Source organism: Phaseolus vulgaris, chromosome 9 (assembly GCF_051622355.1).
Source record: "Phaseolus vulgaris cultivar YP4 chromosome 9, ASM5162235v1, whole genome shotgun sequence".
In the NCBI taxonomy this organism is placed as follows: Eukaryota; Viridiplantae; Streptophyta; class Magnoliopsida; order Fabales; family Fabaceae; genus Phaseolus; species Phaseolus vulgaris.
Genome location: NC_143506.1, coordinates 3,205,593 through 3,276,538, shown reverse-complemented (window position 1 = coordinate 3,276,538; position 70,946 = coordinate 3,205,593). Strand labels below are relative to the sequence as shown.

Sequence of the window (70,946 nt, the reverse complement as noted above, 5' to 3'; positions counted from 1 at the left end):
GGCTAGTTTGGGACGTAAATGATAAGCTACATTACAAGGAAAAGAAAACCAAAATTAAATCTAAATTCTAGGGTGCAATGACCGGCCATACACAACCCTAGTTTCTAGAAGGTTTCCATCCAAAATGCTTCCTACACTATCCTATCTACTAAGTACCCCCAATGGGCCTTTATGCAAACATATACAAAGCCTTCTCTCTTCCATCCGTGGCCTCATTTGCTTGTGTTTGAATATGTTTGGCCATTGATCTTGTAAGGGGTCCTAGACGGTCTAGCTCCATGGATAGCCTCCCTCCTTCACGTCCTAGACGCTCACCTTCACGTCCTAGACGCTCACTTTCACGTCCTAGACGCTCTCCGTGGTCTTGGTCTTGGTCTAGACGCTCTCCTTGGCTTGTGCCTTGGTCTCCTTGGGTAGGTGTGCTTGGCCCTCCTCCATCAGCTTTACCAACAAACTATCTTTTGAATTCCATGGTCACAAGGTTGCTTTAAAATCTCTCTCTCCAAGGGAAGTCCATGAGGACCAAGTTATCATGAAGAAAAAGAGGGAGAGTGAAAAAGATCAAAAAAATAAAAAAGATAAGAGTTCTAAGCCTACACTCCTTGTGTCTAGGCGTGACATTGAAAGGGAAATAGTGGCTCATCATCCTCTTTTTTTAGCCATCCCTAGAACTCTTAGAGTAGATTCACTTGTTGATAGTCCTCATTGCTTGGAAAATTTGGTAGAAGAGTTCAAAGATGTGTTTCAAGATCCTCCAAAAGGACTTCCACCTTTGAGAGGGATTGAGCACCAAATTGATTTGATACCAGGCTCTTCTTTACCAAATCGTCCAGCATATAGGACCAATCCAAGTGAAACCAAGGAAATTCACCAACAAGTTGAGGCTTTGATTGAGAAAGGGTGGGTGCAAGATAGCATGAGTCCTTGTGCTATGCCTATCATCTTAGTGCCAAAAAAGGATGGCACATGGCGAATGTGTTCGGATTATAGGGCCATAAATAACATAACCATTAAGTATAGGCATCCCATACCTAGACTAGATGATTTGTTGGATGAATTACATGGTTCAAAAATCTTTTCAAAGATTGATCTTAAAAGCGGCTACAATCAAATCCATATCAAACCGGGTGATGAATGGAAGACGGCTTTTAAGACCAACTTTGGTTTATATGAGTGGTTAGTTATGCCTTTTGGTTTAACTAATGCACCAAGTACCTTCATGCGCCTCATGCATCATGTTCTTAGACCTTTCATTGGTAAGTTTGTTGTGGTTTACTTTGATGACATTCTCATTTATAGCTTATCTTTGAATGACCATAGGTTGCATGTTAGGCAAGTTTTGGAAACCCTTAGGAAGGAACATTTGTATGCTAACCTTGCTAAATGTATGTTTGCTCTTGATCATATAGAATTCCTAGGGTTTGTTGTGAGTTGTAAAGGGGTCCATGTGGACAAAACAAAGGTGGTGGCCATTCAAAATTGGCCTACACCGAAATCTTTGAATGAGGTCCGAAGTTTTCATGGGCTTGCTTCTTTCTATAGAAGATTTGTCCCAAACTTTGGTACCATTGCCGCACCACTCAATGACATAGTGAAAAAGGATGTGGTCTTTCATTGGGGAGAAGCACAACAAAATGCTTTTGATACTTTGAAAGAAAAATTGACTAATGCTCCCATCTTGGCCCTTCCTAATTTCACTAAGACATTTGAGATTGAGTGTGATGCTTCAAGCATAGGTATTGGGGCTGTTCTCCTTCAAGAGGGCCACCCCATAGCCTATTTTAGTGAGAAATTGAAGGGAAGTCATCTCAACTATTCCACCTATGATAAGGAATTATATGCACTTGTTAGGGCTTTGTTTACTTGGCAACACTATCTTTTTCCCAAAGAGTTTGTGATACATAGTGATCATGAATCTCTTAAATATTTGAAAAGCCAAAACAAACTTAACAAGAGGCATGCTAAGTGGGTGGAATTCATTGAGCAATTTCCTTATGTGATCAAACACAAGCAAGGCAAAATAAATATTGTGGCGGATGCTCTTTCTAGAAGATACACCTTGCTAAATCTTTTAACCTCTCAATATCTTGGTTTTGATCACATTAAGGAACTTTATCGTGATGACCTTGATTTTTCTCCTATCTATCAAGAGTGTCTTAAAGGAGGACACAAAGACTTTTTTATTCAAGATGGCTTTCTTTTTAAAGGAAAACGTCTTTGTGTTCCCCAATGCTCTATTAGATTATCTCTTGTTAGAGAAGCTCATGAGGGGGGTTTAATGGGACATTTTGGGGTTGCTAAAACTTTGGATGTGTTGCATGAACATTTCTTTTGGCCTCATATGCATAAACATGTTCATAGTTTGTGTGATAAATGCATAGCTTGCCGCAAAGCTAAGTCTAAAATGCATCCCCATGGTCTATATACTCCTCTTCCTATCCCTTCAATGCCTTGGGTCGATATATCTATGGATTTCATCTTAGGCTTACCCAAGACATCAAAGGGAAAGGACTCCATTTTTGTGGTAGTGGATCGTTTTTCAAAGATGGCTCACTTTATTCCTTGCCACAAAGTGGATGATGCATGCCACATTGCAAACCTCTTCTTCCAAGAAGTGGTTCGCTTGCATGGGATTCCTAGGTCTATAGTGTCCGATAGAGATCCTAAGTTCTTGAGTCACTTTTGGAAGACCTTGTGGGGCAAGCTTGGAACTAAGCTTTTATTTTCTACCACTTGCCACCCACAAACTGATGGTCAAACCGAGGTGGTAAATAGAACCTTAGGACAACTATTGAGATGCTTTATTTCGGGGAATCCTAGAGTGTGGGAGAATTTACTACCCCATGTTGAGTTTGCATATAACCGAGTAGTAAATTCTACCACCTCCCATTCTCCTTTTGAGGTGGTCTATGGGTTTAATCCCCTAACACCTCTTGATCTTCTTCCTATTCCTCTTCTTGAAGATGTCTTGTGCAAAGATGGAGATGAAAAGGCTTCTTTTGTGAAAACTTTGCATAAAGACATCAAGAAGAGAATTGAGAAGAAGGTTGGCAAGTATGCTGAACTTGCCAATAAAAGGAGAAAAGCATTGTTGTTTGATGAGGGCGATTGGGTTTGGCTTCACTTGAGAAAGGATCGTTTTCCTACTCAAAGGAAGTCCAAACTAATGCCTCGAGGGGATGGACCTTTCCAAGTCCTCAAGAGGATTAATGACAATGCTTATGAGTTAGATATGCCTGATACTTTCTTAGGTAGTCATACTTTTAATGTCAGCGATCTAACTCCCTTTTCTGTAGGTCTCCAGAATTCGTGGTCGAATTCTCTCCAACTCGGGGAGTATGATGGAGATCAAGCTCAAGAGGACATGGAGGCCAATCATCAAGCTCAAGAAGAGGTGGAGGCACAAATGGAGGACGCCCATGGAGGTCAAAGTCCACCTCAAAGGATTACAAGAAGCATGTTCAAAGCTTTGGGAGCTAGAGGACATTTATTTTCTCTTTTTGTAATTTCTTTAGTTGAAGGTACTTAGAGGGAAACATTAGAAACCTCTTTTGTTTTAGCATCTTGTAGGCTTTAGTTAGGAGCTTTGGGGGGGTGTATTAGTAGATAGGTGTAGAAGTAGAATAGGAGGTGCCAAAGTGAAGGAAAGGGTCACACCTTCCTCATGCATAGAATAGGCGCCGGTTCTAGAATGATTTGGGAGGGAATTTTGAATTGTTTTAGCTTTCATTTTCAGCACCTTAGGCTATAAATAGAGGTGCTCTCTTTGTAAAATTCAGATTGGAATTAATCTAAGAAAACTCTACTCAAATTTTGAGTGAACTTTGGAGAGCTTTGAGCCTTCTTCTCTAGTCTTATCTTGATGGATCATTGGAGTCCTCAAGTGGCGGCATCACTCTCATCTAAGAGCATTCCACACTTCTAGTGGCGAGATCATCCAACATTCTTCCATCTTCATGAGCACTCTCTTCTCCTTCCTTTCTTCTCTTTCTATTGTTTTTGTTAGCTTGTGTTCTTGAGTTTTGGTTTGGTGTTCTTGCTATTTTTATGAGTTTTGGTTCGGCAGTTTTATATTTCAGTTCATTCATCTTGTTCCTTTGCTTTTCTTGCTCTTTTGTTCGGTTCAATTTGACTATAATTGGTTCATCCAAATGAGTTTGGGATTTGGTACTAGTTTTTGGTGAGTTCTTGTCTTAGAACAATGATCCAACTCTAAGAAAAGTGCCTCTATAATGTCCAACTCAAGGTGATTCCTAAGAAGGTCAAGAACCTTTCTCTATATGGCTAGTGGAATCACATCATCACATCCCTTAGGAATCCACTTCATAAAACCTCTTAGAACAGAATATTTCCTTATTTTGCATAACCTTACAGAGTGGCCTTTCTTCATGCAGTAAAAGCATGTAACAACCGGTTGTTTCGTCTTAACAATCGGTTGTTTTTCTGGCTTTCTTGAAAAACTTTTTGAAAACTTATCTTGTTTGTTTTGTGGATTAAAGCCTAAACCAGCCCTTCCAAAAACACAGTTTTGAGATGCCAAGACATTCTCAAAGTTAGATTTCCTTTCGAAAGCTTATCCACAGTACTTACAAGATAGTGCACTTTCTTTTCAAGGTTTTCACAATTTTCACAAATAAGAGTATAACACTTGCAAGAAGAGTTTTTGAAATGTATTTCTAATTTTTCAAAATCACTTTTTGCTTTTTTCATATCTTCTTCAAGTAATTTAACTCTCTTTTCAAGTCAACTGTTAATATCTTTCAATCAGTTGTTTGAAAGAACCAATCTATTAGCTTCATCATGTGTTTCTTGAAAAGCTTCAAGTAATTCACTATAATTTTGTTCATTTAAGGAAGCACATGAACTTACCTCACTTTAGCTGCAAGATTCATCATCATTTTCAGCAACCAAGCAGATGTTTGCTTCTCATCTTCACTTGATAAAGAACTTGATGATGATATCTCATTTTCATCCCAAGCTATGTAGGCCCTTTTTGTCTTGCCTTTCTTTTCCTTATAACTGGGCTTTTTCTCCTTGCTTTTGTTTGGACAATCTGCCTTTTTATGACCTTGCTCACCACAACCAAAACAAGTATAGTTATTGGAATTAAAAGCATTGGATTTCTTGTTTCCATACCTATCTTTGTTGTTGTCTTTGTTGCGGTTTCTCTTTAGGAATTTGCTTAACTTTCTTGACAACAAGCTAAGGTTTTCCTCATCACTATCATCACTAGAATCTTGTTTCCCTTTGTGCTTGGATGCTTGTAAGGCTATGCTCCTTGTGTGCTTATCTTCACTCTCTTGAACATTGAGTCTATTCATCTCTAACTCATGTTCACTAAGCTTTCCAAACAAAGAAGCAATATTTAATGATGTTAGATCTTTAGATTCGGAAATAGCAGTTACCTTTGGTTGCCATGCTCTATCAAGACATTTCAGGATCTTGATGTTCAGCTCTTCTTTATCAAAGGTCTTGTCAAGGCTCATAAGGTGATTGATGATGTGCGTGAATCTTTTCTGCACCTCAGCAATTGTTTCTCCTTTAAGCATTCTAAACATCTCATACTCTTGGATTAGAGCATGCTTTCTAGCTCTCTTCACCTCATTTGTTCCTTCATGAGTGACTTCCAAGGTGTCCCACATTTCTTTTGATGATTTGCATTGCGAGACCCTGAAAAACTCATCAGAATTTAAAGCAGATGTTATAATATTTTTGGCAATGCAATCGAATTTGGCCTTTTTTCTTTTTGCATCAGTCCATTGAGACCATGGTTTCTCAATGACAAATCCATCTTTTTCAAACTTTGGGACAAAAGGACCATTTTCAATTGCATCCCAAATTCCTTTGTCAAGTGATTCCATAAATATTTTCATTCTTACTTTCCAAAATTGGTAGTTCAAACCACAAAACAAAGGTGGTCTGTTAATTGAAGCACCTTCCCCAAAAGGTAGTCTATCAGCCATTAAAAAATGTTTTTAGGATCAACTTGAATAACTTTCAAGAACCAAGCTCTTGATGCCAATTGTTAGAATGGATGGCTTTAAACTAGACGGGGGGTGAATTGTTTAAAGAGGATTTTCGTAAAATTTTAAAACAAGAATGAATTTATCTCAAGAAACAATTGATAAGAAATTCAGTTTACCAAAAACAACAAACAATTCAGCAGAACCAGAAAAACAATCGGTTGTTTATACCAGCAAACAACAAACAAAACTGAATTTAAAGAGTTAAGGATAGAGAGATTGCACACAGATGTTTATACTGGTTCACTCCAAATCCAGAGCTACATCCAGTCTTCTCAGAAACCCTGAGGAAATCCACTAAGCAATCACAACTTGATCACTTACACAACAACCAAGAGAATGACCTTGAACACCTCAAGAAACACACTCTTCTTGGCCAACACACCAACACCAAGATTGCTGATCTTGATCCCCTCAAGAACACACAGCCAATCTCCGCAAACACAAAAACGAAACTTGTTTCACAGAGTACAAGGATTAAACTTGTTATAGAAGATAATCTGAAATCAATACAAGCATAATCCTATTCCACAACTTTGATCAATCACAAACTTTCAACAATCTCAGCTCTTTGAAAAACTCAAAAACTCTTAGCAAAAACTTGTCAAAGATTTTTTCTCAAATATGTTTTTCTGAATTTATTCAAAGATGTAGTTTGTTATCAAATCTTAACACTCTTAAATTGCATTAAAAGATTGGTCAAAGCATTTAATGACTGGAGCATAAGCAGTTAAATCATTTAAAGCTCAGTCAAAGATAAAACAGTTTTTTTGTTATGGTCCCAAAACAAACAATCGGTTGTTTCTTCGAATCAATCGGTTGTTTTGGTTCTTAACAGTTCAACCATTTTAAAAACAGTTTTCAATCTTTTTCTCAAAACATCTAAGTATAAACAATCGGTTGTTTCGACAAAACAATCGGTTGTTTTAACTAAGTTTGAAAACATTTTACTTTCACAAAGATTGAGATGCTTATGCTTTAGATTCGATCAAGGGGTGGATTACAATACTCAAACTACCCCAGAACTATACTAAACCAGCACAGCAACACCAAGCACAGCCAAGGCTTCAACATCCTTCAAAGGGTTTGGATTCTTCAAAGCTTGAACACCACTTGGTTCAACATGGTCGTCTTAGCCTGCGCCTCCTCAACCTTCTCCTTCAGCTTAATAACCTCGTTTCGGAGGGGTAGAATCTTCGAATGAGCACTCAGGGCCTCCTAAGACTTCTCAAAATAGGAGCTTCTTGGTCTTCTTTTCAGTTTGGCGAAGATTTGTCAACTCCAAGTGTAAGGCGGTTTTGCGTTGAGTGAGCTTCTTAATTTGGAGTGCATCTTGGGTTGCCGCCTCCCTCAACTTCAACATCTTAGTCCTCATTTCTAGCACTTGGGTCGAGGCGCGGCAGAATGAGATGAGGAAGGCCCCAAGGCCTCTTACTGCATGCCCTCCCAGGGGGAAGCTCGGCAGTGGGAGGCACGCCAAAATCGCCCTCAGGGGTACTCCCCCCCCCCCCCCCCCCCACCGCCTTCATGTACCACCAAGTCACGAGGGAAAGAGGCGCTTGGGGGGTTCTCTCTGAAGGAGGAAGTGCGACCCGTTGAGTTCGATTGGGCTGAGACAGCGGCATCAACACCCTTTTTCCTCTTGAAGACGAGGTCAGAGCAGGTGTCCTTATCCTTAGAGGCAGTGGTCTCAACGACTCCCTTCTGCCTAAGATATCCACAGGGGCTGGTGTAGAAGGGCATGGAGGCAAGAATAGGCGCAGGAGGGGCATCAAATGGCCCAACACCCACTTTGAGCTTAGAGGCTGCCTCAGCTAGCATCCTCCTCTTCTCCGTGTTTAACACCATGTCTACACAAGAAAACAACAATGCATAAGAACATAAACCAACATGATAAGCAAGTAAACAATAAAGGACAAAGTCAGACAAAGTACCAATATAAGCCTTGAGAGGCTTGGGGTTGTATTCAAGCTTGATTAGTTCAGCAGTGTTAAACACCACTCCCAAGCTTGAAAGGAACTAACACACCTTGCGATTGGGCGGGGCCAAGTCCTCAAGACTCATGAGCTTTTTGAGTCTTGCTTTCTCCACCCAGTAGAGTGGGAACCCGTCCAGCAAGGTCGAATCATGCTTATTGTAGCATATCTTGAAGAACTTCCCTTTGAAGCCCTTGTAAGACCGCTGGAAGAACACATCCACAAAAGACGTATGGCCAAAGTGGTTGCAGAGAATGGCGAAAGCCCGCACGAAGGCCCAACTGTTGGGGTGCAATTGGGCAGGAGTCACGTTAACCTCAGTCAGCAAGGCGCGCTCGAACCCCGTAAAGGGAAGACAAAGTTTGAGCCGCTTAAAGGCAGTGGCGTACATAAAGAAGAAAGGTTCTTCGGGGTTTGCGCGGTCATCAACGAACACTGGCTCGCCCTCCTTACAAGGCAGATCCTTCACATACAAGTCGTGCTCCCTCCCGAAGACATGGAATTTCTCGTCAGCCTCGCTTTTCTTGTACTCATCGATGTCCTTTAAGGTGTTTATCTAAGAAGTTTCGGCCAGAAGGCCATCAGAAGCCTAGCGATAGAGTGCTTTGTAGTCAATGGGAAGTGGAGGATTTGGTGTAGTTTTGGTTTTGGCCATCTTAAGAGAGGAAGCTAGAGAAGAAGGGAGGGAAGAGGAAAAGAGAAAAAACAAAGGTTTAAAGGGAAAAGATGGTATGACTCTAAAACCCAGAAAAACAGAGAGTGCGAGAAAGCAAAGAGCGGAAACGTAAAGTGCGAAAAACATAAAGAGTCCCAAAACAGTTATGGCATGTTATGAGCATCAAAATTATAAAGCAATGGCAATCAGGGAGTAAAGATCATACCTTTGAATAAATTAGGGTTCGGAGGTAGAGGTTTTCGAAGAAGAAGACATAGTGTTTGAGACATAAATGTTCGAGAAATGTTTAAGTGAAGTAATGGAAGAGTGAAGAAGCGTAGGGGTTTTGAAAGGTTTAACATATACAGAGAAGCGCAAGCGCCAACGAGTCTTAGCCGTTGATCTTGCCACATGTACGTTGTTAAAAAAGTAAGGTGAGATGTCACTTCGGTGCACTGTTCACGTCCTATCACCCAGTGCCACGTAGGTCGTCGTGGGTGATCACTTAGTCTCTTCATTGAAACAAGTTACAGCTTGAGACTGGGGGGGGGCTTGTGTACAGGTCAGACCTTGGTCATCGGCCTGAGAGAAAGACATCGGACATCGGTGGACTGATAGTAATGGTGGGCCACGCAAGTTGGGTCCCACAAGCAGTATGAGTTGACATGAAGTCAACACCCAGATACCAGGAAAGGACCTAAGTCACGAGAGGATCATGCATGGGGTGTGTATGGTACATTCGGGTACGGCACAAGCAAGTGTTCCTTGGAGGCACTGAGGCCCGTTAGGGTTAGGGTTTCCAAGGGAAGACTGCATGCATGACACGTGAATACTTAGGGCACCCATATAACGGATGGCCCCGCAGCATTGGTGCATGAGTTAGTACCTTGGCGTCTATACTGTTAGTTGTTGCACTCCGGTAAAGGGAAGTCCTATATGCCAAATTACGCTAAGATTGTTTAATAGCAGCGCAAGGATGTTCTCCCAGGAACCCTAGATATGTGTAACATAACAGAAGTAACCCTAGTTACAACCTATATAAAGGGTGCTAAGAACCCTAACAAGGTACACCATTTCTAAGACTGAAACTATTTTATTCACTTACTGTTTCTTTGCCCCAGTACTGAATTGAGCGTCAGAGTGCAAACAGCCGTCAGGACGTCCTTTGTCTCTACAGGTACAACGTTCTTCAATCAAGAGGAGGGTGTGAGAAGGAGGACATAGGCGGGGCCTTAAGCTGTCGTTGGAGTCCAACGGCAACCAAGTCAACCGGCGAGAACAGGTGTTGAATCCACTCCCTTGTATTAGCAGCTTTAGGTAAGGTTTTGAGAGGGGTAATTAGGTGCTTCGGTGAAGGAGAAAGGTGGAAATGGTGAGTGGGAGCCACTAGGTAGGGGAGAGCCCTTGGTGATTGGTGGGCGCCTCCGACTTTGAGGGAGGTGTAACCCCTCTAGTTGATGATTATCCTTAGCAAGAAGTATGCATAATTATGCAGGCCCAACACTTATGCATAAGTTCTGGTTCTCTGGTATGAGTTTTGGATTGAGAAGGAGCAGCACCGGTCATATATATGTTCTAGAAGAGTAACCCTCACGGTTAATCAAGGGGTCTTCAGGATCTAGGCAAAAGTTTTGTAGTATTAATATACATTCTTGTAGTCTTTATAGCTTGTGTTGTGGAATATGCAGATGGTTCTCTACAACAAGCCGAGTCATGGTTTTTTGCCTGTGCTATCTTGATTATTGGTGTAGAATCAGTATACCTTCTTAGTGTGGAACAAGTATAAAGTTGTTAAGAATGGGATCAGGATTTTTTATGCTATACAATGGAGTCAAAGGACCATGTCTACTAGCTTGTACAGGGGTAATAAATCTACTGGGATTGGAGGAATATAAATCAGTTTAGGCAGGGGAGTCTTAAGTATATCTGAAGCACACAACTTTTTTGAACACACCTCATTATGTTGGAACACTAGCTGGATCTTGTTGATGCCTATAGTGAACTTGGGGAGAGGAAGTCATGTCTAGAAGGTTCTGAATAAAGTGAAGTAAAGGTGAGAAGTTAAATTAAAGAGTGGATGCTAGTAGGTCTGGTGTGGTATTGTTGGCATAACATTAATGCTACTAAGTAGGTTGGGGTCTTTGGTGGAGTGGTATCAGTTTGTGGTTTTTATTGCACATTGTTGTTATATGAAGGTCCATTGCAAGTTCATATAACGACTCACATATCCTTCAGAGCTACTTTCTTCATGGTTTCCAATTCAGTTTGCTGTGAATGGAGAGGAGCCACTTGTGATAACACCACAGGTAGGGTTGATGCAACCAATCTGGTATATGGAAGGTTTTGCAACAACTACACTATGCATCTCAGCTCTACATCTTGACTCACAATTGGTGGAAAAGTTTATCATATAGAACTAGCAATTACAAGCATTCAATGAAGTGTGGTAACGGAAAAAGCCAGAGTTATGCAGGTTTAGGGTTTTTAGTAAGTTGCTTAAATGGTATGACAGAAGCATGGGAAGCAGGTGGGCAGCAGGTATTGAGCTGAGTAAAATAGGTAGAGATCAAGGATTAACCAACTGGTTTAATCTGTGGCATGGAGGAGCAGTTTTGCCGGGTCTAGATTGGTAGATGCAGGGTGCAGGTTTGAGGGAGTTTTCTGGGTCTGCAATTTTGTAGAATAGATGGTATACTAGACTTGTAGGTGCAGAGGTGACTGATATCAAGTGATGTGGTCGTTTGCCTATGTCTGGAGCTCCCAATGATGCACTTGGAAGGAGCTGTTGGCAGGAGAAAACAATTTGGAATTTTAGTAAGTTGTGCAGGTTTAGGGTTTTTAGTAAGTTGCTTAAATGGTATGACAGAAGCATGGGAAGCAGGTGGGCAGCAGGTATTGAGCTGAGTAAAATAGGTAGAGATCAAGGATTAACCAACTGGTTTAATCTGTGGCATGGAGGAGCAGTTTTGCCGGGTCTAGATTGGTAGATGCAGGGTGCAGGTTTGAGGGAGTTTTCTGGGTCTGCAATTTTGTAGAATAGATGGTATACTAGACTTGTAGGTGCAGAGGTGACTGATATCAAGTGATGTGGTCGTTTGCCTATGTCTGGAGCTCCCAATGATGCACTTGGAAGGAGCTGTTGGCAGGAGAAAACAATTTGGAATTTGCTTGGCTCCCGAATGGTGAATTTGGACGGTGATTTTGGTGGATGTTGATCTTAGGCAGGTTGTATTTGCTTTGTTAGGCAGCAGGTTTTTTTGTTCTGTTTTAGTTTGATGTAAAATAGGAGCAACAATTTTTTAGCTGTCAGCTTTGGGTTTGCTGTGAGCTGTATGTCCAAAGTTGGGCTTGGCTGGACTGTTTTGTTGGCGTTACTTGCTTGTGATTTTGGTTTTGTATATGGGTTAAGACATTCCTAAGACTTTGTTTGGATTAGGGAGTGGAAATGAGGGAGTGAATTTGTGATGATTTGAAGAAAAAGTATAAAGAAAGTTAGGGTATTTGGATTAAGGTAAATAGAGTGGAAAATGTGGAGAAAGTTTATAAAAGTTTGTGATGACGTGATGGGTGTGATTGAAATTATATATTTTTTAATTGATAAAAATGTAAGTTTACAAATTTATCTTTATATTTAAAAATGGTTAAATATTAATTTGATATATTTATTTATAAATTATAATTATTTTTAATTAAAATATTTATATTTATAATTATAAATATTTAATATTTTTTATATTAAATAAAATTATTATTTTTATCTTTACTTTTTTAATTAATATAATTATTATATAAATTTATTTTTAATTATTAAAAAATATATTTATTTTCATTATTATTTATATTTATAATTTATTATATAATATGATTAATTATGTTTTTTATAATAATTATTTTTTTATAATATTTATATTTTTTATATTTAAATGATAATTATATTTTAAATAAAAATAATAATAATTTAAGTATAAAATAAAAAAAGTAAAAAGGTAAATTAAAATATATATATATATATATATAACTTTCTTCGTATAGTTGCTAAGAAAGTTTTGGGGTAAATTCTTTTTTAATTTACGTGCAATTTTGTTTTTCTTATGTGGCTTTCTTCGTTTTTCGTTGGGAATCGGAATTTTTTTGTCTTTCTTCGCATAGAAACAAACGCAAGATTTCTTTTAATTTAATTAATTATTTATTAATAAAAAAATCTGAAAATAATGTATTTTTGAAAAAAAAATTATAATTCAAAAACATATTCCAAAAATCCAAATTTTAAAAATAGATTTAAAAAAAATCAGAAATATTTTTTATCTACCCTCACTTTTCATTTAAAGTTATTTTTCATCATTTTATAAGATATTTTCGTCCGTTCACATTTTTTAGATTCAAATTCATATAGTGAATAAATAATTTGCCTTTTTTTTTCAAAAGACAACTTCCAAAATAATTATTATATTCTTTCAGAAATTTAAGTAAAAATATAAAAAAATTAAGTCAAAAGTTATATTAAATAAAAATATAAAAGTTGAGTAACATGAAAAAAAAAACTCTTAATTTATTGTTTTAAAATTTAAAGTAAAAAATAGTTTCATAATTTCTCATGTAAGGTGAGTCATAATATATTAGTGTATAATCTCTTCCATATATCTCTTCAAAGAATTAACAAATTTAGTTCTCTCTTGTGCAAGTTGTCAAAACTTAATAAGTTTTGTTTTCCCCATTCTTCTTATTACTAATTTATCATCTTCAATTATTTTACTATTAAAACTACATTTTTACCCTTAACAACTTAGAAGAGGTTTTTTATTTTTATATTTGCCTGTTACAAAAACACACTTTTATTATATGTGGGTGCTCAACGGCCTATAGGGAAATTAGTACTCATGCTCATAGATTTTTTATAGAAGAGTTTTTTATTGTTAGAAGAGTTTTTTATTAATAAAAATATATTTTAATATAGAATGCATAAATAAATAATATTTTAACTTTTAAAAATTCATATTATTAGATTCAATTTAAACAAAATATCTTTGTTAAAAAAATATTCTCACTAAAAAATTATAATAGCCAAGTTGTTACATAACATATTCCCCTACACTTATGGGAATTATATGTTGTGTTATTGCAGGATAGGATTTTTCTCGGTTACAAATATTTTTAGTCTTCTTTTAAGTTTTTTTTTAAAAATTTTTTTGTCTTTTTGGGTATAGGGTAATATCTATAATTATATTTCAACGTTCAAATCAAGGTTCGAGTTAAAGATATTAGTTCAATATTAAAATTGTATTGTATCTGATCTTAGGGTATTTATCTATTTATATTGATAGTGTTGGATCTTTAGTTATACAAACAGTTAAATCAGATTCAATAGAATCCAAACATTTCTCAATCACAATTTATAGGTGTTTATTATGTGATGATAATTTCTAATGTTAATTCTTTCACACTCTTCAATATGAGGTTCGTGAAGAGTGTCGAGATGCCTAGTATTTAAATGCATTTGGTATTCCACAACTCGGTAGTACACGTGTTTTTATCGAAAATAAACTCGAAAAATACTATGATGAGAAGATCGGTATTCCTTCACGAATAAGCCTTTAGGTAAGAAGATTGGTATTCCTCCATGAACAAACCTTCAACTGACCACTAAATAGAAAAGGAAATTCACCTGAAAAAAACTCTTCCATACTTAAGTCAATAAAAACACAAAAGATGTTATCGTGTACATGAAATATAAATATATTTTATTAAATGATTCTACTTTCTACAAAAATTTATTTTTATATACAATTCACTTTATATAATATTCGTATTGAAATAACCATTATGATTCATAAGTAATTGTTCAACCATTATGACTTATTGAATTCACAATTAACTCTTATAATAACCATTAGTATTAAGACTTCAGTTTTAAACACTGTAGTCATTTTGAATTAAGAACATTTTCGATTAACAACATTTATGGTATTAAGACGTTGGTTATAAAATACTAGCGTTTGGAGTTAAGGACATTTTTAATTTGTGATGGTAATTTCACTTGTAACATAATATTACCTTTAATTAGATGATAAACAGTTTAAAGAACATTGTGATTATAATATTTCTTTTTATTAGTTGACCAATTATATTAGGAATATTTCTATTATTATTACTGTAATAGTTAGTTGAACTATAAAAATAACAACAGCTAACTATATTTACATGTATTCAAACTCGATCTATGAGCGACTTTTTCTTGTAAAATAAAAGATTACCATGTGAGCTATGTCGGTTCTCGTTTTTAAAATCTCGCTAGTTATTCTTTAAAGTTTAAGATAGTGTTAATTATCTTTTTAATATTATTTATTTATATATTTATTACGAATGTAAATAAAAAAACAATTAAATCTGTTTATGAAAATTATAATTTTATTAATTTTAACTTGTGTATAATTTTTCTAAACGGATTTAAAACCTATGAGACTCGGACACTTCTGTTAAATGACGTATCCGTGTTGGACACATGTATCAGTGTCGACACTCGTACGACACTTATCGGTGAAGTGTTTAATTAAAAAAATATTTGTTAGATTTTTAAAAATTCTAACACGGTTCTAACACAATTTTAAAAGGTTTAAATACAATAATTTTCTAAAAATTCAATTTTATTGTATAAATTTTTGTTATGATTATAAAAATAAGAAACAAATTCTTTTGAACCAGTCATGAAAAATATTTTTCTGTTCCCAAAAGAATCTGAAATATACTTTTGCACATAAATATTTATTTTCAATTTATATATAAATCCGTATCCTCATGTCCTACATTTTAGAAATTATATATATCTGTGTCCGTATCCTAATCGTATCAGTGTCTACATAATTTAAAAGAGTAGTATTAATAAATGCGTGTTTAATTTAGCGTTAACAATCTCAATACTTATCAGACGTAAAAGATGAAAGTTACTAAAAATAAATTTAACAGTAAAAGATATCTTTATATTTAACTGATTTGTGAGGTGAAATCAAATATAACTTAATAAAATCAAATAGTAATTAGTTACTTATGAGTATTTAAATGAAGAGATTGAACCTTATGCATTAATTATTAATTAAAAAAAAGTAGTAGTGAAATTAATGCAACCCTGAGTTTGGTTTATTATTTGCTGCCTTTTGCTTTTTGACTACAGCTGAAGTTGGAAGCAAAGAAAATGGATCAGAGATGGCGATATGATCCTTTGCATCTGTCTAGAAAAACTTCTGAAAAAGTGGGAGAAAGGAATAGAGATTACTTTAAATTTTAAACGTTTTATAGAAAATACGTTGAACTTTAATTTTTACTCAATTTTAAAATTATTATTTTATAAATACGATAATCAATTTTAGTTTTGTCTTAATTCATTTTTAATTTTATTGTTTTAGAAAAGTATGTTTTCTATTATTAGTTTAACTCTCCAACTCAATAGAAGATATTACTTGTAGAGAAAGTAAATACTATTTTATGTGTTATTTAAAGAAAATGAATTTATGTTGACTTGTAAAATATATTATTATTATTATTATCCAAATATGTGGAAAGAAAGATGGAGAAAGGGGTAAGACAGTCTTTTGACATGGAGGAAACAAAACGATTGCAGTAGTAGAGAGTGGGTGAGTCGAGGAGTGGAGGTGGAGGTGAAGGTCTTTAACTTAACCGGCGTTTGTATAATTGCGGCTGAACCCCCGTTGAACGGTTACCGGAGGCGGCATAAGGGAGCAAATTGTGGATGTGAATTTTGATTTTCATCATAACTTCGTGTGGCGTTTGTGCTTCTGCTCCATTCCTTCCAATTCCGTTTCTAATTTCATATCTAAAATAGGAACACGCTCATCTCCACACTTCCCATTTCCTCATCTGCAATTTCCATTTCCGATACCGAACCCTACATTTTTGCCTTGTGGTGGATCAGTTTCGCTATTCCTCGCTCCAATTAAGGTACGCTGCTTTTACTTCCAGCGTGTTTGCTTCGCCATGACTGTGAATCGTGTCCGTTACACACTATTTTGGCTTAGGGCAAGGATTTTCGTCCCTTTTCTCCATAGCCATTTCGCATTCCTTTGTTGTAAGTGTTGAATGAGTCACGAGATAATGCTGATTATATATTTAGTGTTTACGCGGAGTGTATGTAGGATTGCTGTGTGCAAATATAAGGTTGTGAGATGGAGGATGGTGAGAAACCCACGGGTAATTCCCATGGCATTTCTGATATGGATGTTGTTGATGCGGCTTTGCATGTCCAGCATGTGGTGTCTTCCCCTACTAGCAATTCCCCTGCTCAGCAACAGCAGGATCAAGTAATGCTCGAACAGGGTGATGATAACAAAAACGGGGATTCTGATCCTAGTAATGTGCCAGAGACCAGTGTTATTAGCGAGAATCAGTTTGAGCTAGAAGATTCCAAGACCGTTTCGCACCATGAACTGATCACTCCTAAGCCTAAAGAAAAGAACATTAGAGAAATGAAGAATGTGCTAAATGATACTGAGGTACTTACTTCCAGTAAGATGGCAGAGTTTTTTGTTATTTCTCTTTTGTAGATTGTATTTATCTTGCCTTTCATCCACAGATGACTGAGTATGATGAGTATGGCACACCTCTGGACCGAGATACATTTATGAAAGAGATTGAGAATTTCTACAGAGAGCGGTCCTTGGAATTTAAGCCTCCTAAGTTTTATGGAGAGCCACTAAATTGCCTTAAGTATGTATAATCCCCTGTGACGCAAGGGTGTAACCCCTTTCTCATAAGCATTCTAAAGGCTAGTTTAAGTTGGCCTGACCTCCTCCTTAATATTTGAATGTGTTACTCTACTGTTCTGATAGTGGATTCCTTACTTCCATGGGCTGCAGGTTGTGGAGAGCTGTTATCAGACTAGGTGGCTATGATGTGGTACGGATTAGTCTTATGTGTTATTTTTGACAGATCATCTCTTTGAATGGATATGGGCCATGGCTGTAATTCTTGTATTACATTACTTACTTCTAACTCAAGGTTGTTGTTAATGCTATCGCTAATAACTCTATCCCATTCATACCTTGTGTAAGATAAAAGGGTCGTTTTCACTTAATCTAGATTTAAACATTTTACTAAATGTCAGATGAGGGATCAATATGATTTCCCATGTTTGATGGCTTTGCTGATACCTCAGATATACTGTAGTTATGCCTTCAATAGTGCTGTTTGTTATGTTTTCCCATGTTTGATGTCTGAGCTAGTTTTTGGTATTCTCAATGCTCTGCTCAAATGATTGGGTAGACAGTACTTGTAGCACAGATAGAACCGATGTTGTGGAAGTCAAACATTTTTTGACTTGGTCCTCAGCCCTCTTGTCAAGTTTTCAAAGAGCTAATCATTTAGGATTTGTCATTTATCTAATAAAATCTTTTTAAAATTTTGAAGGATATGGTAGGGCTAAGTTCAAATAGTTGTGGTCTGACTTGTGGAGACGCAGTAACAGCTTTGGCCTGTGATTTGGTCTTGTACTTCTATAGTGTCATGAGACCAGCCCACATTTTTTTTGTTCTGGAACTTTATTTTGATTGACTTAATTTATTTTATAAATTTTGGAACAGGAGACATATCATTACATGTTTAGATTATCTGACATTTGGGTTGCTTCTTGCCGGGCTCTAGATATCATGTTTAGAATGAAAGAGAACGAGACATAGGATGAATTTCATTTGTTAGAATTATGCAGTCGAACATATATTTATCTTAAGAGACCAATACAAGCATAATTACATTACATTATACAATCACTCGAATTAATCATAATTAAGTATATCATATGTCATATAATATGCTGTATTTCCAATTATTTCTATCAACATCCATAAGTTTTATTTCAGTTGGTGCTGAAATGTTTTAGGCCTTTTGTCAGTTATTCATTACTAATATCTGACAAAGTTGATCTTATTGATTGGTTATATGTAGGTAACTGGCTCCAAGTTGTGGCGACAAGTAGGAGAGTCTTTCAACCCCCCAAAGTAATTATTGTTTTCTAGTTCTTGTTGTTAAACTTTTATAGCCTCATCATATTGTATTTTTTCTATTTACTGTCACTGATGAATTCTTTATAGTTTTTTCTGAGTTGTTTATCTGTTTCTTATTAACATGGGCAATTTAATTTCTAAAACATCAAATGCTTAATTGTTTTTTTGACCCCCCCCCCCCCCCCCCCCCCCCCCCCCCCAGGTTCAAATACGGAATAGTTCAACAACCAATAAATGTAAAAGTTGCTCTTAACAGACTACTTATCCTTAGTAACCTTGTGACAGGCCTCAATCCGAAAAAGTTATTTTAATTACAAAATCTAGTCCTCAATCCATAAATAGGCCACCTGAAAAGACAAATCTCTTTTCAGATTGTCTCATGTTTGCTATATGATTCTTGAGTGGCAACAACTTTGCTAGCCTTCTTCCTTGCTATAAATGGTTCATCAAGGTCATTGATTGCAGAAACTTGGTCTGTACTGAATATTCAATACTATTTTGTTTCCTCTTAGTGCCAGCCGCAAACACTTGTTCTCCCCTTGTACCAGATTGTTGTCCACTTCTTTGTCCTCAGGGTGCGGGACTTGTTTAACTATAATGTTAGAACTGGGTAAATTAGGAATAAAATTTGGTATGCAGTATTTCCTCCCTTAGGTATGACTCTACCAACTGTAGTCTAGCCCTTGCATGTCCCAACATTATGGTCTAATTGCCACATCTCTTGTACCTGACTATGGAATCTTGGTTAAGAAATTTATGTCGATTTCTTGCTTCATCATTAGTCTTTTTCCATTGCTTTCCTAGTCTTCCGTATGGTGGATTAGTGGGCTGAAAATCAATTGCGGACCATAATTTTGGTCCATTATAGGACAAATTATGTAAGTTACCATTTGATTATTGCCATACTTGCCAACTGCTACTATTAAAATCCATTCTTCCAGCATTGATATTCTCTGCTACTGTATACTTGTGTGTTTTGGTCCATTGATTACATCCACCAAGAATGGTCCCCTTTGTCAAATGCCTTTTTTCACTATCTGGTGATATATCCCATGCCTAATCTTGTGGGAAAACCCTTGGAAATTGAGTATTTGGTTGCTGTTTTCATTGTTAGCAAACCCCAAGTAGTTTGGTATATGGATATCCTTTTGAGTTTCATGTCCTGAGGTATAATTTTATCTTAAGTTCCTTTAATTTTTATCTTATAAATTGTTTCTTTTATATAAATATTATTCGATCCTATGTGGCATATGTAGTATCAAATAATCAAATGGATTTCTAATATGGAATTCCATTGCCATGTCTGTTAAATATTTGATGGTAACTTAAAAGATGGCCCATTTGCTTAATTTTAAAAGGGGACTTGATTGGCTTGAATAATATTATGGGGACCAAAATAAAATATCTGTGCCATACTAAGGGGACCAAAATCCTAAAGCCAAAAATAAAAATTCTTTTTAAGCAATTCATTTTAAAAAATATCCCTTTGCTCACTATTATATTGAATTTTTTTCTTGCAGGACATGTACTACAGTCTCATGGACATTTAGAATCTTTTATGAGAAGGTAAATGATGGAGTGAACATATCTCTAATTATTAGAAAGACTTCATCTTCGTTATTGTAATAATTGATAAATTAGAGTGGACTTGTACTTTTGATGATTGGAATTGGCCAATATTTTTTTTTTCTGAAATAACTAATGAGCATCAGTTTTAGGTTGAATATGTCTATTTCATGTCTTTAAATGTAAAAGAAGATAAGAACTGTGTATCAATTATCCGATGTCTGCTTCTCCTTTCCACTGCATGTGTTGTCTTTGCAGCAGGACTGGATGCGAGTTGAACTAAAACCAAGATTTGCCATCATTACCTGCTTTTCTGCCTTAAACTATTTCTGCTGTGATTTTTTTTTTGCCTTTTTAGTCTCATGTATGATCTGCTGCTTTCCTTTTTCCTGAACTGAAAATTTGGACAGGCACTTTTAGAGTACGAAAAGCATAAGAGAGAGACTGGGGAGCTACAGCTCCCTGTTGGATCATTCCATCAATCTTCAAATGTGGAAAAAGAGGTTTGTATAATGTTTTTTTTTTTCCTTGTGTTCCTTGATTTCATGCTCACAAGATTACTTTTAGTATATGTTTTCATTTGTCATGTGAACTTGAATAAAGCTCCTTCTTTTGTTAGTTATGCTCCTGTTTTGATAGAGACACAAAAGTTGAGGTGTGAAGTGTGTACTGGATTTGAACAAAATGGCTGCTGGAATGAAAACATTAGGCTTTTACGGTTGTGTATGAAACAAAAGAAATATTCTAATGTCCTGGGTTTTTTGTTGAGTAGAATTAATTAGGAAATTAGGAAACCAATGATGGGGTTTTTTTTATCTGTTGATGTGGCTAATAACTTTTGAACTGTACCATTATAAAGAAGAAATAGAAACAAAAAAAAAAAAATTGGCACATAAGTTATCCATTAACAGAAGCTAACCTATCATACTAATTTAAGAAAATGTAAAGGAGAAACCAAAATAGTTGCCAACAATGCCGAAAATTGCAACCATTGTTGGTGATGCTGTCAAACTGATCCTCCAATTTCGAAAGTCCTCAATCTGTGACGTCTAGTCTAGGGATCATAAGAGGTGGTCGGTTGCTGCTGGTTCTCTACAACAAATGATAAGCAACTACGAAAAAGAGTATTTGAAACATGACTTGGAAGCATGTAACAACATTTCAACCTCTACCATTTGTTGTATATATCAAATAATGAGTTTCTTTTTCAGACTACTGTCTACCAGGCTCCAGGATCAGGTAGAGCACGAAGGGATGCTGCAGCCCGTGCAATGCAAGGTTGGCATACTCAGCGCCTTCTTGGATATGGTGAGGTTGCTGAGCCAGCTACTAAGGTCTGTAGAGACCTTTAAAATTTACATTCTTATCCTTTTGTATCATTTAATTATTCATCGAGTTGTAACTCTCTCTTATAGCAATCTTTTCACTACTGGAGTGTTTGTATTTTCGTGCACAGGACAAGAACTTCAGTTCCACACCAAAGCGTGAAAAGAACCTAAAAAGCATTGGTATGCTCACTACTAACATCACCGACTTTCTCTGAATTGTTATCTCATTTATTTATGCATCAATGAATTAGGTATGATTAATAAACAGAGGACGCAGGCTGGTTTGGACCATGCTGAGAAAGCTGCAAATATTGAAGGAGATAGACAGTTAAGTTTCTGGTCTTTTCTGTTAGTTGAGCTGTAGTCCTGTGCATTGATTCATGATCTCTGTATCAAGGTTGGCTTCTCCATCCACGATCTTTCAATTCATGGTATTGGCAACCCACCACTTGATATTGAAGCAACAATTGCTATTTAGTAAATTACTTTTTGCTGTTACACAATCAATAAATGCGACTTTTTCTATAAGATTCATCGGTTTCCAGCAAAATAAAATAAGGAATTAACCAGGACAAGTTGGGGCATTTTAATGATACTACCCTATACATATCTTATTCGAGTCCTTGGAGACATATGCATCCTTTTTCCCCTAAAGATTTATAAATCTATGTCTTTCCTAGCAAAGGTTTTCTGAGCCAAAACACAGACAAACATACAGAGTGAATATATACTGGGAGATCCTTTTGGCATTTTCTCTATGTCAGGGAGGATTCCTCTTATATTTACTGATTCCCCAATCAATTCAGTCACTTAAAATCCCTACTTTCAATCTGATAAAGATACATATGCTCACTGATAGTTGTTTGAAGTTTCAGCTTGTATATTAAATCAAGGCTAATCAAGTTTTTCATCTATTAGATTGATCACAGCAGTGGTGGACATTGGACCCCCAGCTGACTGGGTGAAGATCAATGTACGGGAAACTGTAAGTCAGTTTGATCTTATCTAATTTACGTTCTTTTTTTTTGTATCAGAATGCTAAGTTTCTATCCTATCAATAGAATTTAATAATTTTTTTACCGTTTTCTGTATCTATGTTCAGAAAGATTGTTTCGAGGTGTATGCCCTAGTTCCCGGGCTCCTTCGTGAGGAGGTAAGCACCGTAGTTATTTTTGTCCGGAAAAACTGGCATGATATTTGGGTAGTTTATTCTGTTGGGTGAAACATATTAAAGTTTAACTGTCGAAGTCGTACTCCTTAGTTATCTAACAATCCACTTGATAAAAATAATTATTCATTCCTTCAATTTATAAAATTGTAGCACAGATTGTTTCTTAAGCGTAACTGTATAAAATGGGATGTACAATCATATTTTATAATGTCTACTACTGCTGTTTTTTTGGATGCCTTATTGTGACGAGGGAAATTCTTGCCAACATAGCTTTATAAATGTTTGGTGATAATTTGACTTCGTTTGTCGTGTCAAAAATAATATCTACTTATATATAATGATTGCAGAAGATTATGTGTGAGCAATAATGTATTAACCCTTAATTTTATGAAAAGCTCCGAGATCATAGCCCATTAAAAAATCCAACTTCTAAAGAGTGGACGCAACCTTGTTTGCTCATTTTAGAAACAAACTCACTTTAAATGAGTATTTTGCTGTGTCATTGATTATGGCTTCTGAGTTCTACTTTTATTGTTTATTTTGTTATAACAAATCCAGGTGCGAGTCCAATCAGATCCAGTTGGACGTCTGGTTATAACTGGTCTGCCAGAACACATTGATAATCCATGGGGAATTACCCCCTTCAAAAAGGTAAAGTACCTTTTCTTAACAGGGATCTTGGTATATTGCTGTTTTCAGGAGGATATTATGACGTTGAGAGTAAGTTAGGACGTAGCATCTTAGCTGAAAGTGATCGACTGAAATTTGCTGTTTTTTCAGGTAGTGAACTTACCTGCAAGAATTGATCCGCTTCAGACATCCGCTGTCGTTAGTTTGCATGGTCGACTATTTGTACGGGTTCCTTTTGAGCAGGGAGCTGTATGAATGTTCCTCCCTTGAATAGTTGATTTATCAAATCTCCTCTTAAGGTGTTAAAATTAAACAATCAGGGCGAGTTTATGCTTGCAAATACTCTAGCCCTGTTGGGTTAGTCGAAACTACCACCTAAATTACCATTTTTTTAGGTAAAAATACCCAATTTCTCTAATAGTGTGCTAGAGTTTTCCCATCAAATGCCTTATTATCCATATACCAAAAAATGCACATTTTACCTTTTTTTAGTTATGTGCTGCCGCATTTCTAACTCTAACTAGAGTCCAAGTAGTGGAGGACTTGTTCAAAAGCACATCGCATAGGAAAAAGCTAAATGATCGATATTTGAAAGTACACAATATACTTAACGTCTTCCACTTGCGTGTGGATGGGGACAGAATATGTATTTACTGTTACGCACCGATCCACATGTAGTACTCCTTAACTCTGCTCAAGGTTTAAATCGTCTCTCTAAAGATTTTGGTTCATTTTCCAGCGTGTCTTTTTGTCGTAGACACTGCGTAGAAAACTATTTTAGTACAACTCTTCAGAAATAATTAACGTTTTTTCACAAGATTAAGATACGAGGAGTGTTGATAATACATCACTCTCCGCTACCCTTTCCAATGCATTGTCATTCGTTCAAACTTATTCAAAGTTAAAAAATTAGAATAGGTTCATTAAATAAAAGAATATCACAAAAAGTATAGTTTTAATCAATAAAGAATGTGTAAGAAATTTTGTTAAGAATTATAATAAATAATTTGATAAAATAATTTTATTCGAATGTCTTTTATCCTTTTCATTCAACTTCTTTAAATAATTTATGCAATTGTCTGAATGTTCACCTAATATTGATTGTAGGTGTTTTTTTAACGTAAATATAAATAATGATATAAACTAATTTTCATAAATAGTGAATAAGAAATCTAAACTAATTTCACTGTCTAATATAATTTATAAATTACTGTTGAATTAATTGAAATTTTAATTTTATCATTTTTTATTCTTGATTCCAAATGTCATTAAAGGACGATCTTTAAGTCCGTGGACCTCACTTATAAGTTATAATAAACCCCTCTTTTTAATATTCACATAATCATAATCAATTTACAAACTTGGTTGGCTAAAGTGTAGCGGTCTTAATCATAGATTTGTAGCGGTCTTCTATTTAAAAGCCTATCATTTAACCTATTTAAAGGCTTTACTTGATCTGATCCTCCCTGCACCCAATCAATTCTGACTAGCACTCAATTGTTTGTGTGAAATGTCCATAACACTCTTAATGATCTACGTGAAATGACCATAACACTCTTAATAAAGTAAAATTAGGTTACATGCACCCAACAGCCAACACAGAGTGTCGTTCATTGTTTCTTGTGCACATTCTCTTTTAGAGCCTTACACGCGCGCAAGCGTTGTTCAGGCAATGCTTTTGAGCCACTTTGATGGCAACAGAGAATGAAGGTACCAGAGAAAGAGACGCGTCGCAGAACGGTGAGTTTTTTCGTTTTTTTTTTTGTTTTGGATATTTTTGTTTGTAACTGTGTTATAAGTTCTGGATATAAACATGCACCACACATGAGCTAATCTTCCGGATTAGAAAATTCAGAATTTGTTTATTGGGTGTTTTTTTTCTCTATCAATCAATGATATTCTATCTCTGCCCTCAATGGTTAATGCATTTGGAAGTATATAAATGATAATATAAATATTTTAGAATGAAAAACAAGTGCTCTGGTTTTATGGATACCTTTTAATGTTGATTTTACTTGTATTCTTTAAATTAGTTTGGTTTAATGGTTTTAATTCATTAAAAGTAACAAAATCATCACTGTAAAAAAAAAAACATTTCACTTCCGGATATGTATATCCAGAAGCATGATAGTGCCTTCTGGGTAAAAATGTCCGTAGTCAAATAGTGCTAGTTTCAGATGCCAATGTCCATAGGCAAAACTAACACTTCCAGATACCAATATCCGTTGGCAAAACTGACACTTTCGAATGTTAGTATCCGTAGGCAAATCTGTCACTTCCAGATGCCAATATCCATAGGAAAATATGTCACTTCCGGATATTGGCATCCATAAGCAAAAATGTGAAAATGACAAAATGGGATTTTAAAACTTTTGTTAGGTGCCAGTCAAAATTGATTGGGTGCAGGAAGCAATTGCCTTTAATAAAAGAGGTTAGATACGGGCTTTTTAAAAACTCGTTTTCTTAAGTAGACCCGACAAACCACCTCATTGATACATAATAATATTTAATAAATATATTAACATTTAATATATTGTATAGTTATATTTAACAACTGAAATTATATCTTGCTTGAGAAAATTTTAATATTTATAAAACGCAATTCTTTTATGTGAACTTTAACTACTTTCAATATAATAATTGTTAATCATAGTAATACCTATTGATTTATTTAATCATAGGTTAATTGGTGTATTTAAAAATTCAATACGCAACAAGTCTTTGAAAAGGTTAAGAAAAACTTATTTAAGATTCATTACTGAACACAATATGATAAAAACATCATATCTATTAGTGTCAACATGATATAATAATTTTAAGACAAATGCTCCTGTACCATATCAATTCTGCACTTAACCTATTGAAAATAACAAAAACGTACTTTTAAAATGACGAAAATAACCTTAAGAAAAAGAAGGATTTTAATAAAAGTTATTTCTAGAATCTTTTATCCGAAATATTTAATCCAGAATACATTTTTGAATTCTATCAATTTTTAACCATAATACATTTTTAATTTTTTGTTATGAATTTTTTTATCTAAAATGTATTTTTTTTTAATTATATTTACTATTTTTAAATCAAGAATAAGGGTAATTTTGGAAATTTTGAAAAATATATGGTGCAAGTTAGAATTGATATGGAGAAGGAAGGAATGGCCTCATTTTAACGTATCACTTATTTTATTTTTCTTGCTCTAATATATTTCTTATTCTAGGGAGAACTAAGTTAAATTCAATAGAATAGGGTAAATTTTCTTTGTATATATAATCTTAAGATATAATTAAATTGTAATGGTGAACTAAATATTAAAATTATTTTAACCATAATATTAATTTCACAAAACCTTTATAATCTTTTTTTGTAATTTTAAGAAAAAGTAACTATACAAGCAAAATATAATTTTGTTGATATTAATTTATATCATCTTTTTTTAATCAACATATTATATAATATTATTTATAATTGTCGTGACAAATTTAAATTATATTATTTATTAAAATATTAAAGTTAAATCATTAGTAGTTCAATATTTTAAAAACATTAATTACAATTTTAAAATCTTGTATAAAACTTTTATAATATAAACATGTATATAAATGAAACACAATATTGGATAATTTAGTTAAAATTGTATCTTTACAATTTTCATAATTTGCAAAAAAAAAAAGTGTAAATTAAAATTCAACCTTTAGAAAACTATACAAAGTTTTAATGAAAAGTCATCTAAACGTCATTAATATTATATCCTACCATTATTTAGTTTGATATTTTATATACATAAAACACTAGATATGATAAATTGTTATTGTCATACCATATCATATCATTATTTTATTATATTCTATTCTCTTATAGTATCAAATCATATCCACCAAATGAGTAATAAAAGTGAAATAAGATCTGAAAAAGGCCATTAATAAAATTAACTTAACACACAAGATCGAAATAAACAAAACAGATGATGACACAGGAGAAACCAGGGCGGCAGGGATTTTGTGCAATGCAGGCTAGTCTACCATAGTGAATGCACACTTATTTAAAAGGACAAATAATAAAAATTCAACATCCATTGACTGTTTGTGACATTATATGTAACCACAACATCCTCGCTATATTTTGGTAGTGAATGATCTCTACACTACAATACAATAAACTATCTCAGTTCAATCTGATGCACCAGAATCAAGCACACAAGGGAAACTCTTGCTACTACATTCAGAATGAGCAAGTAGAAAGTCAAATCTATTTCGACATCTAATTTGTATAGCTTTAGTGTATATTCAGTCAGCTGCAGAAGTAGTGCCAACTACCAAGTGCAAAGCCAGTGTACACCAGTGACCCCAAGAAACTGGAGCAACAAAACAAGAAAGTCTCTATGCCGACAAACATCACGAACTAATGGAGACAATGATTAAACATGAGTAACCCCAACAGTACTAAGTAGCTTCGTATCACAAGGATGACAAAATTGCCAGTGTTCACAAGACCCGGCTCAGACTGCCCCCATTTGACATTCAAATAAACACATTCTCCTCTCACTGAGGTAACTAAGGTTTTGTGATATTTAATTCTGCTACTGAGGGATATCCGGCTCTAAATAGCAAATATTTTTTTGATTCATTGCTAGCCATCCAAAAGGAGCAACATAGAGGAACTGTTGCACAATTTCACCTCCAATAAATTTCTACCAAGGGGGATCAAATGTTGGTAGATTTCCAATTCACAGTTGAACTTGAAGAACAGAGTGAAAAAAATAGGAAATCAAATATCATTGGCATGCAAACAGCTTATTTTGCAAAGTGTAGATTGAGATCACAATATTATATCAAAGGGTTCTCTAAAAATGACAGTTGGCAAGTTTCAATGCCGCAAGCTGTGAAGCATCAATATGGACACCGAACACAATGGACTAATGCTAAAAATATAAAACACCAAGAAACTGCAGAGACATATATTTAACCAACATAAAAAAAAACTAAATTGAGATTTAAGATTGATATGTTCATCTTCTAAAACAAACTTTTAAAAGCTTTAAAATTTTCATAAGGGATGAAAATCACAAAGGTGAATGACAAAAGCACCCTTGTTGGCAACCACGTGTTGGAGGAGAGTTACCCTCAACCACAGAAGACAAAGGCACAGCTGGCAACAACAGAAATCAGTGACAATTGAAACTAACACAAATACAGATGTTGACGACCACGACAATGGAACAGAGCACTGACTAACATCCACGACAAAAACAAGGTTTTGTGCACAAAGATGTTTGTTCTCAATGGAAGAAGGGTAATGTGCTTCATAATATTTTAAATGATTTCAAATTTTAAATAAGTTTAATATCAATAATATAATATAAGTTTATTTTAGAAAAGTTGTGATAGAAGTGTCTGAAGAGTGTCTGTCTATCCAAGAGTAGATATCACTTTCTAAGAAATGTTGAAAAAATGTTTTTTAATTGGTGTGGTATGATGAGATTCCGGCCAGAGAATCAAGAATTGGATCTTGCCACTTGCAAGCTTCACAACTCAAGTCAAGACACAAAGACGAGAAAGAGTGAAGAACAATCACCTAGATCGGGTGGTTATTGGATTGGGTAGCTTGCAGTTTGTATGCTTATGGAAGGGTAAGGATGGCTGAAAGGTTAGGTAAGGTTTAGGTCAGATCTTGGAAGAATCTTGGAGACAAGAATTGGTGAGGATTTGCACAAGCTAAGGTCAAGATAGGTAAGGTGTATAAGGTTGGAGATTGGATTCTTTTAAGGTTCTTTGGTTGGGTATCGTTGTGGAATGTATGAGGAAAAGAATGGTGTAGGTTTCTTGAATTATAACGGTGATTTGGTGGTCTAAAAGGGGAAAGGTCAAATGGTCTTATTGCTTGACTTCTTGGAGTATTTGGTTAGGTTTCTTGGTTCTTGGCTATGTGTATGATGGTGGCCAAATCTTGGTCTACGCTACTTGTTAATTTGTTTTTTAAGGAAAGAAAAGTAAGAACATGAATGGAAACAAGAAAAGGAAATTGGGAACCTCGCCATAACATTGGCTTCCTCTTGAAGTCAAAAGAAGGAGACGAACTTGATCTCCTCAAGATCTTCCACCTTGGATAAGCTAAAGAACAGCACCAAGAGAACTGTCACTTGAACACTATGAAAGGACTATAAACTCTTTAGAGAAAGAAGAAAACTAACAATCTTCTCAAACTCAAACACTCGAGTGAGTATTGAATTCAAGTCAAGTTACATTACAAAGCTAACTTGTGTTACGTTACATAGGCCTTTGGCTCTGAGGGATGCGGGACTTGATTCCCTTCTCTAAAGAAGCCCTAGGAGTGTTTGGATGTCACTCCTTCCTTATTCTGCCCAAGAACTAGCTAACCCTCTATCCAAACAAGTTGGATGTACACTTAGCTATCCTATGCCAATATTCACACAATCTTTATTACATGGTTGATTTTCTACTATATTTTTACAGCATTTATATTCTTCATCTTGTGTTTTAGTCACATCTCTTCCAAGTTATCCCTGATGTGAAGACTACATTTTCAGGACCGCATAATGGTAGATAAGTTGTGTCAAGACCATGTCCAAGAAGTGGTGCCTAAACATGTCCGAGAACTACTGGGGCCTGAGAATGTCCTAACTTGCCAGCATGTCATTCTGAATGGATGAATGTAATTTAAAGGCTAAGAGCACGAAATTCAGAAAGCAAAGTAGAGGAATGGTTGTAATTAAGTCGGTTGTGTGGATTTTGAAGAATAGAGTTACTTTGTACACTTAGTTTTTGGGAGCAATTATCCCATTATATCTCGTGGTTTTAGATCATAGAATCTATCAAATTACACATAAAATGATAAAAGGAAATGTCTGTACTAATAATTGATGAATGTTTAAATTTCCACATGAAGGAAGAATTGAGAAACTAAGTTACTGAAGTGAAAAGCTCCATCACTCAAGGGAAATTAGATGAAGAGAGCAATGCAAAACGGTGCTTAAGTCAGAATTCACCACAGCTAAGCTAGAAAATGAGTACAGATTCGTGTATATGACACCTGAGCAAGAAATTTCTTTCTCAAGCAAAATAAATCCATGAGACAAAAAGTGTTAGTTATAAAGCCAACCACATGGGGGCAGTTGGTTAGTTGATTTATTTTTCCATCAAAGCAAAATTTTGAGCATGATTCTCTCTCTGTTATCTTCTCACATTTAGTCAAATTCTTCATCAATTTTATAGTAGGAGTTGAATCATCTAATCTTTTGTATATAGCTGACCTAATTTATGTTCGATACAATTTTTTCTATGCTTTTAATTCTACCTGGCTTGATCAACCAAACATTTATGAAAATAAATGTGTTGTGTTGCAAATCATATTTACAGTTTAGATATGAAGTACAACTTGTTGAATATTAATTTCTAGGAATAGAATTACGGTTTTTCAGGACTCAAATCCTCTTCTGTTGTGCTGATTTCTATAATTGGGTTTTTTAAGGGATCAGACATCTGAAAGTAGGAATCAAGCCCATTAAGGAATTAAGTTTTGAGAACACTGAGAGAATTGAATTGGCAAAATGATAGAAATAAGGATGAGAGTTTCTTCTTTACATGATGAAAATGTTTAACTCCAACAACGTTCTTCCATAAATTATTTTTTTAATTCCAACTGTTTGATAAAATGATGCCACAAAGAGTTCTATTTGCACTTGTCTTTTCATAGATACATGTTTCTATTAATGCACTTACTTTAATCAGTGAATTTGTCACAATTATTGTTTAATACTTAAATCTCTAGGGATACGATACTCTATTTATCAAAGTACTAAAACGTGTTTGGTGCGCTTCCAAATATTGAACACACAAACTCATTTAAATTTGTGGCGCAGCAGAAGTACTAATGCAACCTTTTAAATTTGTTTACAAAACTGATGTAAGTGATATAATAACAGTAAGCATGAACCTATCCTTAACATTGCTTCATGGGTAAAGGCAGGACTTATTCATTAGAATATTATAGCATGCCTCCTGTCAACTGAAGGATGGATGTTTATTACAGACGTTGATTCTCAACACTCAAAAAATAATAACAACATGACACATGAAAGAAAAAGTTGACCGAAAGAGCACTGCTGCTAAATGTGTAAAACAGACAAGGCAACCCAATTTACTGCATCACCATATAGTATGTTGTCAGCAACATCAATACAAAAAATAGTAAATCAAAACACAAGATATGCCTTATTGTTATTTATTTCCATTTTGACCCCTGCCTAGGGCATCACAGAGCAGCAATGAATCAAGATGAAGCCATGCCCCCTAACACACTCTCATGTAGCGGAAAGACAGGAATCTATCTATGTATCTAGCTTCATTGACTATTCGGAATGTAGTGACTGTATAGCAGTATAGGATAGGCAACAAACTCACATGCTAATCCTCTGCTTTGCTTGCTCTGTCCTCGTTTTTCTTTCCGTATATCAAACCCGTTACCTGGAATTGTTGGAATTGAAAACCAACTTATTACAAAAGTGGAAGAAGAGTACATGGAAGTGGAACATAGAGGGTGGTGCAAAAGTGAAACCTGAGGATCGGGAATGGGTTTTCGAGTCTCAACGTATCGATATGGATCGGCTTCGGAGGCGGCAAGAGCGGCTTTTTCCTGCGGGGTCCACTGCTACAGTGAGTGCGCTGTTTGCAAATTGAAGTTTGGAGAAACAATAGAGTGAAGAGAGAGGAGAACCTGCTGTTGGCGCTTGAGGTCTTGTGAGGGTTTGATCCAGAGGTAGTAGGCTAGGGTTCCGGCGACCACCCACGAAGCAAGGTTGCTTCCGCCCCTCAGACCACCCATCGAATTGCTCACGAAGGACCTCACGTTGCCCAACGTTCTTCTCCAGCTGCTCGCCATTCAAACGCACCAACAGATTACAGATTTTTAGGGTTTCTCAGAAAATGGTATCGTTGATGAATCAAGAGTGACTCCAATTGGCGAATGGCACAACAACGCACCCTCTCCGCCCAAATTACTCTCGATATTTTTGTTTCAAGTTTCAGAAAAAAAAAAATATTGCCCCAATTTTTTTTATTTTGCTACACCAATTAATTATTTTTTATAGAGTAAAGTCTATTTAGTAGGATAAATTTAAAAATTAAAACGACAATGAATGATTAAATTTACAATCCAAATCATTTATTAATTTCAAAAAAAATTAACAGTAAATAATTAGGTTAACTATATTGATAATAAACATCTCAACTACACACAAATATTAAATTTAGCAGAAAATAATAATCTAACGACAAAATCAAAATGACAAAAAATAAAATTTCACTTTCGTATATTTTTTTAATCGTTAATAGATACATGAACTACGATCAATTGCAAATTCGAAGGTTAAAATGGCTTATCATTTTTTTATATATATATAACCTTAATAAGTTATTATGGAGTGACAAATCACAACAAAAATATAGACAGAAAAATATTTAATTTATACGATATATATATATATATATTGAAAATTATATAATTTTTTTATGAAAATTACAATTTAAATTTATGAGACCAAAATCTTAAATAATAAAAAAAAATTGAGATGGAAATTAGGAGGTGGGTTGTACCAAAATTCATTATAAAAAATGTGGGACGTGTTTACTATTTTTGATAAGTCTGTTATTCCTATATTCCTTCAAATTTTCTTTTGCATTCCATTAATTTCGGTAATTGAATTTCGAAAGTTAAAATAATTATTTTAAATTTTAGAAAAAAAAAATGTTATTTAAGATCTTCTGTTCTAAACTTTCATTTTTAAAATTTTATATTATATAAAAAAATTAAAATTAATGAGATGCAAAAAACAATTGATGAAATACAGAAAAAAAAATTATAAAGTATAAAAAAAACACTTTAATAAAACATAAAAAAAATCATCTCTTTAACATATGTAGCACAGATACGGACACTGACACGATACAGATACGAACACGGAAATACGTATAATCTCTAAAATGTAGGATACGGGGATACGGATCTATATATTATATAATTTCGAATTATATAAATTGAAAATAAATATTTATGTGCAAAAGTATGTTTCAAAGTGGAAGATATTTTTCATGACTGATTAAAAAAAATTGTTCCTTATTTTTATAATCATAATAAAAATTTATATAATAAATTTAAGTTTTTAGAAAATTATTGTATTTATGCCTTTTAAAATTATGTTAGAATTTTAAAAAATCTAAAAAATATTTTTTGAATTGAACATTTCACCGATAAGTGTCTTACGTACAAGTGTCGACACCGATACGTGTGTCCGACACGGATACGTCCATTTAAGAGAAGTGTCTGAACCTCGTATTTAACTTTTATTTTATAGAAAAATTACAAATAAATTAATGTTTTTATTATTATTATAAGATCTTTATTTTTTATGCGGACTAACTTACACAGCAACGCATGTAAAAAAGTTGTTGAATCCACATTACTTAAACCAGGAGTATAAAAAATACAATTTTGATGCAATTTTGCCGTTAGAGTAATTTCTTTGGTTGAAATTTTTTAAAATAAGTTGGACCTTGAAGAGTACTTATGGATTTAATTATCGTTATTATGTTCTACATCAACAGCAACATTTGAACAACATCATTCTGGTACATGAATATGATTGGTGTCATGTGATTAACCTTTATTGGTTTACCTTCACAACAGTTGACTATATAAAAACAATTACTATTTACGTAAGTAATCATTATAATAACGTCTCAAAATTGTAAAAGCAAATCAATATTTATTTTATGTTTTTAAGGATGTACTGTTATAAATAAAATGTGTTCATATAATTCTAAATTCATCTTAACTTCTACATCTACCAATAAAACCAACAAATTTGTCCTCGTAAAAATATACGTAAAAATAATTCACACGTTTTAACTATCTATTAAATAAGTTTAAATTTATTTAAATATAAAATAAAATAAAATAAAATAAAAATTCCAATACAATGTGTATTTAAATGCAAGCATGCAACTGCCAGTTGTTTGTTATATAAATTTATTTTTGTGTTGATGGTGGTGTTCATGGTTCTTGACATTTAAATTATCCACTATCTAATTTAATTGTAGAGGTGTTTGTTTTTAAATCTTGGAGACATTATTTATATGGTGTAAGGTTTGATACATTCAATCATCATAAGAGTTTGAAATAGTTGTTTGTTCACAAAAGGTTGAATACAAGATTATTATGATGTATAAAATTCCTAAAAGAATATAATAATTTTCACTTTACCTATCATAAAAAGCATACATGGTTTCTAATTTATTGAGTATAAGACAATGTAAGTAAATGTCATGATGTAATTTGTGAGTTGTGTCATAAATATATATATCACATATGACTAATGCTTTAATTTAAATTAATTAATTATTATTGGATAAATATAGTTTTATTTAATTATATTATTTTAAAATATATGTAATTATTTAAGAACAAAAATCTAAAAAATACATAAATACTAAATAATAATATATACATATATTAATTAGTGTGCACTATTATTATTATTCTCTACCAACTTTTTAATATTTACATTAAAATTTTCTCGTTAAAATCATTATTTCGTATATTTTTCAAATAAAATTTAAAATGATCTCTTTTTAGTTATACAATAAATATATTTACTTTAAATCTATTTGGAAGGTAAAATATATCTTTAATAGACAAGTAATAATTATGTTTTAAGATTTATAAACTCTATCCGTCAACTTGAAAATGTCTATAGTAGAAAGTAATTTTGCATATTTCATAATTTGTCATAAATTTAAATTTTCATTTCTAAACGGCTATTTATGAGTTATAAATGACAATAATAGGATTCAATCTAAAAATCACCATCCAAAAAATTTATAAATACAAACTCCTTAAAAAATACATCCTATCTAATAAACTTATACTTTGTATTTAACTTACATAGGATCTTTCAATTTGTTTTGAGACCAATTGAGCATAAATTAGAAGACTATTAGGATCTTACCAAGACTCCTTCTAACATGTTTTGGGAAGAACAATAATGATATAATATGATATGCAATGTTTTTTGAATATTAAATAATATACTAAGCTATAAAAATAAAATAAAAAAATGATAAAAGTTAAAATATAAATATTAGATATGATTTGTAGAGTGACATGGAATTTGCTACTTAAAAAGTGAAAAGCATGATAATGGATTAAGTTAAACAGGCGAAGATCGTGGAGAAATTCCACATGAAAGCAACACGGTGGTGCAACTGCACGTGTTCAAACACCATCCCCGCAACAACATTGCCAACCGCAAATACCAGTATTCCAACATTACTATAAAATTATCTTTCTATATTATACCCAATACAAATCATCTTAAATATAACTTTAAAATCATTACTATACAAAAAATTTTAGTATACCACAATTAATAATAGAATTTTCGGATGTGTAATTTAAAAAATGCAATTACACAAAACCGAGGATAACTCATGGTTGGAATGAATCACTCATTGTATCTATGATTTATTTTTATAATGTCTAAACAACATGATAGTGATTATTAACTTCAGACATTTTTCTTAAATAGCGTGTCAGACACGATACTCATATGACACCTTTTAGAACATATATGTGAAGTGTTAAATTCAAAAAATATTTGTTAGATTTTTGACAATTTTAGTACGGTTCTAACACAATTTTAAAATAAAAAAATACATTAATTTTTTAAAAAATTAAAATTTATTGTATAAATTGTTATTATGATTATAAAAATAAAAAACAAATTTTTGTGAATTAGTTATGAAAAATATCTTTTTATTTTAAAAAATAATCTGAAACATACTTATGGACATAAATTTTTATTATCAATTTATATAATTTATAATTATATAATATGTAGATCTCATTTTAGAGATTTTATATATCTCTTTATCCGTGTTGTATCAATGTCTATGTCAGTGTGTCTGTGCTCAATTTATTAGTATTTTTAAAGTGTAAAAATTGTTTGTGTAAAAATTGTTTTCACGTATCTTTTCAGTTATTTTAGCAGTATATTTTTCAGGATAATAATTTTCGTAAGAATACATTTTTCTTAAATTAACGAGATTAAATATGTTAAATTAAAAGAGTTAATTTACATATTTTATATAACTGAGCTCGGAATTTTAAAAAAGAACGAGACGGGGTTTGTTACTCTGAGAAAGCGTTGCTGACAAGTAACCAACAGTTGCAGCAAAGGTGCACAGTTCCAAAAAATAAAAAAATAAAAAAAAAAAGTGAAAAGAAAGGAGGGAAGTGTGTGGGTCCCGCGTGACCACAATCGCAGGCTGTCCGGTTGGGTTGAGAAAACTGGAAGTCTCGAAAACTGAAGCCCTGCCTCTACTTTTCCTTTTTATTTATTTTTAATTTTAATTTATTTTTGTGTTTCCCATTCATATTCATTCATTGATTTATTCTTTGAAGTCTCTCACTTTCTGGCCGTTGCTTCTTCCTCTTCTTCATTCTTTTAGCCACAATGAATCACTCTCACTTTTCTCCCACTCTTCCTCCTCCTATTCCTCCATCTCTCCACCCTGTCATCACACATCATCGTCATCATCACCTTCAACAACCATAATTCACAACAACCAAAAACCCTTTTCTCTTCTCGATTCTCTTCTACCACCGCCACCACCACCACTACTAACACCACTGCTGCTGCTTCTTCTGTTAACAAGTACCCCAGATTCTTTTCAATCTCACCATCACCTTTTCAACCCCACAACCCCACCTTCTTACTCCAATCACTCTCCCCACCTCAATTCTAGGGTTTTTCCATTCTTCCTTTTTTAAATATATATGTATTATTGTTTTTATTTCTAAATCCCCTTTTCTCACCACTTTTAATTCCTTAGGTTACCCTCTCATAACTCTGTCTTTCGATCTCCCTCTCTCTCTCTCTCTCTCTCTCTCTCTCTATATATATATATATATATATATATATAGACTTCCTTTGATTCCCAGTATATTTCTTCTAAATCTTCACTCTTTTGTCCTTTCCTTTTGGTTTTCTCCGCGCACCACACAACACGCACAAGCAATTCTTCTTATTTTTCTTACCATGTCTTAGAAACCCAACCCCAATATCAATTCATCTCTATTCTTTGCCTGATTTATTGATTTTCCTTCTCTCTCCGTTGCTACTGCTGCGTGTGGCGGACCATAGTGATTGTTGTTAATGGCGTACCAAGCGATTCAGGGTCCTAGTTCGGGATCGAGTTCGAGTTCGGGGTTTCAGCTACTCAATTCTCCTTTCGGAGACACCACTTACACCAAAGTCTTCGTAGGAGGGTTGGCCTGGGAGACTCAGAGCGAAACCATGCGCCGCTACTTCGAGCAGTTCGGCGAGATTCTTGAGGCCGTCGTCATCACCGATAAGAACACTGGGCGATCCAAGGGCTATGGTTTCGTGAGTATCTTTTTTATTCCATTTTCGATTTTATTCGTTATTACTACTGCTGTGCTGTCACTACCAACACTAGACAACACGCTGTTTGAGAAGTTTGTTGCTTTGTGTGATTCGGGTTGCGTCTTATACGAAGATTCATATTGCATTATGTGATTTACATTTACTATAGAATGACTTGGTTTCTATCTCATGTGCATGGAATTGGAGGGTATAGGTGACTTTCCGGGATCCCGAGGCTGCAAGGAGAGCCTGTGCTGATCCAACTCCTGTTATTGATGGTAGAAGGGCGAATTGTAACTTGGCTTCACTCGGTCGACCACGACCCCCTTTGCCTTATGGTATCGTGTCTAATTCATCTTCCTCGCTGTCAATGAACTTAGCTATGTATCGTGCTGAAGTTACATTGCATATCTGCGTTATAAAATTTAATTGCTATGTTGGTTGTCACTGACGTCATCATCATTGTCGTTTGCTGTTGTTGCTATTATTTTTCATTATCGGAATTCCACATTGGCGTGTCTCTGTTATCGAGATAAAGTTATTCGCAGTGATGGAAAGAGATCGTGTGCTTCCATCCTAGTGTTTAGTACTATCATTACCCCCAAAGTTATCTCCTGACTCGTATGGACCATATTTTTTTAAAAATTTACTTACACGTTATTATTTCTCTCTGATCTAGTAACATATGTGCTTTAATTTCTGATTGAAATTTTTAACCAAAGTGTTTGTTTTGGTTCAACAACCTCCTTCACATGTGTAATGGTGTGCATCAACATTATCGCTCTGGCTTATTCTTCCTACTCAGATTGCTTTTATTTTGTGGTTGTTTCTTTTTCACTTTTATAGGACGGGTAAGACCTGCCTCCCCTTATTTTGGAAGTGTGCAAACACCTCGTGGTGCTTATGTTGGAGGCTTTGGGTACCAGCAACCGGTTTCCTACAGCTATCAACAAGGATTAGTTTACCCTCCTTATGGGTGAGTGTGATTTTGTTGCATATTATTGCAAAACAAACATTTGCTCTGAAAGATTTATTTTCACTGATAAAAATTATTGTTTTGATTGTTCTTTGTACTTGGTTGTATCTACACACGTTGTTTCTGTACTTTTATTAATTTACTCGTTATCAATTCACACGTCACTTTTGTTGAGTGTTATAAATGACGGTGATGACCTCTAAGGTCAATTATGCGCACATCCTTGCAGTAGTGGTTAATCAGGAGAGCATAATCCTCAGATTTGGTTTTAAGTTGTTTTGTTTTGTTGTGTGTGCAAAGACTATATCAATTGGATGTAACGAACTAGTAATTGTTTGTTTATCTCAGTGTGTGTGATGCGTTCCTAACTAATTTAAATTGTGCATCAGGATGTATTACACCAGAATCATGCTATAGAGGTGATCTTTTCAACATTATATGTGGTTGTTTTATCTTTGCAGGTATACGGCATATGGACCAGAGTACATCTACCCACAGGTTGAATTACCTTTCTTGATTGTCTTAGGAGAAATGATAGTGTTGTTTGTGCACTGCTGACTTTTCAACTTCCATCTTGTCTAATAGAATATGTACAACCCATATATGGGGCAACAGTACCTTCAGTTATATGGAGTGCCAGGAACAGTGAATACAACTATTTATCCGTATGGACAATTGGGTCAGGCTATTCCTGGTGGTCATGGTTATTCGGCAATGCAGGGTTATACAGTACCAGGTCATCAAATTGTCCCCTATGCATCCAATGTTAATGCCATAACAACTTCACCTATGCCCGCCATTCAAGCTTCATTTCCTAGTGGTATGGTTGTCTACCCCAAAGAATTTTCATTTATGATTCATGATGTGCCCTTTTGTTGCTTTGTGAACTTGTACTTTTCACATGCCCAAATTTCGTGTGATTGAAAGTGTGCTGCAATACATATCTTGTTCGTGATTTTCTTTTAAACAGCCATACTCAGCGTGTACTCAATGCTCACATATATAGGAATTAACATTTACTTGAAAATACTTGAGCATGGAACCATTTATTTTTCAGCAAGTACTGATATGCTGGGAATGCAATGAAATTTAAGTTAGTGGCATATTGTCCTGCAAATATATACTATTTGGGTGATCTTAGTTATCCTACTCAGATTTATGTTGGAATTTGGAGCATGGTAATGTCTGAGACGATGCAGTTTTGATTAAGCATACGTAAATGGGTGTTTTGATGGGTGTTCCATTACAAATATGTGAAGAGTGCTTGATATTTTTTATATGGATTTTGGAAAAGCACTATGTGAGTGTATTTGTACTTCTAGAATGAGGCATCGAAAACATCCATGCTGCATCTCTGGACTTCTTTAGGTCCTATATAAAAAGGATGTGAAATTATTTGCATGTCTTTTGATTTTTCAGGAATTGCTGCACCGGTTCCTGGTCAACCACAATTTATTGTTCCTGCTCCTTCTCAGTTCATGCAAAGTGGTGGTCCTGACCAAACAGCTGGGTGAGGGGGCGGTTAAGGTGGGCTCCTTTTTCTTGTATCTTACTATAAGCCTCTTTATTTCCAACATCAACTTATATTTTGAAAGTATCATGTTACAGGTATCCTTAGTTTGCAGCAGGACTAAGAGCAGCGGAACTGCTACATGAGTGGCGGGCTTCCAATCTAGCCTTGCAAGTTAATTATTTTGCATTCTAGAGGTATGTTGCTTTCTTTTACGTTGCCATGACGAGGATGGTTAAAATGGGTTAAGTTTTACATGGGCGTCTCATAACCTACTTTTTAGCATAATAAGCAGAAAATAGTAAATACACATCTTACATTTCTTAAAATTAGCACACAAGCGTAGCTCTAGCTGAGCTTCTGCTTGAAAATTTGCCTCACTTTGAATATTATGATTGAGCCATTGCAATATAGTATATAACTTTCGATACAAGTGTGTCATTATGTCCGCTATACTTTATTTTGGCAGCTTATTGGATATTTGGGTCTCATTTACTCATGGATGAAGGTTTTATTGCTCTAGGGGGTCTGATTCCTAAAATGGCACTGCAAACTACAATATTCTTTTGTTAGGCTATTTAACAAATGTTATAATATGCAGGTCATATAGTCATGCTCACCAAGTTGTGTCTGAGTCGCTCCAGATGGCGAAGGAAACTGGAATGTGCGGGCTGCTTTTCCATTTGGACTTTTACAATAGTGTATTTATACCTAATACTACCTGTACTCTGGAAGAGTGGAAGTAGTATTGAATCAATGGGTGCTGGAATAGGTTTCTAGTAGCCACGTAGGGAATAAACTTCTGTAAAAAAGAAAATCACGTCTGAATCAAAATATGATTCTTTGTAGTCTTGTGCAGCATTGAGTCTGTAGATAGTTGTCAATGTTGGTGCATTGTGTGACGATGGATGGTCCATCACATTGAATGTGATTTTTGTGCATAGTAGTTGTCAGGGATTCTACTAGAAGACACGGGTGTAATTTTATGATTTTAAGATCCTGCCGATTATGCAGGGTAGAACCATCAGTATATTCCATTAGAGAGGATTGCAGTGGTCCTTTAGTGTTATTATTTCACCGTCATTCAGCACGGAGTCACATGTTCCACATTTTCTTGAATTAATTTTCAACCTTTTCGTCATGCTGCCTTCTATAATTGCTATATCTTTCCCTCTATAGTTGGTACTGTTCACAGTTTGTTTCGATTTTTCAACATGTCAATTCCTTTATAATCAAATGGTGCAGTCGTAATAATTGCAAATCGTGGTCTTTTTGGCTTGACCTTGGGTTGGTGATACGGTTGGATTGTAATTTCATGGATGCATTGGGTTTATATTTCTATCACGTCAAAATCATAGTTTACGTATGCTAAGATTGGTCACGACTAATAATAATGCAGGTTTGATCCAGAAGAACAGCTTATAAAAGAAACTTTGTAATTGTTCGAGTTTTTAAGGTTAAAAAATTGTGGGTTTTTGTTTCGAAGTGAAAAGCCCCCACAAGAACAACTAAAGAACCAAGTCCTTTGTGTACGTTCAAAAGAAGCTAATCATGTGGCACCAAAATTCCTTCACGAGAACCATGACTGAACTGAAGACATCAGTCTCTGCTGCGAAAACCAGCAAGTAAGGCACTTGGTTAGATGGTGTACTTAACCTTTTTTCTCAATAAAAACAAAACTTCAAAAATTATGATCGTTTTATAATACTTGCGAGATTAAAATATCATTTAAACTTGAACATAAATAAAACATGAAAGTTCTTAGTACAGGCTTTGTTTGTATAGATTGAGGAAGTATGTTAATATGTTAGTGTTTTTGTATAATCAATGATATGATGTTATTTACACATTTCTTTTTATTTTGCGATCATGTTATTTACACATTTCATAAAAACTTAAATACATGAAATATTATTGTGGTGTTGCATACACAAATTGGAGAAAATTGTTTCACAGCTCATATATCAACGTATATATATGCATGCTTTTAGTGCATAAAAATAGCAAAAATATTTTCTGTTATTAATTGACCAATCATTTTGATACAGTTTTCCTTCCTAGTATTTCCTTTCGTAATACTTTGCTTTAAAATTTTAGGTGCTTTTTTATTTGAATAAGTATCTTGTAACATGTTTGAGATTCTTCATAATGAGTCTAACAAAGGAATGTAAGTTTACCTTTTTTTAATGTTTAGTTAGTTTCAAATAAAATCAATCTTAACCCCTAATAAAATGCCTTGACCACAATTACTTTTAAATAAAAATAAAAATATGAGTGATAGATAGAAAAGAAAGAGTTAATGAGGGAGTTGTTAAAAGGGAGTTGGTTGATTGAGAAACGTGTGATGATGGTTGAAAATTCCTTCATATGGATTTAATTCTTATGTATAAAAAATAGAGTGTGAAGAAAATCTACAATAATTAAGTTGTTTTAAATTATGTCAGATTTGGTTAGTTCCACATATTCAAAAAAGTGGGAAGAGTTTTAATATATTGACTTAATCATAAATAAGTTATTTATAAATACTTTTATTAAATGATTAATTGTTAGATTTTTTTTTCAAACTTTTTGTTTAATCATTGGTTTCATCTTAAAATTTTAATCAGAACTTAGAATGATTAAATGAAGAGATCTGAATTTTTCTAAAAGAAACGAAGATTTCTCAATGAAAAGTTTAAGAAAATTAAATATTTTGTATATAATGACAATTAAGTATTTTACGAATACAAGACTTGCAAATAATAATTCAATTAATTAATAAAAATGAAAATATAAAGAAATAACAGATATAATAAGATGAGATTAACTATGTTTGAATGCTCTTTTTTTTTTTCACTTTTGAGGGGCAATTTTCTTCTTTTTAAAATGAATATATTTTCAAAAAAATTTAAAATAAGGACAAGTAGTGCTATAAAATATGATTTATGTGTTTTAAATATATATTTAGTTTTTAAATAATACTAAAATCACATTTTTTGGAATCATATTTTATAAATAAACTTTTAAAATATTAAAGTTAAGCAGTATTTTAAAACCAGTCTGTGTTTATTAGAAATTGTATTTCAGAATAAGACATTTTAGGTAGAAGTATTTAAAACCAATCCTTCCCACTTATTTGTTTTTTTAATGATTTATTTTAGTAATTTTGTATGGATATCTTTAATTTATTTATTTTAATATTTTTATGTGACATTCTAAATTTAAATAAAATCAAGAATTATAAAAATAATAAATATTTTAAGTTTTAAAGATTAAAATATAAATCTTGTAGGAATATTGCAAACAGAAAGTACAAAAAAGGCAAAAAAAAGGACATAAAATAAAATAACTTATAATATGATTTTTTATTAAAGAAGAGCTTACAAAACATATATAAAAAAATATAAAGTATATTTGGATTTCAATTTCATAAGACATTATTTGAGCTGAGATGTTTATTTATTTCTAAAGATCCGTTGCAATTTCTGAATGGATTATTAATTAGTTACTTCAAAATCACATATATACGTAATTCGTATACCGAACGCGTGCTTGTAATAAGGGCCCAGTGACATGGCCACCACCGCCACCTCCGCCCCCACTTCTGCCACCGAACCTTCACCTTCCTCCGCCGATACGCCTCCGGCACCAATTCCTCCGAAGCAACCACCGCCTCCTCCGCTGCCTGCGTTGGCACCGGTGAAGCCAGAGGCGCCATTGTCCGACCCGAAATCTTCCTCGGACGCGAACGTAATCGTGGTCCCGAGCTACTCTCGATGGTTCTCGTGGGACTCGATTCACGAAAGCGAGGTGCGTCACCTCCCTGAGTTCTTCGAGTCGGCGTCCAAGAGCCCTAGGGTTTACAAGTACTACAGGAATTCCATCGTGAAGTTTTTCAGGTACAATCCCGCCCGAAAAATCACCTTCACTGATGTCCGCAAAACGCTTGTCGGAGACGTCGGTTCGATCCGCAGAGTCTTCGATTTCCTCGAAGCTTGGGGCCTTATCAATTACCACCCCTCTTCGTCGCTTACCAAACCCTTGAAGTGGGACGACAAAGAGACCAAATCCGATTCTGCGTCCAACCCCACCGAATCTTCTTCCGCTCCCGCTAAAGAAAACACGAAGAGACTCTGCAGTGGCTGCAAAGCCGTTTGTACTATTGCCTGTTTTGCTTGTGACAAGGTTACTTTTTCTCTATTCTTTTATTGTTTTGACACAATTTAGTATCTCTGGTGATTTTAGCCTATCCTAGTTGTAGTTTTATCTCGATAATTTATAGTAGAGATGTCTACATTGAAGGTCATCATTATAAGTTACCTAGTGAAACTTTAATACCATTTTGGAAAATAATGATAAAAACACGAGGAATTATTGTATGATCAGAGACCATCATGTCTCCATGGTTGTGACTAATTTACATATATGCGTACCCAATTTTTTATTTATGAAACATAATTAATAAAACTTGATTATGTGTCACGTGATGGTTATGATTTATGGCCGTGGTGGTTTGGACTATACCATTGTTTATCCAGATGTACCTTAACTACAACATCTAAGTTTTGTTTAGCATTTGATAGAGGGAAAGTTGAAGTGTGTGCAGTATGATTTGACTCTTTGTGCGAGGTGTTATGTTCGTGGCAATTATAGAGTTGGTGTGAACTCTTCGGATTTTAGGCGAGTGGAGATAAGCGAGGAGACAAAGACAGATTGGAGCGAAAAGGAGACAACAAATCTTCTGGAAGCTATTACGCATTATGGTGATGATTGGAAGAGGGTTTCTCAGCATGTTGCTGGCAGAACTGAGAAGGAGTGTGTTGCTCATTTTTTGAAGCTTCCTTTTGCGGATCGATTCCAGAATTATCAACAACAACCTGCTGTCAATGGCACTGAAGACAGTTGTAATCAGTTAAAGAGGGTAACTAATGCTGAATCTGAATTGGATACTGTTGCCTCAGCTGAATCTAGTAAGAGAATGCGTCTCACGCCTCTTGCAGATGCAAGCAATCCTATTATGGCTCAGGTTCTTTCTTGCTCTCTTTAAATTATAGGAAGACGAAAAAATGAAACTTAATTGTATAGCATCTAACCATTAAAGAGTCATGAATTTCTCTCTGAATCTCTCTCTAACGGAACTATATCTTAATAGTTAGTTGGTTACCAATGTTATCAATGGCAGATCATGGAAAATGACAATTCATTATATGGTATACCAGATGTCAGTGTGGAAAAATAGAGGAAGTGGCACAGTGGTTGAAATTATGATATATATCAATTATAGCTGTATAAAAAATTATGTTTTATGCAAATAAAACTAAAATACATAAAAACTGACATAATATTAACTCAAAAGTTCAATTTGTTGGAGACTTGTGGAGATGATAGGAGGATTAAGGAGGTGATGGTAGGAGGTTGAAGCAGGAGGTGACAGAAGCTGATGGTGGAGGGAAGGAATCCTCTATAGATCCTACGTGAAGGTGAACTAAGGTTTCTGTATGGGGGAAGTTTAACAGATTCTGTGTGGGTGGTAGAAGTGGGAAAAAGTCGTGGAATCCCAAATCCAGCTCTCAAAATCATGAAGCTGTAATGCTTGCCATAGTCACAGATGTGTGATACCCATAGCTGCTGCAATAGCCGTTTTGTGGGAGGCACACTGCAATGTTATCGAGATTGCAGATATGAGGGATTCCGCCACACAATAGCTCCATTGTGGCTATTTAACAGAACTGTTAGTTACTAAGTACTGAGGTCTTGGATAGATTTTTAACACAGTTATTGATAGCTGAATTGCCCAATGAAGAATGATCACTTTGGAAGTCTTTGTGTGTCTTAAATATAATATATTAACACTTTTTATTCAATGTCTTGTAGGCTGCTTTCCTGTCTGCTTTGGCAGGGTCAGAGGTTGCACAAGCTGCTGCTCAAGCTGCATTGACAACTCTTTCTGAGGTTTACAAAGCAACTAGAATAAATTATCGGTCATTTCCAAGGAATACAATGCTGCAAGGTGAGAATGATAAATTGATAATTAAAGCAATCTAAGATTATAGGCTTATATGAATGGATTAATCTTTCATGGGTATTAATGTAATTTAACGGGGAATGGATGGACCGATCTTCATTGTGTTCTTTGATTTGTTTGGTTGGAATAATTTCTGAATGTAGCTTTGCAACTGATATTTATATCTACATCAGTGCACCAAATTCATCATTTCCTTTTTTCAGTGGTTAACTTTTGGAATAAGCTCTGATGTATACGCAAATAGAAAATTCATATATTTTTCTCTCCTGTTTTTTTCTTTTCTGTTGTATACTTGTCACATGATCTGTGTGATTCTACTAATTGAAAATGGATAAATTAATTTTTAAACTCAATTTCCTTAGCAGAATTGTGGCTTTATGTTTTATGCAGATGCCAGTGTCGCATTTAATGGTGGCAATACTTCAGATTCATTTCAAGGATCTCGCCTGCATGCACATATACAGCTCGAGAAGGAAGAGTTAGATGTGGAAAAAGGAATTTCTGAGATTATAGAAGTTCAGGTCAGTGGTCAAGGTTTATTTTGATGACGTTTGTATTCACAAAATTTTATTTTTTTGGCTAAATACTGGATATTCTGTCCTGTAGATGAAAAATATCCATGGCAAGCTTGTCCATTTTGAAGATTTAGACCTGCAGATAGAAAAAGAAAGCCAGCAGCTGGAGCAAATGAAAAATATGTTTTTCCTTGATCAGCTTACTCTTTTATTTAATAAATCATCAGCTCCAAAAGCCGGAGAATGCCAAGAAGGCAATAGGGTAAGGACGAACCATGATTGAGAAGTCTCAATTAGCTATTGATCTTAGGCTTAGTAAATGTATTCAATATTTCTTTGGCTTGTGTCTCATGGGTCTGTGTTCAATTTCCTGCAACTCTATCTTGATGGAGAGGGTCTTTTTAATTTTTTCAACCAATTGTACTTGTACTTGGTAGTGCTTTGCTTGGATATGTAGACAGAATGTAGGAAATGAAATGAAATGAAAAGAAGAAAAAATAAAGCCAAAAATAGAAGTGATAAAATGATGATTATGTTGTGAAGAAAATAAAAAAAAAATGTATAAAAAAGATGAGTAAATAGTTAAAAAAATTACTTGGGTTTTTAGTGATTGAGGAAAAAGGTTGTAGTTCCAAGGAAAATAAATGTATTATTAGGAAATGCATTGAAGCATTTTTATATAATGGGTAAAGCTTAGGATGTTGTAGAATTCTTTTACCCTTTTAAAGATATTTTCTCTGTTTTTATATAATAGTTGTTTTAAAAATATTGATTTTTATGTCTTATTTTTTAAATTTTAAAGTAACATTTTCATTTATACTTTAATTTTATTATATACTGAAAACTGTTTAGAGACATGATATCTAATAAGTAACTTATTTTAAATTCTATTAAAAGTAGAATAATTTTTTTTTAAATTGGAGTAAATGAATATTAAACCACTATTATATGATAACGGAGACAGAGAGTTTCAATTTCAATCGAGAAATTCGACAAATTGTTCATTGAAAAAGATCTACAAAGAATTTGAATGCTAAAAGAAAAGTGGTTATAAAAAATGAAAAAAGAAAAAAGAAATACTTAGTAATTTCAGAGACAAATATTCATTTGAACAAAATAACTTGTGATAATAAAAAAAATCCAATGTTTTTAACTAAGAAATATTTCGTTAAATAAAAAGTCATTTAAAAAATCATAATAAAATAGATTTTCTATAAATTATTTGTGTGTATAGCTTTTTCTTGAATCAACAAAAATAATTTTTAAATTAATGAATTTACGACAACGAAACAAATTTAATTTTAGTGTACATACCTTTATCTGTGAAATGAAGGATAAGTATGCACTTTTAAAGAGAATTTTATTCATGAAAATATCTCTAACGGGTGAAATTGTTGGGTGCAATATAATATCATGTTTAAAGTGTATTATTGTAAGATTTTGCCCAATAGTATAATTCTAAGTAACTCTTAAAGTAATAAACATTTTTATATATTTCTTATTTGCACTCAACACGAATATCAACATTAAAGAATTAAATGGTAATATATTTAAAACATTGTATTGTGTAATAGAGTTATTTAAATGCTACTTCCTCTGTTTTTCTTTTAGAAAAATTAAGAGATATTATAATTTTTTATTATTTTAATAAAACACTCAGAAAAATTTATGTTTTTCTTTATTTTTTAGATTACCACATATATAATAATTAAAAAAAATGAATAGTAAGAATATAAATGACAAAAAATAATTAATATTATCGAAAACTTTGAATATAACAGTTAGATAAAAATAAAATATATTTTTGTTCTTACAACAAGGACCAAGAACACTAGAATCAGGTTGATAAGATTAACTCTTGTATAAATCTTTTAATATTGGACTGGATCCTCCGACTTCTAGGGTTGGATGCTTCGGCTTCTCCTCAGACTGAAATTTGTAAGGACTTTTATCCTGAAAATTTTGTAAATCAGTGAGATGTGATGTGACACAGTTGCTAATGAACCCTTCATTGGGAAGCATATCCAATCAAGGTTACACATAAGACATGGAGTTATGAATCTGAATTCAACTCTCGTATGTCATGACAGAGCAACTACTACCACTAACTTCTTTCCTACTTCCTTCACTTAACGCAAGGTTTTATCAGATGCACTTACATTCACTACAACGTATCTTATCAATTATCCACTAAAAATTAAGATTTTTTGGGAAGATATAATTAATAGTAAAATCTCATTTTAAAAGTTAATTTTTGTTTTATAAGGTTGAATTAGACTTAAAATTTACTTTTTAGTGGGTATCAGAGTCATTCTTAACGAGAATTTGTTGGACTTATCAGACCACCCGTTATCGGATTACTCATAATATATAGTCTCACATATATCGGCATTAACATGAAAGATTGGGTTGAAAATTTCATATCAGACTATATTAAAGATAAAAATATTTCATAATATATATATTAAAGATAAAAATATTTTATAATATATAAATGAGTGCAAACCTCACCTTATAAATTGATAATATATGAGCGACCGCAAAAACTCATTTTATAAATTGATTTTTTATAAGGTTTAGCCTTAAAATCCAGTTCTAAATAATTATCAATACTAACTATATATTACTCTGATTCAACAATTTGAAGGAAATCTCATCGTATGCCATCTCTAGTTTGAGAACAATGACAGCAAAATAGTGAGGGAACCAGGAAAGAAAAGATCTAGGCAGACACAAATCCATAATGGAATAGGAAAAAAAATGAAGGGTTGTGAGAAAGTTTCTTCCTCGTCATGACCATTTCTTCATATGAACCTAAAAGATGCCACTACCTGCAGAATCGAAGTGGAAGCTGAATTTCAATAAATAACTTAGAAGCCACTTCATCTTATCTCACTAGATGTCTTGGATCATCATAAATTCTATTAAATAAAGGATTACATGAAAAAAAAAACAAATTCACCTTCTGAATTTTTGAGGCATATTTGTCTGTTTCCTCTTCCACAAACTGCATCATGCATAAGCAGAATTAGACTGAAGACATAGTTATTGCAGTATATGTTGTGAACTGTGATGAGGCCACAAACAAACCTGTCCTGTCACCGTATACAGTCTGTTATACCAACCATTTGATGCCATCCCAATAGCTGAATATAAATATCTCCGACTCTCACCAGGATTTTGCAGCCAATACTCGATGTAATAAATCCCTGAACCATTGTTGGAATTGAATTAAGCACTTAAACTTTGGTATTTCCCTTCGTTTTCAGAACTTGGGAAAGTTTCAAGTTCTTTCTGTGGCTCATTAAGCTTATGTTAGCATATGAATAGGGATCTAAAAGACTAAAACATATGCACCTTAATAATGGTTTTCGCATATATGTCACATTTTACAACATCTTAGTTTTTCCTTAACATATACCATAACGAACCAACTTCAAAAGCAAAAGTACACACCATTAGATGATCTAGAATCTATGAGTTTAGCAGCCACACCCGGGGGTCTTTGCCAGCTTCTGTCTAGTCCACTAACCTGTTGAATTCATTTTAACGAAATAGGGAGAAATTTTAGCATTAGTTGGAATAATAAGAAAGAAAACTCCAAACATCTGATCATGAAATCACACCAGAGTCTGAGCAAACTCATCCACTTTGCCAAAGGATTCCATTCTAGTAAAATCTGGTCCCAGCCCTGTGATCGCAACGCTCACTGAAGCCAATTTAGTTAGCAAAAATTTTACACAGTAGAAATTATAATGGCTGAAGAGACAAATATCAGAAGCACAAATTGAAAAGAAACAAATGCTGAGAACAATACCATTGGAATTGGATACTTCTGTTGGGTAAAAAGCAGTTATTGATTTAAATCCATTAGACTCTCCATTCCCCACTTGCCACCCTGATTCAGCCACAAGAACACAAGGAGTAAGAATCCAAGAAACTGAATTGAGTGTGTGGTTTTAACTTTTACTTCAAAGCCTGCAATTCAATTCAAATTCACCTTGGGGGATTTCAATCTTGAACTTGTTCTCATCGTCAGTGTACACACGAACATCCTCAGACACGTCTGAGACTCAAAAACACATTTAAGAAAAACATTATATGATGCATAAACCCAGTTCCATAAATGCTTTTGGTAATGTTTTCAATCAGAGTTGAAGATTCATTTTTCTAATCTGCCTAATGAGACATAGATTATAAAGATGAAACTATAATTCAGAATTGAAAAATAACAGTAAAAACATCTATGAAACTGGATCCAAGTTTAGTCTTTAAAGTTAGAGTACAAAGAAACATAATCTATTTTTAATTTTAAATAAATAAAAAAATGAGAAAACCACCACTGAGTGCCAATGCATTAGGAACTACAAATGCAGGTACTGCTACTGCGGCGTGTAGAAGAAGTTGCCTCCTATTGACCCCACATCCTTCTTCCATGGAAGAACTGAAAGAACAAAGACAGATATAAAGAGCATGTTGTTTGTGCATGAAACATTGGAAATGATGGGAATTGAGAAGCTTGAATTCTTACAGTAAACATGAGTTAGTTTTATGAAGCTCCAAGGATTTGAGAAGTGATGGACCTGAAAAGAATGAGTTATGAGTGATGTTGAAGGACATGAAAATGGAGTTAATGGGGAGGGAAGTGTTGGACCTTTCTCTGCCTGAGAGGGTGTGAAGTTGCATAGTGTGGGTCGCACGTGCACACCGCAGAACCAGGAAATGGAAGCCATTCCTTTCAGATGAGCTTCTCTGCCTTCATTTCTAATTTTCTTAATTTTTAAAACAACACTACTTCCACTTTTCCTAAATATCTAAGATTCTAGTTGTTTTGTTATGAAATTTGTACACAAATACCGTATTACAACTAAAAAATAAATAAATGTTAATATATTGACAATTTCGTATTACCGAAAAAAGAAAAATATTATTTTATTAAAATAGAATAATGTTAAAATTATACATTATCATAATTCATAACATTGACCATCTCGTATTAGATTATAACTGAAAATTATACACTATCATAATATTGACCATCTCCTATTAGATTATAACTGGAAAAAGGAAAATAAATGTTTATTAAAATAGAATAATTTAAAAATTATACACTATCATAATATTGACCATATCGTATTAGATTATAACTGAAAAAAGAAAAATAAATGTTTATTAAAATAGAATAATTTTAAAATTATAAAGTATCATAATGGAGTTGTAAATTAATATTTTTTATTATATAATGGTCAAAGTAATATTTAAAAAAATAAAAAAATTATTGAATAAATTTTAAAATTGTATTATATTATAACACACAATCATTGTAAGGATCGAGAAAAATAGTCTGTAGAGTACAAATGGTACAATTAAAATGATATCTGAATATTTAATTATTAAAGTGAAAATGCTATATAAATAGAAATTTAGTTATTTCGATTTAATTTTAAAAGAATCACCATCTCTCTAAAAACTCATTTTCCTTTCCTCTGTCTTCTCTCTAAAATTCCAACATTCTCGCTCATCAAATCAACGATCGAAGGCCGCCATTGGACTCCTGGCAGTGAACCTGATCAAAATCTTAGATAGAGTAAGTTCATTCTTGGCTCCTTTTCCTTTGAGTTAGTTTTGATCTGGTTAGGTTGCCTTTTCTGTTAGCTCAAGATCCTAGTGATATAGTTAGATTTGTGAGCAGGACTCGGTGGTGCAGGTTAGGGTATTCTTAAGCTTTTGGTGGGTTTAAAGCTCTTAGTGAGCATATGCTAAAGTCCAGATAAGGGAAGCTAGTTTAAAATTTTCAATAGAACCCTAGGTTAGAAGATTTAAATGTGAGTGTGACGCGGTCACCAATTCCAAATTTTGTTGCAAGATTTCTTGTATTGAGTAGATTGTAGTTTAATTGAAATTGAAAGTGTTGTGATTGAGAATTGGTTGTTTGATTTTAAATGGTTTTGGAATTAGAAATCATATATATATATATATATGTATAGATGGACATAATAGCTCAATGATTCAATGAGAGTGATTGTATCATGCTGAACAAGAACTATCAATGTAATGTGTAGATTTATAAATTTATGAATTGAATGAGATGTTGATTTATAATCTAACAGGTATATTAAGTTATGCAGATTCTTTTTGCATATTTCGCTCAAGCTAGATAATTTTAGCTCAAGCTAAAATTTTGAGTGCTCTCAGGTTGAGTTTAGCTCAAGCTAAAATTTTTGGTGCTCTCGGGTTGAGTTTAGCTCAAGCTAGCAAATTCTAGCTCAGGCTAGACTCTCGAAAAAAAAAATCTGAAATTTGTTTTCTATATATATTTGTTTTTAAAAGGTTGTTTATTTCTTTTTGGATAGGTATAAATTATATAGATTTTTATTTCATGTATATTTAATTGAAAATCTCTTTAATTGGATATTTATATGATTAGTGGATGAATTGTGGTATGTTTTGGAAATTCTAAAATTTTGTATGATTTGATTCTTTGATGTTGGAATTTTTTTTAAGTTCAAAGTATGAATTTTAATCAAAGACATAGTATTTTTAGGAAAGAAAATACCGTGTTAAGATTGTTTAAGATGTGCATTGACTAGGGATTCATCTAGAAGGAGATATCCTGACTCTACTAAGATAATGGAATCATGTAGATGAAGTTATTCAGGTGGTGAGAGTCGAAGGAGGTTCATATGAATGGGTAAGTTGTTTGAAAAATAACTAACTTGACCTGTTATATGAGTCAACCATGTCATACTAGGAGAGAGATGATATTGAGATTATTTATGCGCATAATTGTGTGAATTTCACAGTGAGATAGTATGACAGGTGCAAATTTCTGAGTCTGAGTCAACACACGAGTCTTCCGGAAGTAGAGTCAAATGTCTATGTGTTATGGGTCAGTAGAAGTCTGACATGAGAAAAATGAATATTAAAATTGTTGATAACACTTGATGGTTATGTGAAATGCATGAGAAATGATGGATTTATGTGGATGTTTAAAGTTATATTTATGTTATAAGTTTTAAAAATATCTAGCTTACCCTTTGTTTTGTTTTGTGGTTGGTTTTCTTTGATATTTGATGATCGTGTATTTTACACGGAGCAGATGATATTACCGGTGATCAAGTTTCTCGGTGAAAAGATGGATGATGGAAAATGTTTATTTTCTTTTAAATTTTTGTTTTTAATTTTATGTAAATGTTAAGTCTTATGAAGATGTAAATATTTTGAAACATTATATGAAAGAATTGTAGATATACTTGTATTATGTTTATATAATTATTTTAATATTTCATACAAATTGTGGTTGAGATATGAAAAAATATAGGGACGTTACAATCATAAACTGATTCATTTTATTGTGTAGTTATCAAGTAACATTTGTTAGCTTGTCGCCTAATCATTATCTCAAAATAATGATACAACTTTAAGATACAATTTTTTTTAAAAATTAAGTTGTTTAAGAAACTTGAATTGCAAATATAATTTGATTTTGTTGTCTTTAACTTTTTTTTATATATTTAATTTTTATAATTTTCTTAAAGCAGGAAATTTGTTAAACATGTTACGTACCTTTAGCACTTATGAAACTTGCAAATGCATAATTTGACTAATATGTTCATGTTTCAAGAATTTAATACTTACTAATTAGAGTAAAATTAAACTAGATTTTTTATGTTAGATTTTATAGATAAAAAAAGTAGTTGAAAAAAAATTGTGGGCAATCAAAAGTTTTAAAGAAATTAATGAGTGTTCTCAAACGGGTTTGGGATCTAGAGAATGATTGCTCCTGTTTCCACCTTCGATCGACCACTGATGTTCCAAACTCTACTACGCCTTCCTCTTCTCGGTCGCTTGGCTCCACAGTCGGGGATGGTACCTGCAGAAGGCATTCCAATGCTCAAGTCAGTCGAGGTGTTAACACTCGGGTGTCAAAGTACTATAGATAATGACGTACCTTTCTCTTTGAAATGCGTGCTATTTATATAACCTTAATGGAACTTCATTGGTGGGCTGGATTAGGGAATTGGTACGTGTTTAGGGTTGCACTAAACAACCCTTAACTATGGATTAACCCTTCTGACTTGGTCAACCCTTGGCTCAACGCCAAGGGTCGGTCGGTCACGTGGCCTTCTCACTGGTTTAGGTGGTTACTTGGTCCGAGTGGTGACCGACTCACTGAGTCGTCCGGTCGTACTAGTACAGTTGCCCCCAGGCTCGAGAGCTGGTACAGCTGAAGAGTCTGAGAACTAGGACCCGGTCAGTGGCGTAATGATGGGTGAAGTGACTGGAGACGGCGCCTGAGCGGATGACGTGACATGCATTTATGAGGGGTTTTTTGGGTGCCAAACGATATGGGTCGTTAGATCAAGCAGATCTAACGATTGAGATCTTGTGACATTTGGGATTCCGAGACATCTTCGGGCTATAAATAAGGGTTGGGAATAGTGGCTTCTCATGCGTTCTAATATTCATTGAGCTCCGATACCCGAGCGAATCCGAGCGATTTGTGCTGCATTCCTCGTCCATCTTAAGGTTAGTCATGTCTACCCGCTCACATCCTACTTCTTCTTCTTCTCCTGCTCGGTCTCCTCTTCTTGAACCCCCCTCCTGTTCGTCTTCTTCTTTTTCTTCCAGTTTTTCCTCCAACAACGTTATCTCGGTTGGGGCAATTTAGACCGTTGCCCCACAAATGGAGGAACTGAGGGGTGATGACGTTTGTAACGCGTCGAACCAGTCGAGCTCGTCTTTGCGACCGCTCCCTCACGGGGCCCTGCTTGGGTCGACCCCAAGGTGTGTGAGATTGTGTCCGTGTTTCATACGGACGCCTCAGCGGCTGAGTTCTTGGATAAGGTTCCAGTCTTGAAGGCTTCGGCCGAGGATTCCTTATTGTCGTTCGACCCCTGTTCGTTGGACAACCGTGTGTATAGGGAACAGTTATCTACCAAACCCCATTTTTCTTTATGTACAGTTGTTTGTTTTCAGATTTACACGTGTTCTTTCCTTTTGACGCGTTCACGGTGAGTGTCCTTCGGACGCTTAATGTGGCGCCGAGTCAAATGCACCCCAATACGTGGCATCCATGCAGGCTTTCCGCATGGTGTGCCGGACATTCGAGGTGCATCCTCTTTCCTCTTATTTTTTGAATTTCTATGCCTCTCACCCTTCTGAGCTGGTCGGCTGACATTCTTTTGTCAGTCGAGCGGGTAGTGTGTTGTTCAAGGCTTTCTCGGCCTTCTATAAGAACTTCAAAGAAAAGTTCTTTAAGATGTTCATGGAGCCGGCGGGCACGCACTACTTTTTCGATGAGGTCAGCCAACCGAGATTCCCCTTGTTTTGGACGAGGAGTCCTTCAAATATAAAGAATTGGCCACGCCCGGTCAATCCAAGCGAAGGCGAGCGGGAGGTTTTCGTTTTGTTCGATAGCCTTCCGAAGAATCTTCCTGCTCGGCCACTAATGTCCTTGTACATAGAGACCAATCGCGAGGCGACCTTTGAGGGTATGTTTGATATCCTCGTCTTTCGGTCGTTTACTCTATGCTTTTGACTAACGTATTTTTTTGTTTCAGTGATTGTAAAGAGAGAGATACCGCAGGCGGTCGGTATGCTGACAATTTTTAAACACAAGCTGAAGGAGAAAAGGGGAGCTACCGGAACCGGGCCCCCTGCTGCTGAGACCGCCCCTGAATGGGTTCTTCATCCAAGAATCCCAAGAAGAGGGCAAGGGAGAGCGGCAAACCGCCCGTACCTTTCGGGTTCCTGGGGAGATGCTGACCCCTCCTCCAAGCCGAACGATTGCTCATGTTGGCTCGCCACCAACCAACGAGCTCAACCGTCCTATTCCAACAGCGGTCGCCGTACCTGTGGCGATTGTCCAAGAGTCATCCTTGACGCTGCTGGGGGCGACTCGTGCTTTACGAGGGTAATGAACTTTAACTTGCCCCCAGCCTCGAAGAGCTTATCGGGTCGGTCTCCGAGGATGATCTTCTTGACGGCGGCGTCAAGATGATTTATCGCGGCCTGATACTGACGCGTCGGAGGGTCGAGGCTCACAGGCGGCGCATCGAGGACTTGTCGCACCTCGTACACCAACTTCAAGAGGCGTCCAACAACCTGAAGCAGGCCATCGATGCGAACACAGTCTACGAAAAGAAGTTGTGTTCGCAGGCTGCTGAGCTTGAGCTTGGTGTGGTTCGGGTGGCTGAGGTGGAGAAGGCGACCGAGACAACTCGGCTACGAAAGGCGTTGGAGGAGGCCGAGCACAAAGAGGCATTTCTACAGGGGGAGGCCGCTTGCTTGCGCCAGGGGAAAGAGGCGGCGAAGGCCGAGTTGTTGAAAACCATGGAGGACATCATGGTCTTAATAACCCAGAGCTTCGACCTGACCGTTCGACAGGCTGGGGTGCTGTATGGCGGGCCTCCACCTTCTGGTCAATTTGACCAAGTGATGGAGGTCTTCAACGACCGACTAGTTCCTGCAGGTGAGGTCCAGAGCCTTCAAAATGCCGACCAACCTGCCCCGAGCGAAGATGTTGAAAACTAGGGCTTAGGCTTTTAGGCTTTCTTTTTCGTTCGTTTTGTTTCCTTGAGGTCGGGGTGTGGCCTCCACCTTTATTAATGAATAGAATCGATCGCCTTTGAATTTTAATACTTTGTACAAGTCTTTTTGTTTGGTCGGTGTGGGCGTGAGTTAATAATAACTTAACTTAATGAATGCAATCGGTGCAAATTTGATGTGATCGCTCGCTTGGAGGTAAGTTGCTTAACGAAATTGTAAAGCGCGTCTTATTTAGACAAGTTAAATTGTGTGGTCAGTGTAGCTAGCGGTATCAGGATAGATTGATACGCTTGTGTGGGTATTGGGAGGGAATGCCAGTAGGGCTACATCTTGGCCGAACCGTGGCTCTTATGTTGATTTTATGATTTGCACTTTGTTTGACGAAAACGCTTCTTTAAAACCTCTCCGACCGCTGGTGCTACCAGACGAGGAAAGAGTGCGTGCATTTTATTCATTGTCTAGCTAAAATAAAATTTGAGGTGCGTGGCATTCCACGTCCTCGGTACAATTTTTCTTGATAGCCACTCAAGGTGGTACGCTCCCCCTTCTCCTACCTCTCGGATCCGAAACAGTCCTTCCCAGTTTGACAAGAACTTGTCTTCCAACTTCTTGGCATTGCTTCGCATCCTCCAAACGAGGTCACCCTTGTGGAAGCTTCTGGGCCGAACCTTCGTGTTGTATCTTCTTGCAGCTCGAAGCTTGCATGCTGCTTTGTGGAATTTGCTCTTGTCGCGTAGAACGTTGATGAGGTCGAGCTCAACTGACAAACTTTCCTTGTTGAGGGATAAATCAAATAATTGTCGCCTGATGGACGGTTCGCGTACTTCTACCGGGATCATGGCCTCAGTGCCGTACGTGAGGTTGTACGACGTTTCTTGTGTTGTGGTTTGGGGGGTGCATCAGTACGCCCAGAGGACTTCGAGTAGCTCCTCGGTCCACCTTCCTGTCACTATGTCGAGCCTCTTCTTCAACTCATTTAAGGGGACTTTGTTGGCCGCCTCTACTTGGCCGTTCGTTTGTGGGTGTTCGATCGAGCTCGTGACTAATTTGATGATGAGGTCATCGTAAAAAGTCTAGAGTCCTTGGTTGATGAACTGTCGGCCATTATCAGATATGATTGTGTTTGGAACTGCAAATCGACACACAATGTTCTTCCATACAAAGTTTTGGACATTTCTGGCGGATATGGCGGCGAGAGGTTCGGCCTCTATCAATTTCGTGAAATAGTCCACAACGACCAACAAATGTTTTGTTTGGCCTTTACCAGGTGAAAAAGGATCGATAATATCCATCCCTCATATGGCGAACGGCCACGACGACGTCATGCTGTGGAGTTCCTCTGGTTTTAAATGATGAAGTGGGCCGAACTCTTGACACTTTAGACACTTCTTCACATACTCCGCATAATCAGCTTGAACGGTTGACCAATAATATCCTGCTCGGATAACCTTGGTTGCCATTGTTTGGGCCCCAGAATGGTTGTCACACGCTCCATTGTGAATCTCTTGCAATACATATTCGGTTTGCTCTTTGGTGAGGCATTTTAGGAGCGGCGTTGAATACCCCCTTCGATACAGATCTTGGCCGATCATGGTGTATCGGGTGCACTGCAGTCTAATCGCTTTTTCATTGCCTGGTTTGCAGGTTCCATGCTCTAGATATTGGATGATAAGGCTTATCCAAGTATCGACTTTGGTGACGACCAAGCATTCGGCCTCTCCCACGCTCGGTTGCTTTAGATGGACCTGAATGATCGATCGGTGGTGGCTTTGCTTCTTGGTGGACGCAAGGCGAGACAGCATATCTGCCCGTTCGTTGTCTTGCTGGGGTATATGCTCGATAGTGACTTTATCGAATTTCGCAATGAAGTTGCTGATCGTTTGGTAATATCGTTGGAGGAGGGGCTCCCTTACCTCGAATTCACCTCTGACTTGGCCGACTACCAATTAGGAGTCGCTTTTACATGTGACCTCTCGCGCCCTAAGGTCATGGGCTAAACTAAGGTCGGCCAGGATGGCTTCATATTCGGCCTAGTTGTTTGTTGCCTTGAAGGAAAATTGCAGTGCTTGCTCGATCAGCAGGTCGCCTAGTCCCTCCAGGACGACACCTGTGCCGCACAAGGTTTTATTGGATGACCCATCAACATATAGCGTCCATGTCGTAGGGACTTCAGACTGTGGTGGAAGCTCTGCCGAGAATTCAGCCAAACACTAGGATTTGATTGAACCTCTCGGTTCGTACTGAATGTCGAATTTCTGAGAGCTCGACCGACCATCCTATCATTCGACCTGCAAGATCGGGTTTAGACAATATTTTATATATAGGATAGTTGGTCTTTACCGTTATGGCGTGATTTTGGAAGTATGGCCACATCCTCCTCGTCGTCAGAACCAGTGCTAGTGCCACCTTCTCTATCATCTGGTACCTTGTTTCGGCCGCATGGAGCGTGTGGCTGACAAAGTACACTTGGTGTTCTTCGTTGTTGATGTCTTGTACAAGGGCAACACTGACTGCCTCTTCTGATACGCTTAGGTAGACCACAATTGGCAGATCAAGTCTTGGCTTTTGAATGACGGTCGGTGATGACAAAAATTCCTTGAGCTGGGTGAAGATGCTTTCACATGCATCGCTCCAGCTGAACTTTGTAGTTTTGAGAAGCATTTGCGCCATGGGTCTCATGCGTTCAGCTAGGCGGGGGATGAACCTAAACAATACTGTCAATCGGTCGAGTTGCTGCTGGATCTCCTTCAGGTTCTTTGGGCTTCTCATCTCAGTTATCACCTTGCATTTGTCAGGGTTGGCCTCAATTCCTTTGTGAGTCAACACGAATCTCAGAAACTTGCCCCCCTCAACTCCGAACACGCATTTCTCGAGATTGAGGCGCATGTTGGTCCTTCGAAGGGCATCAAAGACTTCTTGCAAGTCCTTGATGTGTTGGTCGCACAAGTCGGATATGATAACGATATCGTCCACGTAGACCTCCACGCTTTTTCCGATCATTCCTTTGAAGATCTTGTCCATCAACCTCTGATACGTTGCCCCTGCGTTCTTCAGGCCGAACGACATTACCTCGTAGAAGTAGTTTGCACCGTCGATCGTGAATGCTGTTTTCTCTTTGTCCTTGGGGTGCATGCTTATCTGGTTGTAGCCAGAATAAGCGTCCAGGAAACTCAATACCTTGTGCCCTGCCGCTCCATCGACGAGTCGGTCGATGTTAGGCAGTGGGTATGAGTCTTTAGGGCATGCCTTGTTTAGATCTTTGTAGTCGACGCACATTCACCATTTGCCGTTCGATTTGATTACCATCATCACATTGGCCAACTAGGTAGAGTACCGGGCCTCTCAGATGAACCCGACCTTTAAGAGCTTCTCAGCCTCAACTATGGTCGTGAGTCTCTTCTCTTCGTCGTGGTTTCTTTTCTTCTACGCGACCGGACGTGCTTCCCTGTACACTGAAAGACGATGAGTAATGATCTCGGGATTGACCCTTGGGACGTCAGTGGCTGTCCATGCGAAAAGATCCACATTTCTCTTTAGGGCTTGATGAATGAGTTCGGCATCGGCGACTGCCATTGTTGTGCTGATACTCGTGTATCGCTCCTTATCAATGAGGGGGACGTGGCATAGCTCGTCCTTTGCTTCAAGTCTCGGTTCGACCTCTCTTGGATCAAGGTCGACCTTGGCGACCGCATGCTCGGCCGACTGCACATGTCTTTAGGGGGACCTTCCTCGTCTAGGTATCTTGGGCCTGGGTAAGTGACTGTTGGTGACCTTCTGCCGAGTGAGCTCCACTCGCAGGCTTTCTACATAACACTCCCTTGCTATCTTCTTATCCACGTGAATGGTCAAAATGTCACCCCACAAAGAGGGGAACTTCATTGCGAGGTGAGGGGTGGAGACGATCGCCCCAAGCTTGTTGAGGGATGACTATCCGAGAAGGATATTATACGAGGTATAGGCCTCAATAACCAAAAACCTTATCCTTAGTGTTTTGCTGGCCTTGTCGAGGCCGAAGGTGGTGTACAGCTCGATGTACCCCTTCGTTCCAACTCGCTTTCTAGAGAAACCGACCACGTGGTCATCATAAGGCATCATTTCCTCTATTGGAATTTTCATGGCTTTGAAGGTCTTCTAGTAGAGGATGTCGACTGAGCTTTCTTGATCTACCAAGGTCTTCATGATGGTGAACTTATCGATGTTGACCGATATCACCATTGGATCGTCTTGGGAGGGGTCTACCCCTTTGAAGTTGTCGTCTGTAAATGTTATGAGTGGCATCCTTGGCCGGATGGCAACAGAGTTCACCTGATGGATAACTCGCAGGTGCTTCTTCCGCGCACTGTTAGAGCTCCCACCCTCGGCAAACCTGTCGACGATGGTGTTTATGACCTTGCGGCCTCTTCTACGGTCGTCTTTGGGAGATCGTCCCTCCTCCCGCGACGTTCTTGGCGATGATCGTCCTCTCTGGGCCCTGGAGGGGTGCGGTCTCTCTTCCTTGGTGCTTCCTCCCTACAAGGGGAACGACTGGTGGTGCGTCCGCCCTGCACAAAGCGGCGTAAGTGCTCTGCTTGAATTAACTCCTCTATTTTGTCTTTCAAGGCTTGAAACTCCTCGGTCGAATGATCGGTATTCTTGTGATACCAACACTTCTTGCTACGGTCAACATTGTCAGCGCTCAGAGCTCTTCTAGGTGGCGGGATCAGCTCCGCGTTAAGGGTTTCTTGCAATATTTTCCCTCGATCGGCGTTGAGGGGTGTGTATCGTGAGAATCGAGGCCCACGATTGTCTCGCTTGGGATCACCACCTCCAGACCCGAACTTCCCTTGTCGTTCCTTCTCATCCTTCTTCTCACCGTTTGCCTCTACTCGAGCCTGGTTCCTGAACTCACGCAATTCCTGCAACTGCATAAACTTGGCGGCTCGGCCCCTAAGTTCGTCTAAGCTTGCTGCTGGCTGCATGCACAGGTTATCTGTGAAGGGACTCGGTCGGAGGGTAGTCAATATATGATGCATTGCCACCTTGGGACTGAGGTTTCGAATGCCTATAGCGACCTTTCCGAACTGGTCGATGAACTTTCTCAGGGACTCTCCCTTCTCCTAGCGGATGTTGACCAGGGAAATAGACGTTATGTGGTGGGGTCGGCTAGTTGCAAACTGGACATCGAACTTGGCCACCAGCGTTTCAAAACAATCTACCGAGTACGGAGGGAGCTTTGTGAACCATCTCAAAGCTCCTCCCTTCAAAGAGGTTGGGAAGACTCGGCATAGGACCGCGTCATCGGTCGTTTACAAACTCATGTGAGTGGTATACGCATCCATGTGCTCATCGGGATGGGTCGTTCCATCATACCGATCTCTTTTGAATCCCTTCCACTTATCCGGTAGAGGAACCTCCATGATGAGGTCATTGAAAGAGTGGCGACGGTCGGTTGCAGCAGTGCTGATCATGTTTATCGTATTGTTGGGATGGGATTCACCATCCATCTCCACGGTGAGGTTCTTGTTCTTCGAATCCCTCTCGGTATGAGGGTCGACAGCTGTGACGAAGGACCTGCCAACCTGGTTGGTCGGGGCAGGGACGGTCCTCCTTCTACCAACTTCTTCATTTCTTGGTTCTCCTTTCAGAGGTTTTTGATCTCTTCTTCATTGTTCCTGGTTGCCTCTTCATGCGCTTTCTTCATCTCGGCCAACTCCTTCTGGTGAGCCAACATCATTGCTGCTTGGTCTGCTTCGGACATCCTCTCGCTAGCCATACTGCGGGTTGATACCATCTTCTGCTGCTTCTTTACACTATTCTCTCAGCCCCACGGTGGGCGCCAATCACTGTACTAGTACGACCGGACGACTCAGTGAGTAAGTCAACACTCAGACCAAGTAACCACCTAAACCAATGAGAAGGCCGCGTGACGACACGTGACCGACCGACCCTTGGCGTTGAGCCAAGGGTTGACCAAGTCAGCAGAGTTAATCTATAGTTAAGGGATGTTTAGTGCAACCCTAAACACGAACGAATTCCCTAATTCGACTACCAATGAAGGCCCATTAAGGTAATATAAATAACACGCATTTCAAGAAAAAAGGTACGTCATTATCTACAGTACTCTGACACCCGAGTGTTAACACCCCGACTGACTTGAGCGTTGGAGTGCCTTATGCAGGTACCATCCCCGCCTGTGGAGCCAAGTGACCGAGAGGAGGAAGGCGTAGCAGAGTTTGGAGCATCAGTGACCAACCAAAGGTGGAAACAGGAGCAATCGTTCTCTAGGTCCCAAACCCGTTCGAGAACAATGAGTTATTAAACTAATCGACACTTCTCACCTATTATGGTATGACAAGAAAAATATTTATGTTTTTAAAAGCTAATAAATATTGGAAATCTAAATAAATTATAAACATGGATTTTACTAAAAATACTTACTTTAAAGAAAAATCTCTAATTTGTTTGAATGAAGAGTTTTGAGATTTTACGAAATTAAAAATATTTTAAAATGTTTTATTCATGTATTTGTATGGATGATGGAGCCTAGGTAATGTTTGTCCACCGGTACATAATTCACTGACATGTCAATGATCTTTTAGTTCTTTGAGGATCTTCCTTTCGCTCTATGTGCTCTGCCGGTCAGGGGTACCTACGATTGCACCCCAACGCTCAAGTCAGTGCTAGTATTTTGGTCTGTTATCTTAAGATATGAAAAAAGTACCTTTTCCCCCTTTAGAAATCCTATTTATTGGTTGACTTGGGCCCCCACTTGTGTGGGTTAGGAAATCAGTTCACCCAGACGTGTGTAGTGATCCTCAAAACGTGTGTAGTGGCTTCCTGATATCATGAGTATGTATCTTGAAGTATGTCTTTGACTCATTCAATGCCAGTCACAACTGCTTCTTTATTACGTATTTGTTATATTGTAAATGTCATTTGACTCGGTCGTCCGGTGTCCGACCAATACACTTGCCCCCTAGGCTCGAAGGAATTTATCTCCGAAGAGACGTATAGGATGGCTGGGGATTCCAAGATAATGTGCGATAGCTGGTAATTTTGAATGCATGGCAGAGATGTGACGTTTAGCAGAGCCACCATTTCATGATGCACTATTTCATCAGATGTCTTCAACGGTGTAGATTTCATGTCGTTTCGTATGCCGAGTGGGTTTGACCGTTAGATTGCATTAAATGCAACGGTTGATGGAAGAGGGCCAAGCACAACTTCACAAGAACGACAAAAGCCAAGACATGAGCATCCAAAGCCAAACCAAGAGCGTCTAAGGCTAAGGGAGGAGCGTCTAGGCCAAAGGGGAGGAGCGTCTAGGCCAATGAAAGGAGCGTCTAGGACCAAATTGCTAAGCCCATGGCCAAGCGAATCCATGCAGATTTGTTTATGCTACATGAAGGCCCATTAGGGGTAGATTAGTATTAGTTGTGGTGTAAATAGCATAAACTTGATTCCATGAGACTTGACCTAGATTTGCTAAAGATTTGGTCACTTTCTAGAAGGATTCTCCACATGGCCATGTGCTCCATGTGATGTAAATTTGCATTTCATTTTTATTAGCATTAGGGTTGCATTATGGTCCTCTTTAGCCTATAAAAAGAGGAGCCTACACCTTGTATTTTCAAGTTTATTGTGAGTAAAGTTATGCTGCCATTTTGTGTCAAGCTTTGCTTCTCCCTAGAATTCTAGGCTCTAAACTTCACATCCTTCACCTTTCCTTGGGCTGGCCGAACCTCCCAATATTCATACACATCATGCACCTTCAAGATCAACATCACTCTTAGGAGGATCTTGCACACACACATCCATAGCTTCCGCACCATCTCTTACATGATTCAAGAAGACCTTCATGAAATTTGCCATCATTTGGTATCAGAGCTTGGGTTCTTCAAGATGAGTTGCTTTTGGTCTTTTCATTTCTAGTTCTTATTTTATTTCATGTTGTTCATCTTATTTCCATAATTGTCTTGCTGTTTTTTGCATTTTAATTTGTTTTGGTGTGCTTTGTGGAAGATCCAACCGAAGCACTTTTGTTCAATTGATCTTGAACAATTTCTTGTGCAAATTGTGATAGGATTCCATACACCTTTGAGTTGCTGTTTTCTTTTAGGCTTTTGAGTCTTTATTGCACTTTTAATTTGGTTCATATTATGCTTTTGAGTCTTTAATTTCTGAATCCATATATGTTTTGTCAAGTCTTGTTCATCCACATTGTCAACAATTCTTAGTAGTCCTTTTATTTGGCTTGATTTGTTTCGTGATTTTGGGTATCTTTAATTGCTTTGAATCTGCTGTTCTTTGATCTTTTGGTGCCTTTTTAATTTTAGTTTGAGTTCTTATTTGTGTTTAGATCCTACACAAATTCTATTTCACAAATTCCATTGTGTTTAAATTTTGGTATCTTGCTGTTTTTTGTTTCCAGTTTTCCAGAATCCCCTGTTTCACATTCTCTGTGCTGGCTGTTTTGTTCCAGAAAAATATTTCCACTCATAGGAAAATTTTGATTCTCTGGAATATGCAAGTTTGAAGTGTTATAAAAAGGACAAAAAAAGAATTAGTTCAAAAGAATCAACAGAAAAAAAATGATAAATCTTTTAAAATCAGTGTGCAAATCTGAGGCGCTACAGCTGGCGTAACTGAACACCAAAATTGAAAAATTTATTAAAAACAAATGGTGCATGCGTTTTGAGTGATTCCAAAGCCAGATTTTAGCTAAGATCTTGAATATATTGCATATCAAATTTCAGAATCATATCTTAAAAACAAAGCTCAGCATAAATTGGGGAAAAACACGTTTCTGGCCCACAACATTTTTCCTGTGGTGCTGTTTTTTATTTTGTAATCTAATTCTAGTGCCATTCTTAGGAATTCTTTTGTGTACCTACCTTTATTTGAGTACCTTTTATTTGCTTGCTTAATATTTCTAGTTGTCATAATCTAACTCCTTTTGGTGGTACTGTTTTATTCAATTAAATTGTTTCTTGCTTTTGTTCTTTAACCTCTAATTTGGTGCTGGAATTTATTCTCCCTTGGTGCTTAATTGAATGGAAACTTGACTTGGGTAAGGTCTAGTCTTTTGATAGGTGCTGGAATTGGAGAATTAAGACCTTCATTTTAAGGGGAAACAAAGACAAGGCAGAATCAAGCTTTCTTGAAAACACCACAAACACTTGGAGGGTCAACAAGCAAAGACAACAAGGAAGTGCCTTTAGCAAAAAGAGGATCAACAAAGGGAGTTTTCTTAATTTCCTTGCAACTTAGTTTGTGTTAATTACCTCTTAATTACGTTATTAGACGGTGAGTGTGTCTTCAAGGGCTCCAGGTGTCCAAGAAGCCTCACCTAGGGCCGACTAGTGTAGAGTTTTCTAATTAGCAATTGTTAATTGTTTTTTTATTGCTTTTCTATTGCTTAATTAGTTTCGCTTTTGCAATTGTGTTGCTTTGTTTAAGCTTTGTAAATCGTCTAGCTTTATTAATTAGTTAGCTTGCATTGTTTTCTTTCATTGAAAATTTGATTTCTCAACTTAATTGTGTTCTAAGTGGTTTACTAAGAGAAAGTTTTGTGTGAAGACATTGAGGGATAGTTTTTGGATAAGGCAAAGGCTTGGTATTTAAGTAGTCCTTTGTGACTCACCTCCCTTACCTGGAAAACTACCTTCTTTGACTTTCCTAAGTTTTCTCAAGGTAAAATACTTATATACACAAAGCTTTAGCCATGTCTTCTTCTTCTCATTCTACAAAGTCTATTGGAAGTGAATTAAAATCTTTAAAAACTCTTTTGAAAGAAGTTTCACAAACTGTGCAATCAATTGCATATAGACAATTGGAGAATGAGACTAAACTTAATGTTTTGACTAAAGCAAAGGATGAGAAGTCTCACATTTTAAAAAAATTACCTTCTCATGCATATATCTCTAAAGATCATGATTCTTTTGGGGAGGGAAGCATTAGAGTAAATGATTATTATCAAGCACCCCCTACAAGACATAGAAGAGATAGAAAAGAACAAGAAAACCCAAGAGAGGTTAGGGTAGACCAACCCCATTTCCATGGAAAAGAAAATATAGAAGCTTGCCTAGATTGGGAAATGAGGGTAGAAAAATTGTTTGCTTCCCATAAAGAAAGAAAGGAAAGAAAAATACAAAAGAAGAGAGGGGAAGTCGAAAGGGAAGCTAAAGAAAAAGAAGAAAAAGAAAAGCATGAGAAGACCCTTGAAGAACTAAAGGCGTGGGAGAAGAGTGTTCCTTCGCACAAGGTCATTCAACAAGACCAAAGATTTAAAAATACCTTTGAAAATATGTGTCTTGTTGAACAACCTCAAAGCCTTACCTTTTGTAAAGGAACACTTGCAAGCCTAAGTGAAAAAGAAGAGTCTTTAAAAGAAGCTTGCATAGATAAAAATGAAATAGATTATTTCTCATATGTGCTAGGATATCACCAAGTGAATGTCATGTTTTCTCTAAGCATCTACAAAAACAAATTTTTATGTGAAGTAGTGCCTAAAGAAACTTGTCATGTCTTATTGAGACAACCATTGCAAAGTGTACAAATTCTCATAAACAATGGTTGTAACAACAAGACTATCTTGACACATAAGAGAAAAAGTCTTCAAGAAGGAGAACTCATGGGTCAAATTGGAGTTGATAAAACTCTAGAGCTTTTAAAAGGAAAACTTTTGTCCTCCATGAGTGGTATCAGAGCGTTCTCTCTCGTACTATGTTGGCTATAAATAGCGCTTCATACAGGTAGGGTTAAAAGGTTTACATACTTTTTCTGCCTTTTGAGTTTTGTGCCATCTGCTTCGAGTGCCGAGTTCATTGCTTGAATTGTCAGGTTGACGTTAGTAATGTCTTCTTTTGTAGATTCCTCTAGTAATGTTGTAGATAACGAGTCATCCTCAACTCGCACTGCATCTGGTAGTGCGAGTCGGTTGTCGGACGACCAAAGTTACGATTGGGTCGACCCCGCCGTTTTGAAAATTCCCACTAGGTTAAGGGATTCTGATAAGTTAGATGCATTGTTTCCTGAAAATTCATTTCTAGCTCTCCATTGTCCGTTTGGAGCCATTATGGCTGATATATGTTGCGTTATCGATCGTGTATGTCATGGTCGGGAGAATGCCCCGATCGAATTTTTCTTTGTGTATAGTACCTTATTTGTTGACTTGCATGTAACCCTACCTTTTGATAATTTTACCATGGGGGTCCTTCAGACCCTCAATGTAGCACCGAAACAACTACATCCCAACTCATGGGCAACCCTTCAGGCGTTCTGAGTATTGTGTCGCTTGTTTAAACTACAACCTACCCCTGAAGCCTTTTTATATTATTACAATACACGTCCAAGCACTCCTGTGAGTTGGTTATCTTTGACTAGCCGACCGGGGAACATTCGATTTGCTGCTTTTACAACTTCCTATAAAAATTTCAAAGAGAGGTACTTTAAAATTTTTGTGGAGCCAAATGGCCGAGACTATTTTTATAATACCAATGGGACAACCAAATTTCCCTTTCATTGGACAGAAAAATCGACGCAACTTGGTAACCGGTTGTAGTCGGCTCTTTCACCTTTTGATAAAGAAATTTTAGTCGTTATCGACCAACTACCTTATAAGTTGCCGACCTGAGAACTGATAGCTTTGTATGGGTCGACTAAGAAGTGGGAGGATTTTAATGGTATGTGGATTTTTTACATCCGGTTGTGTTACTCGTTATGTTAATGTGGTTTAATTGTGTTTGTACGTTGCAGATATTGTCATAAAGATGGACCACGCTCATGGAAGAAACTATACCATTTCACACGCCCTCCAGACCTACCCCAGTTCCATCCACTATTTCAAGGCTTCTTCAACATAATATTTTTGTTACATAGTTTACCAAGGTACTGCATGCTTTGGTTAGATGCTCCAGCTAATAGTGTTTCTACACCACTATGGATGAAGAGTCTTGGCTTATACTGTAGAGGGGATGGTTGAAACAGCTGCGACTGCCACTTCCCTCAAGCTGAATGAGGGAGTACTTCTTCTATCACTTTTATTATACACATTTATTTATTGATTTTACATTGAGGACAATGTATGATTTAAGTGTGGGGGAGGAGAATCATAGTTTAGGATTTACTTTTTGTTGATTTATTTTTGTTTTTTTATTTTTCTTTTAATTGTTTGAATTTCTTTTTGTTTCTGTTAAAACAAATGAGCTTTTTAGGATTGTCTAATGGCTGACATGTTTTATAATTCTTGAAAATCTTGGTTTCTTGATATTTTTTGTTTGGATTTTCTTAAAAATTGATAAATGAGTTGGTTATGAGAAATTTTGGGTTGAATCTTTTGATAGAATGTCCCTAGTGAGTTTTGAGCCTTAATTGATATATCATTTAATACTCTTTTTAGTGTGTTTTCACTCATGTTTGCTTATACTCTAGAACTTAGCTTGATTCTTTGTTTTACAACTGTGATTTATGTGCATGAATTGATATGATTGAGGCATTCTTTGTTTAAATTAACCCACTAGCCATATTAGCCTACCTTTATGATAATCCATTTGTTAGCCCCTTGAGCCTATAACCTTTTTCTTATTTTTAACCCTCATTACAAGCCTCAAAACAGAAAAACCATGTTTGTCCCCACCTTAGAAGATAAAGGAGCTTTGAAATTATTTGGGAATAGGTTTTTGAATAAGTGAGGGGGTGTATCTCATTTTCATAGTTTACCTCTTCAGTTTTAAAGAAAAAAGAAAAGAAAAGAAAAGAGATAGAAAAAAAAAAGAATACAACAAGAAAAAGAAAAACAAAGAAAATAAGAATGGATCCTCTAATACACTGGATTGACTGTCTACTACATGAAAATAAAATTATATCTTGAAATAAAAAGAGGAGTTGAATTGTCATAATACTTACACTTGTTCTTAGACCTATCCTTCATTGCTCCTTTTGTTTTTCTATGGTTTTTAAGCCTATTTTCCCACTTTTACCTACCTTTACCTTAGCCCCATTACATCCCTTATAAAGTCCTCTTGATCTTTGATTGCATATTTTTCGATGGTTGTGAATATTAGAGTCTTGCTAAGCATATGGTAGTGTTTGTCTGCATGGGTGTTGAGTGTAAATACAAACCCTAAACACTTGAGAGTAGGAGTGTGTCCAGTGAAGTTTTGTCAATTTTGATTCAACCTTCGATTTCAATTACCTGCTTGTATATTAAAATATAGGAATTTTCATTCAAATTTTTCTTGATTCCTTGATTTCTTGAAATTATATCATGTTTGTCATTATGCATTCTTAGAATTTGCTATTTGTTATTTGCACTACTTTTTCTTTTCTTTTTAAACCTTAGAGTGTTTTGCCCGAGAGTGCAAAAGGATAAGTGTGGGGGGTTGATAGCTGTCGTTTTGCTGTCGAATTAATATGATTCTAGCGTAGACTTGTCTAACACTAGAGAGATGATAGTATAATTGTGGCCAGATGACCCCAAGTCGTCTCCCAACGAATCCAATAGTGATTCAGTTAATCAGGGTTTAGAATTTATCTACAAACAATAAAAGTTAGCAATAACAATAAAGATAAAAAGGGGGTTTGAGATAGTTGTGCA

The 70,946-nt window shown here is 36.0% G+C and overlaps 5 protein-coding genes across 12 annotated transcripts; 3 read left to right on the top strand and 2 right to left on the bottom strand.

Moving 5' to 3' along the window:
• Positions 1-16,204: 16,204 nt before the first annotated feature.
• On the top strand, positions 16,205-23,774 carry LOC137820155 (ARID/BRIGHT DNA-binding domain-containing protein). Of its 6 annotated transcripts, none has more exons than XM_068624016.1 (14): positions 16,205-16,604; positions 16,799-17,155; positions 17,236-17,369; positions 17,519-17,558; positions 18,603-18,655; positions 20,182-20,227; positions 20,638-20,730; positions 21,439-21,561; positions 21,684-21,735; positions 21,807-21,882; positions 22,474-22,540; positions 22,658-22,708; positions 23,285-23,377; positions 23,507-23,774. In XM_068624016.1, exons 2-14 carry the CDS (start codon positions 16,829-16,831, stop codon positions 23,609-23,611), a joined length of 1,260 nt encoding a protein of 419 aa, XP_068480117.1. In that variant the 5' UTR covers positions 16,205-16,604; positions 16,799-16,828; the 3' UTR covers positions 23,612-23,774. The 6 variants fall into 6 exon arrangements, 3 of the variants coding, with proteins under 3 accessions (XP_068480117.1, XP_068480116.1, XP_068480118.1); XM_068624015.2 differs by having other exon boundaries at positions 16,212-16,604; positions 16,777-17,155; XR_016515266.1 differs by having other exon boundaries at positions 16,222-16,604; positions 16,777-17,155; positions 21,439-21,535.
• Positions 23,775-31,322: 7,548 nt separating this feature from the next.
• LOC137820153 (subtilisin-like protease) lies at positions 31,323-32,395 on the bottom strand. 2 transcript variants are annotated; one of them, XM_068624014.2, is made up of 4 exons: positions 32,087-32,395; positions 31,928-32,005; positions 31,774-31,836; positions 31,323-31,513 (listed from the first exon to the last, which is right to left on the bottom strand). In XM_068624014.2, the coding sequence occupies exons 1-3, from the start codon at positions 32,249-32,251 to the stop codon at positions 31,777-31,779; spliced, it is 303 nt and encodes a 100-aa protein (XP_068480115.1). In that variant the 5' UTR covers positions 32,252-32,395; the 3' UTR covers positions 31,323-31,513; positions 31,774-31,776. The 2 variants fall into 2 exon arrangements, with proteins under 2 accessions (XP_068480115.1, XP_068480114.1); XM_068624013.1 differs by having other exon boundaries at positions 31,323-31,836.
• A 4,346-nt stretch (positions 32,396-36,741) lies between these two features.
• On the top strand, positions 36,742-41,441 carry LOC137820853 (RNA-binding (RRM/RBD/RNP motifs) family protein). Of its 2 annotated transcripts, none has more exons than XM_068625138.2 (8): positions 36,742-37,814; positions 38,029-38,152; positions 38,661-38,790; positions 39,252-39,288; positions 39,376-39,610; positions 40,210-40,317; positions 40,399-40,497; positions 40,902-41,441. In XM_068625138.2, exons 1-6 carry the CDS (start codon positions 37,584-37,586, stop codon positions 40,302-40,304), a joined length of 852 nt encoding a protein of 283 aa, XP_068481239.1. In that variant the 5' UTR covers positions 36,742-37,583; the 3' UTR covers positions 40,305-40,317; positions 40,399-40,497; positions 40,902-41,441. The 2 variants fall into 2 exon arrangements, with proteins under 2 accessions (XP_068481239.1, XP_090150804.1); XM_090294678.1 differs by having other exon boundaries at positions 36,788-37,814; positions 39,180-39,288.
• A 2,261-nt stretch (positions 41,442-43,702) lies between these two features.
• On the top strand, positions 43,703-47,233 carry SWI3B (switch subunit 3). Its single transcript, XM_068625029.2, has 5 exons — positions 43,703-44,464; positions 44,886-45,305; positions 46,154-46,289; positions 46,695-46,825; positions 46,911-47,233. Exons 1-5 carry the CDS (start codon positions 43,853-43,855, stop codon positions 47,100-47,102), a joined length of 1,491 nt encoding a protein of 496 aa, XP_068481130.1. The 5' UTR covers positions 43,703-43,852; the 3' UTR covers positions 47,103-47,233.
• Positions 47,234-49,369: 2,136 nt separating this feature from the next.
• On the bottom strand, positions 49,370-51,643 carry LOC137821587 (Photosystem II reaction center PsbP family protein). The gene is made up of 10 exons (XM_068626243.2): positions 51,474-51,643; positions 51,351-51,402; positions 51,160-51,263; positions 50,820-50,885; positions 50,637-50,717; positions 50,446-50,528; positions 50,276-50,351; positions 49,910-50,028; positions 49,782-49,826; positions 49,370-49,650 (listed from the first exon to the last, which is right to left on the bottom strand). Exons 1-10 carry the CDS (start codon positions 51,550-51,552, stop codon positions 49,624-49,626), a joined length of 732 nt encoding a protein of 243 aa, XP_068482344.1. The 5' UTR covers positions 51,553-51,643; the 3' UTR covers positions 49,370-49,623.
• Positions 51,644-70,946: the final 19,303 nt, after the last annotated feature.

Bases quoted from the DNA above. Each gene is read 5' to 3' on its own strand.
- SWI3B (XM_068625029.2), top strand. From the start codon at position 43,853: ATGGCCACCACCGCCACCTCCGCCCCCACTTCTGCCACCGAACCTTCA. The intron at 46,290-46,694 runs GTGAGAATGATA...TGTTTTATGCAG, and splicing joins AAGGAATACAATGCTGCAAG to ATGCCAGTGTCGCATTTAAT. The intron at 46,826-46,910 runs GTCAGTGGTCAA...TCTGTCCTGTAG, and splicing joins CTGAGATTATAGAAGTTCAG to ATGAAAAATATCCATGGCAA.
- LOC137820155 (XM_068624016.1), top strand. From the start codon at position 16,829: ATGGAGGATGGTGAGAAACCCACGGGTAATTCCCATGGCATTTCTGAT. The intron at 20,731-21,438 runs GTTTGTATAATG...TTTCTTTTTCAG, and splicing joins CTTCAAATGTGGAAAAAGAG to ACTACTGTCTACCAGGCTCC. The intron at 22,541-22,657 runs GTAAGTCAGTTT...ATCTATGTTCAG, and splicing joins AGATCAATGTACGGGAAACT to AAAGATTGTTTCGAGGTGTA.
- LOC137821587 (XM_068626243.2), bottom strand. From the start codon at position 51,552: ATGGCTTCCATTTCCTGGTTCTGCGGTGTGCACGTGCGACCCACACTA. The intron at 50,886-51,159 runs GTGGTTTTCTCA...TTTGAGTCTCAG, and splicing joins TAATGCATTGGCACTCAGTG to ACGTGTCTGAGGATGTTCGT. The intron at 49,651-49,781 runs GTGAATTTGTTT...TCGATTCTGCAG, and splicing joins ATGCCTCAAAAATTCAGAAG to GTAGTGGCATCTTTTAGGTT.
- LOC137820853 (XM_068625138.2), top strand. From the start codon at position 37,584: ATGGCGTACCAAGCGATTCAGGGTCCTAGTTCGGGATCGAGTTCGAGT. The intron at 37,815-38,028 runs GTGAGTATCTTT...TGGAGGGTATAG, and splicing joins GATCCAAGGGCTATGGTTTC to GTGACTTTCCGGGATCCCGA. The intron at 38,791-39,251 runs GTGAGTGTGATT...TTATCTTTGCAG, and splicing joins TTAGTTTACCCTCCTTATGG to GTATACGGCATATGGACCAG.
- LOC137820153 (XM_068624013.1), bottom strand. From the start codon at position 32,251: ATGGCGAGCAGCTGGAGAAGAACGTTGGGCAACGTGAGGTCCTTCGTG. The intron at 32,006-32,086 runs GTTCTCCTCTCT...TGGACCCCGCAG, and splicing joins ACCTCAAGCGCCAACAGCAG to GAAAAAGCCGCTCTTGCCGC. The intron at 31,837-31,927 runs GTTTCACTTTTG...CAACAATTCCAG, and splicing joins AACCCATTCCCGATCCTCAG to GTAACGGGTTTGATATACGG.